Here is a 72,089-nt window from a genome sequence, read left to right on the forward strand (position 1 = left end):
TTGGTAAATGTTGCTATTTTGTGCATTTTATTTTGCCAGTCGCCAATAAGGGACAATATTTCGCAAGATTAACATGCACATCAATGCTTAGGCATTAAAAATTAATATGTTTGTTTCTGGTTTTGTGCCCCCAACACATAGGGAAGGTAGGTCAGATTTTTGTATTAGGCAAATCTTTCTTGAGATTTTACTGTACAAAAAACTATCAATTATTTGCTTAAGCAGTACTAGTTTCACTGATAAACATGTAAGATACACTCTTACTCCCAAATAAGATTTACCACAATTAATAATTTTGTTTTATTATTCCAAATATGAAAAATTGTTGAACACTGGTTTTTATGGAGGATACTGAGTTTAATTTGAAAGAATGGAGCATAAAACACGTTTTTTCTACCTGATAAGTAAATAATAAATCACAGTAAATCTTTTAGCATCACCAGTTATTTTAAAAAAAAATTACAACTGAATAAAGTGACTTATAAATAAAAAAAAGCCCCAAAAAGTGATTGGTGTATCATTTTTGGTTTTATTTATAAGCTGTAGTAATTCCATGTTTAGAATTGTTGTGTAATATAATTATTGTACTATGTATGTGCGGTTATTTCCATTTTTCTGTGTATTTTTTCAGAATTTATTTTTTGTCTATATTATCCAGAATCATGAATGAGATGTTCCTACAAATAAAGTGAAACAAATGATGACATTGTTCTTATTATTCATAAACAGACATATATTGGCTAATGCGATTTGTTCACATCACGAATTAGATGATTTTTTTGTGTTGAAATTTCATATAATAGAAAATAATGTTGTCTGGCACGAAGACAATTTAAGAAAATATGGTAGGATTTTCTATTGAAATTGTTTATACTGATTCAATAAAATTCTTTATTTCTGTGAATAATTTCGTCTTCCCTGTTCTAATTCTTTTACGGTGGCACAGAGGTGACATGTGTTGTATGTACAGTCGAACCCCGTTGGCTCGAACTTGCTTGGCTCGATTTCATTGATGGCTCGAACTGGATGTTAAGGACCGATTTCTTTCTTCTGAAGTTAATCATTCCCGCCTGGCTCGAATTTCCTGAGGCTCTAGGTGTTTTCGCCGGTCCCTGGGAGTTCGAGCCAACGGGGTTAGACTGTATTTGTGATTATTGGTCCGAATGCCTCATAATGGCCCGAGACGTAGTCAAGGGACATGAGCACGACGGCCAATTAATACTGAACGGCCCGGCTACGCCGTTTATTAAACTCTTTAATTCATATGTTTGTTTTTTCTTATTCCGTAAATTTAGGGTCTTTTTTTAAAACTTTACCTGCAATCCAGTTGTGCATTCTTATTTGCTTCTGGCTTGACTAGGATGAGTAAACTGACCCTCAAATTAAATTTAGTTTTTGAGAGTAAGCCAAAATAGAAAACAACATTTTGTTTTCATTTATGTTCCTATCAATTTCGATTGTTCACCTTGAAAGTTCCTCAACACGTCTATCCGATTTTTTCTGTACGAATAACCACGGCCCTATAAACCATGGTTTATAGGTCCATGGAATAACTGACATCTGTTGTATATCTTGAATGTCACGATTCTATTTTATAAACATGAACAGGTAGCAAGTAGAACGACTCTTTGTACTTAAATAATTTAACTTATACTTCGTTCTATTGATGTCTATTGATGTCAACATGTATGTACAGTGGGCCTACAACTTTTTTGAAAAATTACAAAACTTATATAACCCCATGATGCAATAAAATAACAACAACTCAAAACTTGTATATAACGTTATTTTAATAATAACAAATCTAGTGGATATTTAAACTATGTGCTGGGTGTATTGCTAATTTTTATTTTAATCATTGCATATATATTTAAGTTTGTGATATGTGCATATAAAATGGATGTAATTGTGCCTTTTGTTTTTCTTTGGAATGCTACCAAATTGCACTATTTAGCTTTTAATGTAAAGAAATCTTTGTGGTGGATATCCCCGAGCTCACCTAGACCAATCGGGCCTACAATTTTTTTAGGCCTAGCTACGCCCCTGTGATGATAATAATTTCAATACCTTAAATACACGCAAGTAGCGGTGGTGAAATTTCATTGCCATTCAGCGTATTTTCTTTTGACATATACATGCTCTTTCATGTGCAAATGAACACGGCAGATGTAAAGACGATAGCTTGAATGTTTGTGTGCATTAACTATTAAAATTGAATTGAATATTCATATTTGAAATAAGATTGCTTATAAATTTTTTTTATATATGCTGTCAGTAACAAGCCCAATTCCTAATTTATGTTGGGATTTATGTATTCCAGGGTGGATGTGTAGTTTAAGGTGTCGGCAATTTTTTAACACGAAATAAATGTTTTATTAACAATCGTATTGAGTAACAATATCTAATTGGTTAATATTTGTTTTGTTTTTAACCGGAAAACCATTACTTGGTTATCGTTGATAAAAGATAAAACTAAGGACAATACTAACGAAAACTGAACTATCAACATACATGCAAGATGGATAAAGCAGCGCAAATGTTTGGTAAAATTGCTTGTTTCTTGTTTCTTGTAGCAATATTTATAATAGGAAAATACACTGGTGAAAATAAGACCAAATATTCTAGTAATTTGAACGGTGCCGCGGATTCAGTCAATATCTCGGACTATATGCCTGCTGTCGAAGAAAAGGAAACGTTAGGAAACTATACCCTAACAACGTCTACAACAGTAGTAAATCTCCGGAACCTGGTAAGACTGTAAAAACTGTAACAAACTATATTTCATGTTATACGACATGGTCCGTTTCATTAGTTTATCTTAATTGCAGGGTCCCGTCTTATATCTGAAAGGATCTTTATTCTGAAGAAACGTCACAAATGGCTGCAAATTGAGTTTCATTTTTCCTAAAATGTGTGTTGATCTAACTATATTATTAACTCGGCCGTCTCCGGCAAGCTTCGGATAGATCTTGTGAATAGTAGTAAAAATATACGAAAAAGTTGCAAGTAAGTGTTGGATGCAGTTGTTGATGTAAGTAAATCATTCGGTATAGAACTCATGATGCAAGATGCATTAGACCTGCCAGCTCACTCTGATCATGTCATCGGCATTCGCTATTTTGATACTCCATTTCTCGCATACACTTTGTCTATTATTATAAGGCAGTATCTATAAATCGTAAAACTCAACATTCTTCGTGAGGAAACGGATCAAATTTGATAAACGACCAAGCATGTATTCATCTTAATAGGCCAGGCTAAACTGATCTTTTGTTCCCTAGCATATAATTGAGTGACAAAAGAAGTGCTTATTTTTATTTCATAGTCAAATAATAAAAGTTTAAATGTACCCTTTTAACGGATTTTGGTTAACCAAACTACAAATAATGCATTAGTTTGAAAAGAAAAAAAATATAAAGATTACTGTTGACACTTAGTTTTCACAAAAATCTAAACACATGGTTCTTCATTTCTTTCTAAAGAGCTATATACATGGTTGTGCAACAGTGTACATGGAATTGAAAAACAGAAATATGAACACATACAAATCGAAAGTCATTTATAAACGGATCAAATATTACATTTACCTTTCATAAATACATAATTAATAGAGTTGAAGATAACACACTTTTGCCGTTTTCATTTATTATGACTGTTGATATACATTCACCCACGCATATTTCAATAACATTATGCTCTGTACTTTGACATGAGGTTTCTGCTTTGATTTTGTTTCAACCCTTAATTCTGACCCGATTCCATTGTAGTAGAGAGAATGGACCTCGGTGTCGCTGATAAAAGCATTGGCACAACATCAGTTTGTCTCCTCATATAAGGTCATCGCCAGGGTTGCCGTTGCAGTAATAATTTGAACAATTGGCGGATGCAGCGTGTCGCTTAAGTGCCTACTCAATAATGTTGAAGTTCCTTAGTAGTCCCGCAGTGGAACGCTTCTTTGGCCCCTTCGGCTCTTTAAAACCTGTTCATCAAAAGATCCTTCGTACAACCGGATGCACAGGGTGACTGCCGGAAAGGTTACTAATAGTTCTACCTTCTGTACTTATGCCTCTGAAACATATTTTCATGTAGTTTCCTAATGTGTTTCCTCCGATAATTTGAGAGGTTAACTCTATCGGTTCTTTGGCCGTTCTTGGTAGAGGTTTCCTGTCTGTGGTACATTTTCAAGGTATCAAAAAACAGTTTAACTTACACGTGCGACTTTGAAATGTTATAATTCTGTTTCCCTGTTCCCTACTAAGTATTGTTTCACCAGAAGAGTTTCGTGTTCTTCACCTCTAAACCCGAAAACCTTACTTCAATTGTAAAATAAAATACGCCACGTCTAAGTGGTTTTGCACTGTTAAAGCCAATAACATCATTTCCCCACATCTGGTTTTCGTCTCTTGTTGTCACGGAGTCAGCGCGGACCCGTTGGATACCAACAACCGAAAACTCGTCATTATTGCAGTAACTTAAATATAGCAAATATACGCAACAATTTTTCATTAGTAAAAATAGTTGTTTACTGAAGATGTATACTTCGTTTGGTGCGCTTTGTTTAAACTGTTGAAATGTAGTTATGTTCAATGGGCGAAATTACTACGTCAGTTATAAGGTGGATGCGTTTACGCTAGTATAAACACCGATTTTTTTTCTACATAAACAATTAAGTATGTTGAACAGATAAAACAACATTGCGTCATAGTCGACTTAAACTTTGTGATGCACCCGTGTATTCCGGGCATATGACACATATGTGGCTCGGCATTTTATTATTATTATTATTACTTTTCAACGAAGAGTACATATGGTAGACTAATCACCCTAATTGGGCGCATGTTGTACATATTTGTAATGCTCCATTAGAATTTTGAACCTTGACTTTTCTATTTGTATAGAAAATGCATTTCTCCCACCTCAAATATGTAGATCAAATAATTTAACCATGCTAGAAATTCTTATCTTGCCCACGGGCGAAGATAAAATGCCCGTATGGAACTCCTTTTTAATGGTCACAACATTGTAATTACCTCCCTTGTTGAAGACTGTCGTCTGTTGCATCATGGAAATCTGGTCTTGTGGCAATATTTAGAACGCTAATTAAGTATTTCTCGCTTCAAATGTCACCATAAGACAGTTTTCACGCACCTTTCAAGAAATAATGCTTCACACTCCTTAGAACTATTTAAAAACCGATTTGACTATTAACATAATCTGAATCACTGCGCGCATATCCATGACAACCACGAATTATCACATATCCATACGCATTTATTTTCATAAAGCACAAAAGAGTTCCAGCAAAAAGTACATTTTTACTTAATTTTGTTTTAACTGAGATGGGAGAAAAAGCATCTACCATAGCCGCTCGTGTAAGATAGGTTTATCCCGATCTTCGCGCAGGGTGTTTTGCGGATACTCGGTAAACCTCGTTTCCGCAAAACACCCTTCGCTCGGGTCGGAATGAACATATCCTACACTCTCGGCCATGGAAGATACTTATAATATCCTATAAGGAGGAAATACAGATATTGAATTGAATACATTTCGGTACACATTGTTATACAGTGACAATACGTTTATAAGGGTCTATTTTATAAGCTTTCAATTCAGTTACTCACCTTTATAAACAGACGAGCATTGAGATCCACATGCGCTGCTCTTGTTATACGTTTTTCACTACGGCTTTTTTAAACTTCATAATTGTTGTATTATTGTAAATTCTGCCCTTTCTGCATCCTACTGGCCCCATGCAGCTGTATGGAGCTGGTCGGTTTGTACAAGGTGGTTGGAGAGTACTGGGATTCGTCCTTACGCCTGCACATCTCGACAGCCAATAGGCTTTTAGTTGACTGTTTGGCAAGATCAAGAGGCAGCGCCACTTTAGAGTTCTGCCATCTAGCCCATTCCTCGTCACAGTAAGAGGCCCAGCGATTTCGTTTTCTCGTATTCCTTGCAATCCTCTCGATCTTTCTTTCCGTCAGCTTGTTTCCGGTCACTCTCCGTACACATTCCTACCGGTCATTTTCGTGTATATCGACGTGAACTAAATTTTGTGAGCAATTGGTCCAATTGCGTTATTGAAACGTCAGAATCATCGGTAAATTCTTCGCTTAAAATAATCATTTTAAGAAGAAACGATAAGTTAAGTTTATAATTAATATAGTATGGCCATTTATATGACAAGAAACTATGTGCATGCGTATTTTAAAGATATTTGGTCACGAAAGTTCGTGCTGAGGCCAAATACAGAATATAAGTGATTCATGGCAGATACATTCCATGCACCATTGAAATATATTTCAGCCATTGCAAATACTGTTTGTGTCCCCGTGCTTTATTCAAATAAAATTTAGTGTTTGCCCTACCTTGTCAGCCAATCAGGGGCGCTAGATTTTTTAAAATGTTTCGCTTCTTGTATGATCTTTTGCCGTTTTTGTTTCCTAAAATAACTCGAGTATTATTCGCGGGTAACTTTCTATCGTTTCAATAATCTTGTTGTATGGCTGGATTTGAATGATGTGCATGTAAAATCGTTTAAAATTGCTGATTACTTGGTCGCATTCTTGACGACGGTCGATGTCGACGTGCAGACAGACGTCGTCCGAGAGTTATTAGGGACCGGATGAACATTATAAATTATAATGGTGGCCGCGGTATTCCATATATTTTGATAACTGTGCTCGTGTGACGTCTAGAATGATAATGATGTACGGACATAAATGATTATGTAATAATTTCATTATTTTGAATTGTTTACTTTGTTTTTGAATTCCATGAAGTTATTGTTTTCTTTCAAATTACATAATGCATCGAATGTCCAAGTTTATGTAAAAATAAAACAATATATTATATTAAATTAATTATTCTTTAATTCTATACATAATTCCATAAATGCATACATTTTATATCTGTCTTGACATGGACGATTTTCATGATACTGAATAATTTAAAATGAAAAATAAAATAACATTTTATTTTTTTAGTCTCAATGTTTAGATACTTTATTATACAATTTACTCGTGCACTGTACGGAGTATAGGGTTTAATGCTCTGATGAACATGGGCTCGTGTAAATCTCGGATTTGTAAATCCAAACGCAGTGCTAAAACAAATCCGGATTACAAATCACGGTGGGTCACCGTACACCGGATATAGTAGCCCGAGCGAGACAAAAACAACGCAATATGGCAATATCTATGTGTACAACAGGTCAAATTCTACAAAATGTTTCTGCTAATTGTTAAGTATAAATGATAATAAATATTGATTGTTATCGTCAGATGTTTTATCCAAACAATAAACATGCGAGAAGTCCCAGATTCTTTGTTAGCAGTACAATTCGTTTGTGAAACATAACAGCTGGCTCAAACTTTACGCACATGTTGTATAAATTATTCATTTTCTCAAAAAATAGTTACATGCCAAATTTTGTCGGTGAAAAATTGTTTCTTATCCAGATTCAGCCTTGATAATGTTCGCATTATATGGACTGGATATAGTATTTTTGTGGACGTGGTATAGCCGTATACAAGAAAATAGTGTACGGTGGATAGTAGTATACTGGTTGTCATAGTCGTAGTAATTAATGTTTGTAAAAACATAAATAAACTTTAAACGATAAATTAATGTTAAGAACTAGAGGTCTATAAAAATATTAACGTCATTTAACGAATCGTGTTATATATTTGATTTCTTTTAATATCAAATATTTTATACATCGAATGGGGCATACATGCATTGCTCTGGCCTACAGACTTTAGTAGATCAGATCGCAATCAGGTATCAGCAGATCTACTTTTTTACATGACTTGATAAAATAATTATTACGCCGGGGTTACAAAGTGGGACGTATGGTGTTATGCGGTTTGAAAAAGTGCAACGAAAAGACCAATTAATTTAAATACGTTCATAAGATTGTAACGTAAATTTGAATTTGAAAGCAAACCGAATAATCTTAAAAAAAATATTGACGAGGAACCGAGAGGATGGAAAACTATGAATAATTACGCAGAAAATAGGAATGTGTTGAATAAAAGACACTGCCCTTCATGACGTACTATAAAAAGAAAAAAGTGCTCATCCAATATCGGATTTCATTTAATTTACTTAACACTTACAATAAACTTGCGAGATGAAAGCAATCTTCATACATTTTATGTCCTAGTACATACGTTTATCACTTAGCTAATTATATTAAAAAAATAATCAGTTAACATCTCCTTTTCTTAGGTAATGACAGAAACGTATCGGTTGTAACCATACAGTTTGGGCCACACAAAATATTTGTTTTGGATTCGAATTTCATTATCTGTGAATACAATTGTAAAACAGTTAAATAACTCTCGTCGCGCCTACAGCCTTTCAAAGCTTATAGCATTTGCGTTTTAGTTTTGTTGGGTTTTAACGCCCTGTTGACAACACTGGTCATTTAAAGGCATTTTCAGTTCATACAGGATCTACATGGGATTCAAAGTCACGCGCTGTGACGAAGTGCTTTTCATTTCTTTTATTTTACACTGTGTATACCACGTGATAAACTACGTCATATATGCTTCGTCGGAAAGCAACATTTTGGTTAAAATAAAGGCTTAAATCAAAGATAACTTATCTTTTATTGCACCATTTTAAATAAAACAAAGGACAGTCTATGGCGCTCAAAGAGCCCCGCCTTCGTTTTATTACCTAAGTTTGATAAGGTGATTAGTTTTATCAAACACTTCGACAAACCGGTTTCCAAAATAATAATTAAAAAAATTAAACTTTCAAAGGCGGGGCTGCGTAAGCGGCATGGATTGCGCTGTGTTTCATTTAAAGTGGTGAAGAAATAATGAAGTTATCTTTGTTTAAAGTCTTCATTCGAAGCAAAGTATTGTCTTCCGACGTAGCATTTATGACGCAATGTATTACGTGGTAAACACACACTGTAAGTTCTCTTCAAAAATAATGTTAGCAGTCATTATATAGATCCGGCATGTACATGGAGTCATCTTTTAACAACATTTTCGATATGATGATAACACTTGGACTCAAATATTCTACCGAAGCCCTACGACCTGACATCATGTACAGTACATACATGTTTTCATAAATTTTGGTCAACGTGAATATTCAATTGTATAACATTTGCAAATGCTGTATAACAATATATGATACAAAGGGGTTCTTTATGTAGTAAACAATATACAGGAATAGTTTGAAAATTATAGAAAGGTTGAACTATACATGTATCTTTCCAATATTTACACTTTGTTTCAATTTATTTCCAATTATCAGTGAATGATAAGTTAATTTACATTTTCTTTAACATATTTATATGTTTAATTTATATTTTATAGTCATGTCCTTTGAGTGTCTGTCAGTGAATGTTTAAGTATGAATGCATTAATTACGTACCAGAATGTTTATAGTCTTATATGTTTCAAAGTTCGAAGTTTCAAAGTTTATTCATACACTCAATGCAAACAGAGTTTACAAACATGAGGATATTATAAGTGCTAAGTATAACTAGGCTTTATGCAGGCACATAATAAATACATATATGAAAACAAAGTGTACAATGAGGTTAAAGTTTTCTGAAACGAATGATACATTGAGTTTCAAATTACAAATAGAATTACAATTTTCAATAATTAGAATCAAAATTATGTCAGGTTTAATAATTTTAAAACAGAAAACTCAACATTATGCTAATTATCAAAATTCTCCGGAAGAGTATGTACTTTTAAGGTACATAGCATGGGAAAATTCTCTAATTTAATACCCCGAATAAACGAGTGATATACGTTTACATAATGAACAGTTGTTAACACTAATTTGTAAACGATTTTATTTTAATATGTTTTTAACAAATATTGATAGTTTCCTAAAATCATTTTCATTCGTACTTGTAAAGAGGTTAGGGAATTTAACATAACTTGGTGTAACATAAAATACAGGTTTTATTAACGTTTTTCTCAGATTAAAAAATCAGGACATTCTATTATATAGTGGTATTCGTCACCTATCGTTCTATTGCAACGCGTGCATTTTCTATTTTCGTGTGGAACATTACTCCATCGACCAGTTTTACGTGGTAATTTGTGTTTTCTCATTCGTAATTTTGCATAACTTTTTGCTTTTGGATGTATTTTATGTACAGTACCATTCATTAATAAACAAATATTTTAACTTATGTGATACTGTGTTAACCATCTACAGTTAGTAAATGTATGTGATAACCAAATTCCATACATTCCTGTTTTTATTAACATAGTTTTAATATTATTTATTCAAATTAATTTATTTTGACTTCCGTTATTTTGAAGATCATCATAAAGACAATACATCGCATAGTAAAGTTTTGTAGATAATTTTATTTTTAGGTTGTACTAATGTGCCTAAAATTTAACCATCCGTGTTTCTATGTCAATTCGTATAGGAAATACACCAGTCTCACCATAAACCATTGCGTTTGGGTTGAGAATCGAAGGCATAAAATGTGCTTCAAGAATTTAATTTGTACTTTTTCCAATAACTCCAAATTTCCAAAACCCCATATTTCACATCCATAAAGAAGTATTGGTTTAACTAGCTTATCAAACAAGTCAATTTGCATATTTTATTGGGAGGTATAATGATTTAGCTTTTTTATCAGACAATACATTGCTTTTGTAGCTTGGTTTGCAATATGATATTTGGCAGAAAGAAATGATCCAGAACGACTAAAATATATTCCTAGATAGTAACCTTTCAGAGTTTCTATGTCCATATTATCAAATTGGAAAGTGTGATTTGTCATTCTATCAGATGAGAATATTACAATCTTTGTTTTATCAATATTTACTTTTAAATGCCATGTCAGACAGTAGTCATGATATGCATTTAAACAATCTTGTAAATCATTTACAGTTTCACAGAAAATTGCTGTGTCATAAGCATACAAAAGTATAAATATTTTCATATATGATAAATGACAATAACTGATTTTCACCGATGTCGATGCCATTAAGCTCTTTAGTGTTTAAGAGTTCGTGCAGGTCGTTAATGAACAGGAAAAATAACAGTGGAGAAAGATTTTGCACGATGGAATTTCTGTCTGGCAATTTTACAGTTTTTATTGTTCCAATTGTGCGTTGTGTTGTTTGCTCTGTTTATTGAATTTGTATTTTTGTCTTTTGTGTTAAAAAACAATTTTGCACTGTCTACAAAAATATATGATAATTCATTTGTGATATAATCAATATCTTCTAGTGTTACATCGTTACTATTTATGATATCTTCTAATTTTGCATTAATTGAACACATTTTGGTTTCATCAATACTTCGATGAATAGCTCTGATTTGGTTTTATCCCACATTGCAGAGGGTCGAAGCCTGATTGGTTGTATTTTTAATAAAAACTTATATGAATAGTGAAAGATATCGGACAGTGGCCGTCTGACATCATTGGACAGAAATCAAATACATCAAACCGGTCAATAAATTTAAACATGGCATTTAAAGTGATACAATAGTCAATAACGCTTGTTTCTTTAAATGTGCATTCACCGATTGTATCACCATCAGTCCTACCATTTAATATAAACAGATTATTTTTCAATTAAAAATCTAAAATTTACTTCCATAATTATTCACTTTATTATCACAGCTAATTCTTTCTACACTAACATTATTTTTTTTCAAACATTTTCATTTCAGACATATAATCATCGTAGATATCCAACAGGTCAAGTTCATTAAATATATCTTAATCAACTTCTATATGTGAATGTATCTTTCTAGTTTTAACATTGACAGGTGACATATTTTTATATAATAATGTTTTTGTCTTTGTTTCTTTACCTTGAAGGCCATATTGAAAACTAGAATATATGTTTTCATATGTCTAAATGTGTAACCTTCGGTAATTAAAGCTTTTATTATTATTATTATTATTATTATTATTATTATTATTATTATTATTATTATTATTATTATTATTATCATTATTATCGTTATTATTATTCTCATCATCATCATCAACCATAATCACCATCATCACCATCATCACCATCGTCATCGTCATCACCATCATCACCATCATCACCATCATCACCATCGTCATCGTTATCGTCATCACCATCATCACCATCACCATCGTCATCGTCATCACCATCATCACCATCGTCATCGTCATCGTCATCACCATCATCACCATCGTCATCACCATCATCACCATCGTCATCGTCATCACCATCATCACTATCATCACCATCGTCATCGTCATCACCATCATCACCATCGTCATCGTCATCACCATCATCACCATCGTCATCGTCATCGTCACCATCATCACCATCGTCATCGTCATCGTCACCATCATCACCATCGTCATCGTCATCATCATCATCATCATCATCATCATCATCATCATCACCACCACCACCATCACCACCACCACTATCACCACCACCATCATCATCATAATACAGTTATATATACGTACATATGTAACACAAATAAATATGTAAGGATGAAAAGGATTTACCCAGGGAAATTTTTTACCGGTGGTAATTTTTCTGGTAAATTGGCGGTAAGCAATTGTATAAAACAGAATTAAGATTTTACCAAGCTATTTACCGCGGTAATATTTACCCTCCTCCAAAGTGGTTTACCGTCTCAGTTACCAGAAACAAGATGGCCGACAAGACATAAACAAACGCTCGATTCACAACTCATTTTGTCGATTTAAAAGACAAATTGAAACTTCGCAAATAGAAAACTGTTCCGTTACATTAATATCAATAAAAGACAGGAAAACAGGGGTAAGAAATCACCAATTACCGCTATGTGAACAAATTTATGCTTTAAAAATATTCCAACGAACAAATTTCATGTAAAAAAACAAGTGACACAAGAAAAGTTTAAAAATGTATTTACCTTGTTTCACGTTTAAATAATTCCATCATCTTGCACATATTTTGAGTATTTTGCACATAAATATTTACAATCAAATTAAAGCAAGACGTCACGCGCACCTGCTAACCCACTCCGGTTTCTACTGGTTGGCAAAAAGCACCGCCATTGTTGTTTACATTAAAAATCAGAGCGTGACGATCGCGGGAGTTTTTGACAGATCTAGAACAACTTAAACAATCAGAAAATATGCCGACGAGTTGTTGCGCCCCTGGATGCACACAACGCTTTACTAAGAACTCAGGAATTCATTTCTTTAGATTCCCTAAAGATAAAGAAAGGAGGTTGAAATAGCAGAAATCTCTCGGCGACGTGACTTGAAGAACTACCTGAAATTGTGGGAGCCTTCCCAACATGATCGGTTATGCAGTCAGCATTTCATCTCTGGTATTTTTTATATCATTTTTGATTATTGAATTTTGTTATATTTTATTCAAATAATAATCCATTAAGATAAACACTTAGTTATGTTCACAACATCAATGAACGAATAAATTGAATGCAGTTCATTTGTTAAAAAAAAATGTATACTGTGTAAAGTTGAGCAGTTGAAATTTAAACAATCTGTTTATGCATTTTTCGTGTCATAAGTGTGATTGCAATATTTAGGTAGAAGAGTACAACAACTTTAAAGAGTGGTTCATGCATATTTCAGGCAAGCCATCAAAAGACCCATGCCATCCGGATTACTCACCAAGTGTTTTCAGTTTTACGTCTCCTCAACACCCCAACAGACTCCAGCACGTGTGGAGAGGTATAAGCGTTTGAATAAAAGCAGACTTGTGCTGACGCCGGTCGACAAGGAAAACACAGTGAGACAGCCGATATTGCAGAAACACTCCTGATGTTAGGGCAAGACCTTCCACATCCATGTGACAAAGGTATTTTTCTATTATCAACTTATCTATTTGTTTATGGAGTTACACCTATAATAGACACTAATGGTTTTTATATTAAGGCTTAATGATGTAATAAACCGGTTAGTGTTTGTTGACATGATGATGATGTAAGAGTAGCATGAATATTTGATACTTTTTATTAGCGAACATTTGCCAATTACATAACAATGGCAGCTCAAATTTTGTTCAAATGGTATTGCTCCCAACTGTTGTAGGCACATATCCAGGCCCTGATCCACTACAGAGAGAGTTTGATCAACTAAAGGCAGACTACTCCTCCTTGAAGATAGAGTATCAACGCCTGATATGCGAAAACAGAGACTTGAAAGACAAGATGGAAAATGAAAAGTTTACTTACAAGAATCTAAGTAACAATGCAATAACATCATTGACTGGTCTGCCGTCAGTGGCAGTGTTCTTGTGGCTGCTTACTTTAATGTCTGGGCTAGTTAAACCAATCGGAAAGCTATGTCGAGGTGACATGATCTTGATCGTTCTAATGAAATTAAGGCTTAACCTCACTAATATTGACTTAGCAATGAGGTTTCATACTTGCCCGACACAAGTGTCCAGAATTCTTAGTCAATGTTTACCAAATCTTGCCATGAGACTTAAGTTTTTATTGAAATGGCCTTCAAACGATACCATCTTAAAGAATATGCCGAAATCTTTAATAAAAAAAATAAAAAAATGCCGTGTTATAATTGACTGCAGTGAGGTGTTTATTCAACGGCTAACCAATCTGGATGCAAGAGCAAAAACATGGTCAAATTACAAACACCATAATACTTTAAAGTTTTTAATTGGTACAACCCCTTATGGAGCTGTGTCTTTTATTTCTAAGTGCTGGGGTGGCAGAATCTCTGACAAAGAGATAACAGCTTACTCACAATTCTATGAAAAGCTTGAAGTAGGTGACCTGGTTCCTGCAGACAGAGGGTTCCTTATTTCAGATGAACTGGCTGCTCATGGAGCAACTTTGGCAATACCGCCATTTGCTAGAGGAAAAACACAGTTTTCACAGCAAGAAGTAGAATGTGCTAGGCGACTTTCAAAGTCTAGAATTCATGTTGAGCGGGCAATTGAACGAGTTCAACGATTTCAAATCTTGAAAAACACCATGCCTATATCTCTAATAAGACACGCTGACTCAATCTTAATTATTTGTGCTGTCCTCACAAATTTGCTACCAAGACTTGTGAATTAAATATCAATTAGATTTGTAAAGTGAATGAAGATAATATGAAATAGTTGAAAGGTATAACAATGGGCATTAAGATGTAAATGCTTAGTATTTCCAACTTTGAACTGCTTTTGCCACAGGCATGTACTGATATACATTATTTATACAATTTAAGACATATTGAACTGACTGTTATAAGTATCAGATAAGCTATAGTTTGACATTCACTGATATATACATGTACAGTTATGTTTGACAAACCATATGTTCATATATTTATTCTTTGAGTTATTTGAAATATATTTGTTGATAGAAAAATGTTGCTGACTGTCTATTGTTTGTTAGTCCCCATTTGATGACAGCAATGTGTCATGTGCAAGCTCTTGTTCATCAAAATAACAACACGTGTACATACAAATTGCACTGTTTTCATGTCATGAACTAGTCTAGTACATAAAAAATTATGTAATATCATACAGTATTTCCTGAAGCGTATTGTTGACTTGAGTAAACATATATTATGATCTTACACGGAATCAAACATTTATCTACACAATACAGAAGAACAAATATAGTGAGAAATATATTTGAAATATGCTTCATTACCATAAGCGCAATAGGAAAATTAATGAACATAGTTCCCATTTCATACATTGTTACACTGAATGTTTTTTGTTTTTTTAAATATGATTGTTTTGTTAATGTAACAGTTAAACACAAACATATTGATGGGTGTCATAAAATAAATGATTGTTAATAACCCATTATTATGTTAAAGCCTTAAATACTAGTACTTCTGGGAATGATGTTTATTATAAACATAAAAGCTGCACTCTCACAGATTGAACCGTATGACTTTTTTTACAATGTGATTGATAAAAAGTTAAAACTGGAAACAATAGCTAACAACTGACAGACATTTATACTCAAGTACAGTATGTATGCATGTGGGAATATGTTACATGTAATTAATCTTGCTTTCCATGTTATTTAACCAAACATCTGATTTGAAAACATAGAATTACAAGCAGATTAAGGGCTAACATATTTACTTATATCACTTAGGATGAAAATAAACTTTTTTTAGTGGAACATGCTAAGTTGCTTTAATGGAAAAACATTTCATGCAATATAATTGTATTGTCAGCTGTAATATTTTTGTATCTACCAACTTCTACTTTAATTATATGAGAGCTTATTTCAAATTTTGTAAAGAAATTTTACATAACCATTGAAAAAGCACTAATTTACATTTGAAATTTGCGTTGAATTATTTCTGGCACCAAGTCATTTATTGCAAATTGTGTGCACTTTGAAATAAGCTCATTTACAAAGTCAGGGTTGTACGGGATGGTCTCAATCAAAATTTCTTTGTGTGTGTATATTACAAAGTCACAATAACTCTTCCCACAAACATACATTTGAAACTGAACTGGAGTGTAATATCTGTGGGTTCTTTTGAGATGTTTGTTTTCATCCAGGTAGAAAGTAAAATCACTTATGTCAGCTATATCTGCATTTCTATGTTTAAAACAACATTTAATTTCAACAAGGCCATGACATGAGCATGATCGTAGTCCATCAGGAGTGGCAGCAAATAACGGAAAAGTGCTATCGACAAATAGCCCACAACTTGTAACAACAAAGTTGTTATGGCCTGCTTGCATTTTCCTTTCATATTCATTTATTGCTGTGGCCTCAAACTGCCTTCCAAACTTAATGGCATTTACCCTTGACAAATCACTGTCAGTGTACTTCATTATTTTCTTTAGCACATTATGTTTAGAAGTTGATGGCTTCAAAGACAGTACATCATGTGCTGAAGTGGCTGTGATTTGTCAACTCCTGTGCCGTTGCCAAATCAGACTGTCATGCTGGGCTCGTGTCATCTCATCCAAGTTGTTGGCCTGCTGTGGGGTCACTTGAAAGTCTCTGACGAAGCGTTCACACTTCTCACGGAGATCTTGACCACTTAACGACTGGTGTTCAACCTCGTGGTATCGCATTAGCAGCTAAAAAATAAGAAGAGCACATTGGCCATTATAATCAGTGTGTTAAAATATAGATTTGGTGATTACTCGATGATCATAAAACTTAAACAAGGAACCAAGCAATTAACTTAGATGTTGACATATTGAAAAGTACAAACCAGTGGCATGTCTTCATCTTCTGAAGCACTGTCAGTGTCTGAATCCTCTTTTGTTAATATGCATGCAGAAGGACAAACATGCTTCAGACTGTGGAGAGCCTCTGATTCATTAAAATCATCTTCATCATTTGCGGTGAACAGGGCTCTTTGGTGGCGCTTCTTGACTCGCATGGGTTTGGGATTATCGAAATTCATTTGTTCCACTGGCATGGCTTGAACCTGATATAAATCAAATGAACCAATGTTTTAAAGTAAAAATGCTAAGCTTTCTGAATTAGTTTTAATCACTGCCATGTTTAGTTATGCTGTTATGTGAAGAGAATGGCTATTTATAATATCATGTATGTATTATGTTACTTACTTTACATGTTGTTTATTTCAAATGTACAGGAATGTGCATTTAACACTGAAATAAATCAATGTAGGACATTTTTATAATGTGATTTTAAAAAGTGTAAACATTCATTTACCCTCTTCCTGTAAAACTGGTTCCATACACATGACATACTGGTCCTGGACTCTTCATTCAGACCATACAGAGCTGCTGACATGACCTTAAACAGCAGAGCAGTAACATGACTACAGGCTTCTCCCAATCTGAAAATATATATGGCACTTTATAGTGTAAAATACATCTTTATATGCCTATATAATGTTGAACAATTTCTTTAATTTAGAATTATGAAGAACATGTAATGTGGATATAATTGTCTTAAAGTGTGTATATTTAATATTTGTCTCTAAATTGTTCTTTATGTTTACTTATACAGTTAAGTACCTATTGATAAAGCAATATGAAATAGACACAGGCCTGGTAATACCATTATGTGGAATTCCAATATATGAACTCAAAAATGAATTATACAAGTGTGAATGTTGTTTAAATATTTCTCTAATTGCATACTGTCATGTTGTAAACTTGTTTGTTGAACATTTATAAACTGTAGTTTTGCTCTTCATAGCATTATGGAGGAAATAAAAGTATATATATATATATATACCTTAAATTGACTTATATGCCCAAAATGTAACACACATGTATCATACATAATTACAGATACTAATCAAAATCACATGACTTAAAACTTTCACTTACCCAGCTTTGCAGGTACAATGGGCACTGATGACATATCCACATTTTTTATCAAGGCTCATGGAGTTTGTCGCGGAGTCGTTGAGACGGAGTTACTTTTGTCTTGAGCAGACAAGCAGACGAATCTGGACTAATTTCATAATAAAACACTTCCTGAACATGTCCAGAGTGAATGAAATTATTTCCATCTAAAGACTTGTATGCCTTTAATGACTCTTGCGTCCAGGATACTTAATCAGGTAGTTGTATATGTCAGGATACAAGACAATAGGCCACTCACTTAATTTGTTATCCCAGCAATTCGATGGAATGCTGTATGGATCGGGAAGCTTTATCCCACCAACAAATAACTTTTCTTTATACCTTTTCGATGCGAAAACGTCTAAATTTGACAATTGTTTTGATGTTTTAAGTGCTTCCTAGCTAAAGAACTTCAGCGAACACGTTGTATATTACCGTTTTGGATGTGTTCGCTGAAGAGAACGCCGTATCCAAACCCTACCAGAATTCACGCTGTAATTTCACTTGTATGCATTGTACATACAAAATATCTGTACCCTTAGGTAAATGAAGTAAAATGTAATTTACAAACACATTTTCAACACCAAAAAACGCTTTAAAGAAAGTTGAATTAGCATTTTAATAAATCCTTTTACAAGCATTCCTTAACTAGGTCATAGTTGTGTTCAAATTTAATCATGTGACACCAAGATTTTCAGAAAATACCCATGTGACCTACATTTGACCTCGCAAATGTAGTGTTTATTTTGCTGTTATTTTTTCTATTTCGAATAATTGGTTAATAACTTATACCAAATATGGAATAAATCAATTGTTTTTACTTATCAAAAGGTATTTTCAGCCTTACTGCAATTGGATTCAACTAAATGAACACTGTGATTCCGATGCTATAAATAGAATCCATCGACGTCATCATGGTCATGTGATTGCATTGCATCATCACACTCAATTGATTCTGGTTGACTTTACTATGGGAGTTACGCCATAACTTTAATGTGTTGTAAACATCAAAAAAATAAATATCAACATTAAAGTTATGGAAGCCTGAACTAAGTGCTTCCGTATTATTATTGTTATCGGTGTCAGCCATATTGTTTACATGTTTCTTGTCAACCAGACGCCCGCGCATGCGCAAGATATCAGAATGTAAACAATAAGGCCACGTTTGTTTTGTTTTTTTGGTTTACGAGAAATTTTTGAAAAAGTACTCACCGGCAGGTCGAAAAAAAACCAAACTTTAAAGACTTAAGCATACCACTTTTCGAATCTTTAGAAAAACTGATTTTTTCACATTTTGATCATTTATAATATATGTACATATATAAACATTGTATAAATGTAATGTTTAAGGTACTCAATAAAATTAAACAAGTACTGTAAGCTTGCTGTTACATGTGTTTATCATTTAAGGGGTTTTGAAAACGAATATAAACAGAAAACACATTTTATTGCAATATGATACAGGTAAGTAGCACTGTGTCTCGATTCACAAGTTTATATATTAAAATTCAGTTTCCAACATCATGTGCAGAATGTTTATCTGTTGTTTTTTTAATTTCAAACTGTTCCTTGTCGCAGGTTTTTTCCCTTGCTCCAAACATCTTTAATATAAACAAATAATTCAGACAATTGTGACTGCCCCCCTCAGTGCTTTGATTTTGAAAAGTAAAGTAAATATCACAGGTCAGGAAATCCGTATGGAAAATACTAATGCTCAATTCACATTATTAAAATAGGTTATACATCTACAGAAACAAAGGTTTGCAGAAAAATATGTTGATGAAAAAAGTTGAAATTCGGGTCGCGAAAATATATGACAGAAATGAAATGCGACAAGTTTACCTACCAGAACATTTTCTGTGGGAAGGTACTGTGATATTACAGTTCCAATATCTTCTTGTGCCGTTGTTTTACTTTTAATAAACTTTTGGCATAGTATTTTGTTGTTCATTTCGAACTTAGCGTGAAAGAATATATTCGACATGACGCCGCGATACGTTTCGTACCCCCTCTATTTCGTACCCGAATTTTTTTTTTTAACTCGCAGCACGTCGGATCGGCAAAAAAAATCACAAAAATCATTTTTATTTTTTTTCAGTTTTATCAAAATTTAGGGTCGCCGGTCTTGTAAACCGAAAAATCAAAAAAAAACGTGGCCTAACATTCAATGCGCGTATAAATGACAGCTACAAGGTCATTTTCTATGAAAAAGTCTATAGTCTATTTCTACAGTTTTCTTTTATATAGAGGCACCCAATGGGATGATCGCAGTGCCTTGATAATATAAAAGTATACTGTATATTTGATAAAAACAACATCTGTGGTATGACAACATACCCATGTATGATTTTTTGAGTTTGTTTAAATTTATATAAATGATACTGTTACATATACAGTTCTGTGATTAACACGTTTATGTTCAATTGTACACAACCATTTCATAATTGTGGTAATGAATATAAATAATTTTAAGCTTTTCATCAGCGAAAGCCCGCAGAGCCAGTGTGATGTTAGAACATATAACAGGCACATAATTAAAGACACCAAGAGTAGTGAGGTAATAATTATGTGTTTTATTTTCTTTTGTAAATTATCAGAATACTGTCATTTGAGTGAGAGTGAAAGCAACATATTTATAACTGGTTTGTTTATTGTGAAAGCCATCATCCCTTACCGACACTCTTATTAACTTACCTTTCAAATTTACAGAAACATTGGCCTTTAGGGAACGCCGTCCCCCACCATAACATATTTTCATATCCGAGCCCATTAATCAGCCATTTAAGATATGAAGCTGATTTCACAGACAACATAATAATTTTAATGATTATTAAATAATTAAACTTTTCTTTAGATTGCCACCAGTGGAGGACCAAGGTTATATGATAAATATGCCGTCAAGAAAACATCACAAAATGAACTTCCTGGAGCTGCTAGTGTATTATATGCTGTTTAACATTGCTGATTCTGGTTATTGGTATAGATCTAATGAAGCTCAGTGCATCATTTCTGTGACAAGTTGAAACAGACTATACATTCATTAAGTGTCAGCGTGAGAAAAACGGACGATGCCATGCCATTGAATTTTATTCAAAGAGATATTTTTGTATTTTGTTTAAGCAAGTATATTTTCTTGTCAGTTTATTTTTGTTTTCAAATTATTCAGATAATTTGTACCATCATTACTTGCATATCATTGCTATAATGTTCGCTATTTCCTGCGGTATTCGTTGACTGTTTTGTATGAAATAAAGAGTAACACTACTGAATTCAGAATAAACCCTCCCCTTGAAGTGTTGCATGTGTTTTATTGATCAGCAACGGTAGCTTTTAAATATTTTGTGCTTTTTAAAAAAAATATTTACCAGATAATTTGTTCGACCGATTAAATAAAGTTTTATTAAGTCTGCATTTTAAAAATAATACAAAGAATTTTATAAAAATGTAATGTGAAAGTCCATTTTTTTTAATAAAAAAGATACCTCCAATCTGACAGTTGTGCGGGAAAATGACGTCACCCTTTTGCATTATGGGACAGTTTGGTAAAATTTACCTGGGTAAACTATCACCCTAACCTGGTAAATTTACCGCCTTGGTAATTACTTTTATACAAACGCATTTACCGCCATGGTAATATTACCACGGAATTTACCGGTGGTTTTATTTACCGAGGTAATTATTTACCATTGTTTATACAATTGGCCGCAGCAGCCAATTGTATAAACACATTTACCCAGGGTGATATTTTACCGGCGGTAATTTTTCTGGTAAATTGGCGGTAAGCAATTGTATATTTAAAACAAAATTAAGATTTTACCAAACTATTTACTGCGGTAATATTTATTCTCCTCCATGAGGTGGGTAAATTGATTAAACCGTCTCAGTTACAAGAATCAAGATGGCCGACAAGACATAAAAAACGCTCGATTCACAACTCATTTGTCGATTTTAAAGACAAATTGAAACTTCGTGAATAGAACACTGTTCCATTACATCCATATCAATAAGAGACAGAAATACAGAGGTAAGAAATCGCAAATTACCACTGTGTGAACAAACGTATGCATTGAAAATATTCCAGCAAAAAAATCATGTACAAAAACAGTGACACAAGAAATCTGAAGTTTAAGAATGTATTTACCTTGTTTTGCGTTTAAATCATTCCAAAATCTTTCAAAATTCAATGCAATGGTTCGAGAACAACACTTGATTGCAGGTCTCGACCTCATGTTGTTGAAATGTATCCCACTTTGCACATATTTTGAGTATTTGCACATACATATTTACAATCAAATTGAACCGCCTGTAAACATTGAACAATAAATGACAGCTATGACATTTTCTATGAAAAATACCTCTATTTCTACAGTTTTCTTTTATATAGAGGCACTCAATGGGGTGATTGCTAACCAAATACTGTAGAGTGCTTTCTTGAAACTCTTGATAATATAATGCACCAGTCAATTGTAACCACGCCCCCTCCCCCTCCCTCAGGTCCGGGAATAGCCGGGGAAATGAGCCGTGTTTTTACCTTCCAGGTGGCCCCGCAGTGCCGGGTGAATGCGGTGGTTTTGTCTTTACGCCAAATATAGCGGGAAATTGGCCTTATCTAGGTTCCCTGGGTTTTGGGGGCATTTGGCAAGGTGATATTACAAATGTGTCGTCAAGAAAACATCACAAAATGAACTTCATGGAGCTGCTAATGTATTATATGCTGTTTAACATTGCTGATTCTGGTTATTGGTATCTACATAAGACTTGACTTTGATTTTGAATTTAAGACCATTTATAGTTTAATGAAGATAGAAAATAAATACATGATTGCACTTTTATTGCCAAGTTTATGTTAATGCAAACCTATGGGTAGAAACATAATTATACAAAGATGTTACAATCAAGATCAAAGAAAAAGATTCAAGATCATTTGGCCATTAATAATAAACATAACTGATATATTTACAAATGTCGCATGTAGTTTAATAATCTTATCAATTTGCAAAGTGGTTGCATGCAGCATTTAATAAATGGAATTCTTCAAGAAAAGACATCTCGCATAAGAGATATAAGATCAATTACACTTATAATAGGTGTCTGTATTGACACTTAAATATTCATTGGTGTTTGTTTACATATATTCTTGATTTCAGCAATAAATCAATTAAAAATATAACAATGGACCCCCAGCTTTAATTAACAAATACATGGAATACTGAAACAATGGTACATATTAGATTAAAGATATGAATTATTGATCACTTAAAAGAGAATTAATTCTATGACACTCAGTGCATCATTTCTATGACAAGTTGAAACTGACTATAAATTCCTTAGGTGTCAGCGTGAGAAAAACGGACGATGCCATTAAATTTTATTCAAATATTTTTTTGTATTCTGTGTAAGCAAGTATAATTTCTTGTCAGTTAATTTCTGTTTTTAAATTATTCAGATACATTGAGTCATTATGACTTGCAAATCATTGCAATAATGTTCGCATTTTCCTGCGGTATTCGTTGACCGTTTTGTACAAACTAAAGAGTAACACCACTGAATTCAGAATACAGCTACCCCTTGAAGTGTTGCATGTGTTTTGGTGGTCAGCCACGGGAGTAGTATAAATACTTTGTACTGTTGTTGAATATTAACCATGTAACTTGTTGGACCGATTTAACGAATTTTGTCATTAAACCTGCCTTCTAGAATTTTCTTTTTATAAAAATGAAATGTGGACGTTCATTCTTTTATAAAAATGATACCTACAAGCTGACAGCTGTGCGGGAAAATGACGTCACTCTATTGCATTATGGGACATTTTGGTAAAATTTAACCTGGTAAATTTACCGCCTTGGTAATTTCTTTTATACAACGTATTTACCCCAATGGTAATATTGCCACGGAATTTACCGTAGGTTTTACTTACCGAGGTAATTATTTACCATTGTTTATACAATTGGCTGCAGAAGAAAAGTGACTTCACTGTGCATTTTGTTTCAATAAATATGGACACTTTCACTCTATTTTAGGGTCCATTTGATTTTCTGCCAAACCACAAAAATCCGTGCTGGAGGAGGATTGAATCGATCAAAACCCTCAAAAGATGTATCCCGTACTTTTATTTGATTGGTTGTGAAAAGTGTGGGTCTTCTGATCTGTGGTATCGTTTGGTACAACATCCCGAAATAGCAGCAACTGACAAGGAAAACTTTCACTGGATCAGTAAAACTAGATTTCATGGTAAGCGGATAAGAAAATACTCGATTGTTCAGAAATGTTGTAATGTTTGGGCGTATAGATTTACCATAGTCCATCCGTGCGTCCGTAAATTTTATGCGAAGTCGTGTCATTTAAAACTCTAAAACTATATATATATATATATATATTAATAATAATAATAATAATAATAATAATAATAATAATAATAATAATAATATAGGTCATATACGTATGCATTAAAGATGCACCCTTACTCCCAAATAAGTTTTCCCACAATAAATGCAATTGTTTTAATATACCAAGAAGGAAATAAATGTCGTAAGCAATGGTTATTCGACCATATGATACTATAGAAGATCACAGTAAATCTTTTAGCACTTACCACAATCATTTAATTGTGAGTTTTTTTGCGTTTTTAGCTATGAAATACACGGTTACAATATAGTTACCAGTTATTAATATTTTCCATAAATGTATTATTTTGTAAGAAGTTAAAGGTTTGCCACTCAAAAAATATGCTTGTTATACATGTGTATGTATTGATTTTGAATAACAGTGTAACTGTAAATGTTTCATTGAAATATCTCCTGTTACGACGTTACCGAACAGAAATATAGTATTCAAATTCAATACTGCATACAAAGATAGAATATGTAAGTTATATGTTCATGCGTAAAGTCTTGTTTACAGAATAAAATAATCGATTTGCATTTTATCAGATCAAGTGAAAACTGTTATGTATTCAACATGAATACATAATTTAAATGTTACCCCTACTAAGGGCGCATAACACAACAGATACAATACAAATAAAGTCTATATAGTTTGTTTTTTCTTATTGACAGTCATAATTCTTCATCGTTTTGTTTTATTATTACAATTACAAAGAATGCTGTATTTTTATTCTGTCATAGTCTGTAATCGTTCAGACTTTGCATAAGACTAATTGAACTTTGGAAGTTCTGTGTACTACGAAAAGATATGAAATTGCCTTTCTTGTCTGAAATTTATTACCTCGAAAGAATACATGACATTCATCTTCTATACATCTTATATCAAAATTAAAGTGAAACTCAAATTCAAAATCAATACGTACACATGTATAACAAACGTCAATTTCGACTGATAAACCTTTAACTACTTACTAAATAATGCATAAATGGAAAATATTTTTTACTGATAGGAAGATTGTAACCATTTATTTTACTTTATTACTTATTTTATTTTTGAATGCTAAAAGATTTACTGTTGTCTGCTATAGTCTCATAAGGTAGAAATACCGTGTCTTAGGCACATTTCTTTAAATTAAACTCGGTTTCCTTCATATAAGAAGAAGAAAGTTTATTCAAAAACAATATACAACACACTATTTATTTGAAATAGGCCAATATGACCCTTGATCAAATTTACATAATACAATAGCTTATATATACATGTATGGCGGAGCATATTTATAAATAGGTTTATCTATATCACAATGTTAACAACTGTATCTGTATGATTCAAAATACTTTTCAAAGTACTTCAACTTTGAAATTTTTCTCTGTTGTATACCTATTATAGGGATTACTTCCGCTTGGAAATACATATTCAATTAAGAGCAAATGGCCCATGATCGAAATTAAGAAAGAACTGTTCGTAAATAAAATCAATTAAATTATTAAACAAATGGACAAATCATAAGACAACAACTGTATCTTAATTCAGTTAACCAATCTGATAATAACATACTGTTTATAACCTTAATAGTGAATAAAGATTTTAAAGAAACTGGTTAAATATCTTGGTCGACCGGCATTAAAGCAATTTTAGTTTCCCTTAATTGGCCTGGATTAGGGTATGTGTCTTTCTTATTTCAAAAGCATTAAAGATAAATACAGCTAATTTCCTCACAACGTTTGCGTTGTTGGATTTTAACAACTGAATAGTTTTAAACATACTTGGCTTTTCTCTATAGTAACGCTTGATATATTTACATCGTATATCATTATACAGTATGCATTCAAATAAGAAATGGTATTCGTCTTCTAACTTATTGCATGTAGCGCATAACCGTTCTTCCCTTGGCACGTTCTCCATTGACCAGTCTCAATACCGAGCCGGTGTGAAGACAAACGTAATTTTGTATGTGCTATTCTATACTTCTGAATGTTGACTTGGTTAAGATATGATTGCATTTCAAAATTTGCTAATACTTTATAAAAAGTTGCTCTAGTTGAGTTTTCTAATCTGCTATACCAAGTTTGAATAAAAGTATCCTTAACTCGACGTTAAATATGCTAAGGAGTATATTATTGTTACCAACACCCTGTGCTATCCAAACGTCTTGAAAACCGAAAGTGCATAACATGTTTTTCACCATAACCGCCCAGTTGTTTTTTCCAGGGTTATTTGCAATTTCAATTAACATTGTTTTATATATAATACTTGTGCATTTTCGTTCACTACAGTGTAATATGTTAAACCAATATTTCAATATAATTGTTAATCTCATCGAATAAAAATCAATCCTGCCTATCATATGAACCATTGTTTTCGACGTTTATTCATCCTTTTGAATATTATAACAACACTATTAATTGTGAGAAATCTTATTTGGGAGTAAGAGTGTACTTATAAGCAATATCTACATTTATGTATATTTTAAACATAAGTATGATTTTTTAATATGGTCAATGAAAATTGTGTATTTCAAAAGTTTTTATATGATTTGACAATTGAAATATTTAAATGATAATTCTCGATGGCGTCAAAGCGGTGGTCAAGCCACAATGCAGCCATTAGGCGAGTAATGCCGTTTTAAAAATTTACACACACCCCCCACCCCATCGTCGCTTCTTATAACAGAATAAATGTTTCAGTACAGTGTACATCTATGATCTAAGCCAACCACTAATATATCAATCTTTATTACCTTACCAAACTACATAGCTCAGATATTATTATGATCAATTGACCAGAGGAGACAACAGGTTTACCCTCCCTCCCTCCGTCCGTTCGTCTGTCTGTCTGTGTGCTAGGTTATTGCAACTTTAGGAGTCAAACTGTTTAAAGGGAAGAGGTTGATTAAGATATTATGCACGCCATTTTAGTCTTAGCTGCATAAAAAATATGGTTGCTATGGCAATAATTATAGTGAATATACCATTTTGACGATCCTGCACTTATTCAAGAAGTATGTATACTAGATTTATGAAAATTGATATGTGGATAGAGGGCCATAAGGAGATTATGCACGTCATTTTAATTTTGTTCGGACAAAATTGTGGTGGCTAAAGCAAATTGTGAAAACGAAAAAGTTTCTGTTGATCTTGGCATAACTCAAAACGTATACGAAAGTTTCATTCATGACATTTAGTGTGTGGATGAAGGGACATTAGAAGATTATGTACTGTTGTTGTCAGATAACCGCTGTGGTTGTTATGGCAACAAAACCTCGAAAATATCACTCTCTTTGACTGCATCCAGCGATAACGAAAGAAGATCGCGAGCTAAATTGATAAAACTTGGTAATGATGTGGTAAGAAGAAGATTATGCATTTCATTTTATCCTTTGTTTGTCGGAAAATACATCCGTTGTGTGATTGTGTTTCCGTTTAACCGATAAAGATGGATCCTGCGATAACTGGCGTGAGACCACAGTTATTTTTACTATATGTTTCATATAGACACTAACCTGACATGGCATCTCTAGAACAATTCAAGACACAAAATATAATCACAAGAAAACACCATGTTGATCATTGACCCGACTGTCAAAATTGAGTTCAAATACATAACCCATCCGCAAAGGAGTCAATCGGCTACAAACAACTAATTTTCAGACTTCCACAAGCTATGATTTTTCCAATATTTACACTGAAAACTATCAATTTCTGCAATGGAAATTCAGTCAAGTTCTCTGCAAAAAGAACATTTTTTTGCTTCTTTTTCATTCAATTTTAATAAAATATTGATATTTGAACGCAGACATTCTTTTTTTCTGTATTCACATCCGGGTCTTTTTTGGTCAACGGGGGGCAGATAACTGTGGTCTTGAGCCAACTGAAGAAGTATGCAAACTAGGTATATGAAACTTTGTGAACAAGTGTTTAGGGGACAGCAAAGAAATTGTACTGCTAGAAGTAGGCGACGTGTTTATTTTTTTATATGTAAAGTTGTGAATGAATATCATTGTCACACATGCTATCGGCGTATATTGGTCTGGATTTTCGTTTAAGGTATCTAATGCACTCATAAAAGCCATACACGAAAGCGTCTTTCCTGATAAAAAAAAACTACGGGAAAAATGTCCAAACATTGACAAACAAATAACGCTACGTAGAGCGGACGAAATAGGGTAGGTCGAAAAACCGGAAACAAACACTATTTTTTGGTACGTCAAATTGTATTTAAACGACAGCCAAAGCATTTCACTTAAGAAGTGTATCTACGTGGGCTTTAATGTGCATTGTATATGTGTTATTATATTTACTTTCAGGTTTACCTTTTGAGTTTTATTTGGATTGGTTCCAGGCGGCCGTCGAGGGTAATATATCAAAAACAGATTCCAAGGGATATCATCCGATGATAATAGGTATCGGTGTTTAATGTTTCATGGCTACTACTAAGATCCGGACCTTATATGAATATATTTGTTCTTAATCAAGCTGCACTCTCACAGATTGTCAATTTTGCCTTTCTTAAGTTTAATAGTTTATTTATACGTCATGGGTTCGATTCTCGCGAGGTGTACTTTATCAAGGCCGTGTAAAAGGACATTGAAGGCGGTGCTCCATAGGCGGCATAGACTGCCCTTTATTCATTTAAAACAATGAACAGTAAGAAAAGTTATCTTTGTTATAAGACATCATTCGAAGCAAAATTTGCCTTCTGACGTAGCATTTATGACGTAAAGTATCACGTGATATACACACACTGACTTAGCATAGCTATTGACAACTGGATGTTTAAATACGTATTTCTCAGTCACTAATTTGGTTTTGTTCATAATGATACTATTTTGTCATTTATTATACATAATCATGCCTTCCGATTGTTTGTAGAAATTTTTCGGTAAAATGAAAAATATATTTCACTGTTTCAAACAGTGAACATATCATTTGATAGTTTGATAGTTATAACTGTTTTGAAATTGAAAATAATTCCAACGACGTCATTCCGAAGTAACGTTACCTTTCAATACAGTTTTATAAGCCTTTCTGAAAAACTACCATTAACTGTAATGTTAAATCATTTTCAGCATAAAATAAAAACTGTTTGTAACATAGTAAGTTCACAATAAATTTCACCTCGTGATTACCAAAAGTAAATATTTCACTCGTGCTACGCGTTCTTTTACACTGAAATGACATTTCTTTTTTCAGGTGACGGGAATCCATCGATGAATACATACAACGAGTATTGGATGCTGGATCCAGCGAACCATGATACGTTTTTGGAACCCCATTTCACCAATGCTGACAACATATATTTCCTTAACCCAAAGGCAAAAATAATAGCGATTCTACGCGAGCCTGTGGAAAGGTGAGTATTTTTACTGAACTTTTACGAGAGACGATCGAGTATATGTTGATGTTCAATTTTGGCGACCTACAGAAAAAATAGACCCTAATTTATTTTGTGTTATTTAATGAACAAAAAATTGAAAACAAATCCTCGATTGTGATCGGCCCACATAAGAATGCAAACACCAAGTTTAATACAGTACCCTTTTTTAATGATACTAGTTTAACAAGGAACACTTGGTTGGGAAAAAATGACTGACATGTTCTCTGTGAAACAATTTTAGATGCATTCGTCAGAATTGATCTACGAAACATATTACAACAGAAGATTTGAAAAATGTCATTGACCCACACACGTATGCAAACACAAAAAAGGAATAAAGAAGGGCCTATCTACCAATTTCCTTGCGAATAATTCCATTTGTAAAATGAATGGACATAATCGAACAATCTGAATTCATAAGAAGACAACATACTGAGTTATTACACCTTTAATCAAATAATTGAGAATGCATGCACACAACATGAACATGTGTTGTATGGCAAGTGTATGTGAGCACCAACTACAATAGTACACGTGTTAAATGCCCGTAAAATGCTCTTTTGTTTCAGGCTTTTCTCCGAATATAACTACTTTGCTCGAAACCAGACTTCGGCCAAATTTCATGGAGTTGTATCGAAAATGAAAGATTTATTCGAAGAGTGTAGGCGTACACATACAGATAGATATTGTGTGAATACGAAAAAGCCGGAACAATCTAGTATAGGGGTATGTACATACCCAACTGTTGAGACCATTGAGTCAAATATTGCATTCTTACAATATGCTGTGTGTTAACCTACTTAGCAATTTATGCTGCAACATCATGCACAGTGACGCTGTGTATTGCGGATTAAAGGGGCATCACTGCGTATGATGAAATAGCCGACAAAAAAGAAAATTGTCGAAAACTGACATAAAGTTGGTATCGATATGTACAATGCATTGAAACTTACTAACTGAAGTACCACATAGATTAAAATTAATTTATCTTTCGCAGTTTTTTCGTATTTTTCCATTAGAAAAGATTACTAGGTATGTCCTAGTAGAATTCATTCCTTATGCGTGATTGGCTAGTCGATGTTATCACGTGTTACCAAGTTAGGTATATAGCTTAAATATTAAATAAAGAGTAAAACATTTTATTAAATGATTGTCCTGATATTCGTTACAGAAAAGAACTTTTTTGGTGCCAATCTGGTGTATTGTACCGTTAAGGGTCAATAAAACACGAACACTTAAGGACATGTTTATATAAATATTACCGTATGTATTAAGATGTAATATCTTTTATAAGTCGAATCAACTGTCTGTTCTGTTCTTAAATCAGGTAAATGGCTTAATATATGTTTTGAATACGCAAAAAGAAAAAAAGCAAATGATCATTCATTACCTTATGATATATTATTATATTAAGACGCTTTTGTCAATTATACAGAATCTGATTATAACCGTAATTGACATGTTTTACGCAAAAATTATCGTAACATACACAATTTCTTACAGCAAATTTGGAAAGGGCTCTACTACGTTCATCTTGGAGAGTTTTACCGAGTTTTCCCTAAGGAACAAATTCTTGTCCTAAAGCTGGATGACTGCAAGATCAATTATGACGAGTGTTTGCACAGGACGTTTAAGTTTCTGGAAATTTGTGAGTAAACAGTGTTCTATTTATTTATATTATACCTTACAGAAATGTGTCCCTTGTATGTTTATATTATATCGATCGGTCCTTATATCAGGGTATTTCATTAAACAATCCAGTTTTATGACGGCAGCGGTCCATGTCATATTTTTGACCTGTCCGGACCTCGCCAAAAAAAAATATGGACCGCTGACGCCATAAAAATGGTGAGAACGACTTGCGACTTTCACAACGGCAAATAATTGTCGGAAGTAACCATTAATTTATTTGTTCAATAAAACATCAAAGGCGCTTTTAAAATAATGAATGGTAATATAAAGTGTTTGGTACAATCTAAAGAAATATAGCACAAGACTTCGGGCCAAATGGCATTATAAGGACCGCCTCGGTCCATATACACTTTCGGTGGCTGACAGGCCGGTCCTTATAATGTCATATGACTCTCAGTGGTGTGTTGTGTCTTAAATGCACATACTAGATTAAAGGTAATTAATTTTATAAAGAAGAGACTACTGAAATAATATGATGTTCAGCCTAACAAACGCAACCGAGAAAAAGCAACCTACAGCAAACCTGAATTACAACACAGTTCAATAAATAATTTAATATCTGGAATAAAGAATTGAGGTTTCAGGTTTTATTTGCACATCTACATTTTGCCTTTGGCCAATTACAAATGGTATAAATAGTTTTAAAGCCAATACACAAAAACATAAACACAAAATGTCAACGTTAATACATTAAACATTAAGATGTGTTAAGGAATGAATTGCAAGGTTGATGTCATTATCATGGTATGAACGCAATTGGGCTGGTCTAAGTGTGTGAAGTCCGAAGGACTCCACGCGTACTTTGACCAGCCCAATTGCGTTCATACCCCTATTGTGTCATGTGTAAGCAATCCCATGATTTTAAAACAGATTATATAATATAACTAGGGATGCAAACGAATGGCAAAATTGATATTCGAATATTCGGTAATTCTTTCGAACGAATATTCGAATACTCGATTACCAAAATACATATGTTAAAAGTTGTAGTAAATTATTATAGTATTCGCTAAAGTATTAAATAGCCGGGGCATTTTAACCCTCACATGTCGTAACCACTACGCGCGGCGGACCCTGAATTTCATCAAATGAGCCTCTGAAATTCCTCATTTCAGAAAGACAAAAAGTAATACATTATGAAGTAAAAAGTAAAAAGCTAAATCTTTTCATTAATATTCATGTGCCGTCATATTTGTAAACAACGTGAACTTAGATAGAATTCTGGTCAAATGGCGTTGTACGCCAATGGAGGGTCTTTCCGTAGGACGAGCAGCCTCGTTCTGGGATTGACCTCTACTAAATAAAACTATGGAAAAAACAAACCAACTCGAGAATTAGTTTATTTCTTAATTGGCAAAGGCATATAACCGAAAAAAAGATTTTTCACAACCTTAGCTTTTGACATAAACCATCACAGCCAACTAGACAACAATAGCTTTGGGCATTAACCAGCATAGTTCACTGGACAACATTAGTTTTGGGCATTAACCATCACAGCTAACTAGACAACAATAGCTTTGGGCATTAACCAGCATAGTTTACTGGACAACATTAGTTTTGGGCATTAACCATCACAGCTAACTAGACAACAATAGCTTTGGGCATTAACCAGCATAGTTTACTGGACAACATTAGTTTTGGGCATTAACCATCACAGCTAACCAGACAACAATAGCTTTGGGCATAAACCAGCATTGTTTACTGGACACCATTAGTTTTGGGCATTAACCATCACAGCTAACTAGACAACAATAGCTTTGGGCATTAACCAGCATAGTTTACTGGACAACATTAGTTTTGGGCATTAACAATCACAGCTAACTAGACAACATTAGCTTTGGGCATTAACCAGCATAGTTTACTGGACAAGATTAGTTTTGGGCATTAACCATCACAGCTAACTAGACAACATTTAGCTTTGGGCATACACCAGCATTGTTTACTGGACACCATTAGTTTTGGGCATTAACCATCACAGCTAACTAGACAACAATAGCTTTGGGCATTAACCAGCATAGTTTACTGGACACCAATAGTTTTGGGCATTAACCATCACAGCTAACTAGACAACATTTAGCTTTGGGCATTAACCAGCATAGTTTACTGGACACCATTAGTTTTGGGCATTAACCATCACAGCTAACTAGACAACATTTAGCTTTGGGCATTAACCAGCATAGTTTACTGGACACCATTAGTTTTGGGCATTAACCATCACAGCTAACTAGACAACATTTAGCTTTGGGCATTAACCAGCATAGTTTTCTGAACAACATTAGTTTTGGGCATTAACCGACATCGCTAACTGGACAACATTAGCTTTGGGCATTAACCAGCATAGTTTACTGGACAACATTAGTTGTGGGCATTAACCGACATCGCTAACTGGACAACACAAGCTTTGGGCATAAACCAACTCAGCTACCAACATAAGCTTTGGGCATAGACCAATTCAGCTAACTAAACAACATTGGCTTGGTTATAAACCACCATCGCCAACTGGACAACATTGATTTTTGAAACCACCATCTTTAATTGGAAAGCATTAGCGTTGGGCATTATCGAACATAGCTTACTAGACAACATTAAATTTTGGCATAAACAATATAGCTAACCGGTCAACATTAAATTTGTTCATTAACCAACATAGCTAGTCAGACAACATAGGCTTTGGGCATCAACCGACAGCGCTAACTGGACAACATTAGCATTGGGCATAATATAAGTAGACAATATAAGCTTTGGGTATAAATCAACACAGCTAACTAGAAAACATTGGTTTGTAATATAAACCAACACAGCTTACACGATAACATTAGCTTGTGGCATAAACCAACGAAGTTTACTCTATAACATTAGCTTTTGATTTAAACCAAGATAGCAGACTATACAACATAAGATTTGGGCATAAACCAACATAGCTAACTAGACAAAATTGGTGTGTGCATAAACCAACATAGCTGACCAGACAACAAAAGTTTTGGGCATTAACCAACATAGCTTACTGGACAACATTAGTTTTAGGCATTAAGCAACATAGCTTACTGGACAACATTGGTGTGGGAATAAACCAACATAGCTTACTGGACAACATTAGTTTTGGGCATTAACCAACATCGCTTACTGGACAACATTGGTATGGTCATAAACCAACATAGCTTACTGGACAACATTAGTGTGGGCATTCACCAACATAGCTTACAGGGCAAAACTGGTGTGGGCATTAACCAACATAGCTTATGGACAAAATTGGTGTGGGCATTAACCAACATAGCTAACTAGACAACATTGGTGTGGGCATAAACCTACATAGCTTACCAGACAACAAAAGTTTTGGGCATTAACCAATATAGCTTACTGGACAACATTAGTTTTGGGCATTAACCAACATCGCTAAGTGGACAACATCGGTGTGGGCATGAACCAACAGAGCTTACCGGACAACATAAGTTTTGGGCATTAACCAACATCGCTAACTGGACAACATTAGGTTTTTTCATATACCAACAAAGCTGATTAGACAACTCAAGCTTTGGGCAATATTCGACATATCTTACTGGACAACATTAGCCTTGGGCATAAACCAGCAACGCTGTCTGGACAACTTAAGCTTTGGGCATAATTCAACATATCTTACTAGACAACATTAGCTTTGGGCATAGACACACATAGCTTTCTAGACAACTCAAGCTTTGGGCATTATTCGACATATCTAACTTGACAAAATTAGCTTTGGGCATAGACCAACATATCTACCTAGACAACATAAGCTTTGGGTATAAACCAACATAACTAACTAGACAACATTGGCTTTCGGCAGAAACCACAATCGCAAACTGGACAACATAAGCTTTGGCCATAAACCAACATAACTAACTAGACAACATTGGCTTTCGGCAGAAACCACAATCGCAAACTGGACAACATAAGCTTAGGTTATAAACCAACATTATTTACTAGACAACATTGGCTTTTGTGAGAACTAAGTTTGAACGTTGTGTCTTGGAGCGAGCCAATTTTTGCGAAAATGCATGGAAACAAGTTATATAAAACTGCTGACAAATCATAAGATCGCAGATTTTTATATTTAAGTTCAAAAATTGATGTTTTATGCATTTTACTTAAACCGTTAGTAACGGTTTTAGCCTTAAAACATTAATTTTCGAACGGATATATGAAAATCTGCGATCTGATCATTTGTCAGCAATCTTTTATCATTGGTTTGCAGATACTTAAGCAAAAAAATGCTCTTTCCAAGACAAGAAATAAAAAGTTGTAAAAACGGTATATCCGTGAGAGTGCAGTTTTAAGGTATTGGCCATTTATCATGTTTTAATAATGTTCTACCAACTCCTGTTGTAAAGGAAAGATGTGGCAAGTTATGAACATGCCATCATATTTAGGTCATTTCAACACAAAACGGTTACTTGACATGTCATGTTAGCAAGTGTACTTCTTTCCATTTTTTTCTGCTATTCAACATCTTCTCTGTGTTTCAGCTCCCGTGACAGAGGAATTTTATAAAGCCCTGAACACTAACTATACAGTAAAAAAATACGAGACAATATCCGGCTAGGATGTGGAATTCCACCAAAAGAATGTTAGAAGAATTTTATAAGCCTTATAATGACGAGCTTGTTAAGATGCTTGGACCTCATTTCAACTTTTCTACAAAGTATTCTCCATAATGTTTTGCATACCGTACTGCAAGAAAAGGAGTAAGAACAAGTATTTAGTGTTTGAAATAACTCTTCGTTCACCTTTAATAGGGTCAGACATCAAGAGTAATACTTTTTCGTTTAAAGTATAAACAGAAGGCTTAGTTTAATGATAAAATGTCATCAAATTAGAACTCTGTAGTAAATATAAAAAATGACATAAAAATGCTCTTTTTTGCTTAAAAGGGTTAGTAACGCTGTTAAAATTTGAATTGTTTAGACTTGGATTTAGAAACTGTGTTCAAATTCTGCCAGTTGCTGTTTGGTGTGCGTTCATAAAAATCAGTTAAATATTCCAATTTAAACAAAAAATGTCACCAATTTACAATCTGTGAACGAGTCCCTTGAAACTGTTGCTAAGGTGCATGCGGTGGATTTGTTGTTATAATTTTCATATTAAAAGTTTGCTTGCACATCTACAAGTCATACACCATCCACACTTAGTTATAACCCTTGCACTTGTTGGTGTATATCCCGTTTTCTGGTCCACATTAAGTGATAATCACTTTCTGCAAAATATATCACTGGACGTTCATTTTGCCATTAGTCAATGACTGTATACTTTAGTAGTGTATGTTTTAACTTCGCGTACTTTTGAATATTTACACCCCAACTTCCATGCCTTACATGAACTGCCTTTTGGCTTTTGCGATTATTATCCGCTGAACGCAAAATCTTCGGATATGTTCGGATCGTCAGTCATCGCATAACAATATACATGTAAATTGAAAATTGTTAGTCTGGTCATTATGTGTATGGTTTTGCAGGGCCGGAAAAACTTAATTCAAATTGTAAGAAAGTGTAAATTTATGATATGTTGATGCATTTTTGTGATTAGTGTTTCAATTTTACGTTTAATGATGATTTGAGGTGATTGTTTTTTCCCCCATTATTGTGACGTCATTTGATAAACTGTTTCCGGTTAAGGTCGGGTCGTTATATTTACAGAAAGGGTGACAAAGAAAAACTGAAAGGTTTTCTTAAAAGAAATGACGTATTTTCAATCAATTTTTGAATGAAATAATTAACGATTGGTGTAAATATAAGTAATAAATTGCGTGATTGATGTCATTATCAGGGATATAAAAGCTTATTCCACACCTTTTAAGTTTTAACTAACCCAACTGCGTGCATACACCGATAATGACATCAACACCCCAATCCATTTGTTATTTAACATGACGTATGGTTAACGTTATGTCTGAGCTTCAGAAATTCCATGTTCAAAATTATTCTGAAATACAATCACTGTACTATCTAAGTAACGTTGTTTTCATTTTCTGTAAGTTTGACTTATTTGTATCTATTATCTAACAAAAAAATAAAATAAAAAGAATCAAACCAGGTCATTATTCCACGCACTAGTCCTTAGTACACACCAGCATATACCATCCCTGCCATTGATAGCTGGGGCATAGTCATCAGTGCACACCAGTATAGACCGCCCCTGTCATTGATAGCTGGGGCCTAGTCCTCAGTACACACCAGCATATATCGCCCCTGTCATTGACAGCCGGTGCATAGTCCTCAGTACACACCAGCATATACGCCCCCTTAATTGACAGCCGGTGCATAGTCCTCAGTACACACCAGCATATACGCCCCCTTAATTGACAGCCGGTGCATAGTCCTCAGTACACACCAGCATATATCGCCCCTGTCATTGACAGCCGGTGCATAGTCCTCAGTACACACCAGCATATACGCCCCCTTAATTGACAGCCGGTGCATAGTCCTCAGTACACACCAGCATATACCGCCCCTCACATTGATAGCTGGGGCATAGTCCTCAGTACACACCAGCATATACCGCCCCTGTAATTGACAGCTGGGGCCTAGTCCTCAGTACACATCAGCATATACCGCCCCCTTTTATTGATAGCTAAGGCATAGTCCTCAGTACACACCAGCATATACCGCCCCTGTAATTGACAGCTGGGGCCTAGTCCTCAGTACACATCAGCATATACCGCCCCCTTTTATTGATAGCTAAGGCATAGTCCTCAGTACACACCAGCATATACCGCCCCTCACATTGATAGCTGGGGCATAGTCCTCAGTACACACCAGCATATACCGCCCCTGTAATTGACAGCTGGGGCCTAGTCCTCAGTACACATCAGCATATACCGCCCCCTTCATTGACAGCCGGGGCATAGTCCTCAGTACACACCAGCATATACCGCCCCTGTAATTGACAGCTGGGGCCTAGTCCTCAGTACACATCAGCATATACCGCCCCCTTCATTGACAGCCGGGGCATAGTCCTTAGTGCACACCAGCATATACCGCCACCTTAAATTGATAGCTGGGGCCTACTCCTCAGAGCACACAAGCATTTACCGCCCTTGTCATTAATAGCTGAGGCATAGTCCTTAGTACACACCAGCATATACCGCCCCTGTCATTAATAGCTGGGGCAAAGTCCTCAGTGCACACCAGCATAAACCGCCCCTGTCATTGATAGCTGGGGCAAAGTCCTCAGTACACACCAGCATATACCACCCCTGTCATTGATAGCTGGGGCATAGTCCTCAGTGCATACCCGCATGTACCTCCAATGTCAATGATATGCACACCAGCATACACCATCCCCTTCACTGACAGCTGGGGCCTAGTCCTCAGTACACACCAGCATATACCGCCCCTGTCATTGACAGCTGGGGCCTAGTCCTCAGTACACACCAGCATATACCGCCCCCTTTTATTGATAGCTAAGGCCTAGTCCTCAGTACACACCAGCATATACCGCCCCTCTCATTGATAGCTGGGGCATAGTCCTCAGTACACACCAGCATATACCGCCCCTGTAATTGACAGCTGGGGCCTAGTCCTCAGTACACATCAGCATATACCGCCCCCTTCATTGACAGCCGGGGCATAATCCTCAGTACACACCAGCATATACCGCCCCTGTAATTGACAGCTGGGGCCTAGTCCTCAGTACACATCAGCATATACCGCCCCCTTCATTGACAGCCGGGGCATAGTCCTTAGTGCACACCAGCATATACCGCCACCTTAAATTGATAGCTGGGGCCTACTCCTCAGAGCACACAAGCATTTACCGCCCTTGTCATTAATAGCTGAGGCATAGTCCTTAGTACACACCAGCATATACCGCCCCTGTCATTAATAGCTGGGGCAAAGTCCTCAGTGCACACCAGCATAAACCGCCCCTGTCATTGATAGCTGGGGCAAAGTCCTCAGTACACACCAGCATATACCACCCCTGTCATTGATAGCTGGGGCATAGTCCTCAGTGCATACCCGCATGTACCTCCAATGTCAATGATATGCACACCAGCATACACCATCCCCTTCACTGACAGCTAGGTCCTACTACTCAGTACACACCAGCATAGACCGCCGACTTCATTGACGACCGGGGCATAGTCCTCAGTGCACACAAGCATATACCGCCCCTGCCATTAACAGTTGGGGCATAGTCCTTAGTACACACCAGCATATACCGCCCCTTTCATTGATAGCTGGGGCATAGTCCTTAGTACACATCAGCATATACCGGCCCTGTCATTGATAGCTGGGGCATAGTCCTCAGTGCACACCAGCATCTACCGCACCTGTCGTTGATAGCTGGGGCACAGTCCTCAGTGCACACAAGCATATACCGCCCCTGTCATCGCCCCTGTCATTGATAGCTGGGGCCTAGTCCTCAGTGCACACCAGCATATACCGCCCCTTTCATTGATAGCTGGGGCATAGTCCTTAGTACAAATCAACATATACCGGCCCTGTCATTGATAGCTGGGGCATAGTCCTCAGTGCACACCAGCATCTACCGCACCTGTCGTTGATAGCTGGGGCACAGTCCTCAGTGCACACAAGCATATACCGCCCCTGTCATCGCCCCTGTCATTGATAGCTGGGGTCTAGTCCTCAGTGCACACCAGCATATACCGCCCCTGTCATTGATAGTTGGGACATAGTCCTCAATGCACATCAGCATATACCGCCCCTGTTATCGCCTCTGTCATTGGCAGCTGGTGCCTAGTCCTTAGTTCACACCAGCATAGACCGCCCCCTTCATTGATAGCTGGGGCATAGTCCTCAGTTCACACCAGCATATACCGTCCCCTTCATTGATAGCTGGGGCATAGTCCTTAGTTCACACCAGCATATACCCCCCTGTCATTGATAGCTGGGGCATAGTCCGCAGTACACACCAGCATATATCGCCCCTGTAATCGCCCCTGTTATTGATAGATGGGGCATAGTCTTCAGTACACACCAGCATATAAAGCCCCTGTCATCGCCACTGTCATTGATAGCTGGGGCATAGTCCTCAGTTCACACCAGCATATACCGCCCCTGTCATTGATAGCTGATGCATAGTCCTCAGTGCACACCAGCATATACCGCACCTGTCATTGATAGCTGAGGCATAGTCCTCAGTGCACACCAGCATATACCGCCCCTGTCATTGCCCCTGTCATTGATAGCTGGGGCCTAGTCCTCAGTGCACACCAGCATATACCGCCCCTGTCATTGATAGTTGGGGCATAGTCCTCAGTGCACACCAGCATATACCGCCCCTGTTATCGCCCCTGTCATTGGCAGCTGGGGCCTAGTCCTTAGTTCACACCAGCATATACCGGCACTGTCATTGATAGCTGGGGCCTAGTCCTCAGTATACACCAGCATATACCGCCCCTGTCATTGATAGCTGGGGCTTAGTCCTCAGTTCACACCAGCATATACCGCCCGTGTCATTGATAGCTGGGGCATAGTCCTCAGTGCATACCAGCATATACCGCCCAATGTCAATGTTTCAAAGATATGACATACTATGAATAAAAACAAGGATAAAAAAACATGAGGAAATTATAAATAGGAAGTATAACGATGCATTGTGAAGTCCCATAATAAATAAAAATATGACAACAAAGTAAACAAGAGTTAAGGTATTATTGCTGTCAAATAACAGAGAATCATGATTGTGCCAATAAGAATCAATTTTAAAACAGAAATTGCAACATTATGACAATTATCAAAATCTCTGGAAGAGAATGAATAGTATATACAATTTTTAAACAGCGTGGGAGAATTCTAATAATATGTAGATACGAATGAGGTTAGGGACCCGCAGTTCCCCAACTCTGCAAAAAAACTTCGGTAAGAACGTGCATTTCTTCTCAATGCAAACGTTTACCACCGTGTGTAAAGATACTATTAATAGAGATGCAGGTGCCCAGGAAGAGGGCTTAACAAGGTTAGAACCTAAAACTGTTTAATAAGACACAAATACATTTTAAACATAGATCCACCTCATCTTAGTTCAGATGTGGGTTTGCCCCCGTTAAGACTAGAAACTGGCAAGTACGAAAATGTTTCAGAACAGTTATGACTGCAAAAGCTTGTGAAATTAATAATAACGATTTTAATCTGTGCAATCAAAACAAATCGATATTTGTTCAGTCCAATAAAGAGATGTTTTTAGTCAGTGCGAAGACCTTGATAATGATTTTAAAAACTAGAAATTACCTGTTCGATAGATGATTTTTTACTGTTTGGGCTAATGATACTTTTGAGTTGGACCATAATTCGATTCATAGTATGTTCATCTTTTAAAAGTGCATGTTAATTTGTTTGATTTAGTTTGTTATTCTACATAACTCCTTGTTGGCTGTTTAAAAAATGTATTTTTTCTTAACAGCAATTTGTTATTTCTGAATGTGTAAATGTGCTATTCATTTACTGTTTTGTTTTATCTTCACATTTTCAAATTTAGTATGCGACAGCCTTTGAACATGTGAGCGATTTGCAAAACGTAAAAAATAAACGGTGCCAGGGTAAATACACGTTCGGTATGACCTTTATTGGCCGGAATGAATTATATAATAACTATTACTAATTGTGTGATGCTTTTTAATGATAAAATAAAAGAATTTTAAAAAAGATTGAAAACATGGTATAATTCTACTTGACGGGTTTTGAATGCAAACTTTAAAAGCAAGGCATATCATAAACGACTAAGATGGAAACTCTGTGCAACTCGAAACATCGGATAACTCTTAGTTTTAGGTCTGGCTCGTTCGTCATTGAGTTATCGCAGTTTTACCAAATATTTCCGAAAGAGCGTTCCAAAGGGTCGAACATTTGAATGTAATCGTGTATTAGGTACAAACACCCCCCATCATGGTATTCAACGTTACTTGCCAGGTATACAGAAAAATTGTTAAACAGTAAAATACATCAAAGAAACCATTAACAGATATACATGTATTGCAATATAAATATATAACACATGCATGGAAATGCCATGGACGAAACAAAGGACCAATAGGCAGTTGGGCCAGGATTAACTAGTCTACACCCGGTTCTCCTTGGTCAACAAATAAATGCATACAAATAAGTGCATACACTTACACTGTGTGTATACCATTTGATAAATTGCGTCATAAATGCTACGTCGGAAGGCAACCTTTTGCTTCGGAGGAAGACTTTAAACGAAGATAACTTCACTATTTCTTCACCATTTTAAATGAAACATAGCGCAGTCAACGCCGCTGACAGGGCCCTGCCGGAAACTCTCAATCAAACTATGGTAAAAAAAGGAAGACGGGGCTCCGTCAGCGGCGTTGACTGCGCTAAGTTTCATTTAAAATGATGAAGAAATAGTGATGTTATATGTTTTAAAGTCTTCATTCGAAGCAAAATTTTGCCTTCCGACGTAGCATTTATGACGCAATTTAACACGTGGTATATACACACTGGTATAGATCTTCATTAATTTGATCATCATCCGTGCATGTTTTTCTAGTCAATAAGAGTGACTTCCCTTGTTTTTAACTAGATAAAATATTTCAGTTATCGGAATATCTCGGCCATTGCCCAACAGAATTGACATCGGAAATAATACGTCCGTTATAAGAAAATAGTCCATAATAGCCGTCCATGGAAATGTTCGAAGAACAAGTCGATGTGTTCTACCAAAAACAGAATGATGGTCTAACTATTTGTGTGTAAGTGTTATTTTTAAGCTTGAAATGTTTTAGTGAAATATAAAATATGGTATAGAAATAGCCCTATTGAGGAATTAAATAGATTTAAGTTGGTGGGATAAAATTGCCTGCCATTTGACAGATGTTGATACAGTAAACATTAGTTGTTTCAGAGTTTAGTGACAAATACAAATAAGTCTAAATCTAACTGTACATAGACTAATAATATGTTAGACTTTCTTCAGCTCTTAACTCAGTATATTTGTAAACTTCATTATGTATTATAACTTATAAAAGATAAAATTAAACCAAATATTTATAGTTTATAAAAGATTATATTGTTATAAACTTCATTATTTATTAATAGATGTCTAAAAGTACACGCATATAGTTTATATGTCCGTGCTCAAACATACCACTTCTCTGTGAATGACATATTTAGTTATTTGTATATAACCATGCATATTGTTGTGTGTGTCCGTAACAATCAGCTGCAATGTTGGCACAATTGGTTGCCGGTTTACTTACATAGCTCTCTAACTAATAGAGCGTCATACTAGTGGTCCGGTGGTAACGGGATTGAAAATTACCTGGGTATTGAACATGTATTTGGTTACCAAGCACACGATATTTCTTTAAATTCTATAATATCAACTGGTGGGATGCAGTAAATTTTTCATGCATTGCATTGAGACTGTATACAATGGTACTCAACCATCAAACCTACTTAATTAACCAAGTTAGATTACTCTATTTTGAATAAAAAATATAGCGATTATTCGACTGAGAAATTTTTATTAATTTTGCATGCTACCACATTTAAGTCAATATCTCATCAAAAACATCAAGTATTGCATTGAAACGTTAGGAATGTGCTTCCAACTATCCAACTTACTTGATTAGTTAAGTAAGACAACTCGCATATAATGCAAATTATTGCACTTTAGTATTGAACTTAGAAATTCTGGATAAGCTTTTGCATGAAGTATTGCATTGAGACTTAATACGAAGGTACTAAACCATCCGACCTACTTGAATAACCAAGTAACCAATACCCAAGTGATATAACTCTATTCTGCATCGAATGCTAATTATAGCCTTTTATTATTCGACTTTGAAAGTCTGATTAAGGTTTTGCTGCATGTGACCACATTTTAGGCAATATCTCAGCAAAAACCTCATGTACTGCATTGAATTTTATACAAGGGCTACAAACCATCCAACCTTCTAAATAAACCTTCTAAAGTTAACTCTATCTTCTATATAATATAAATTTTGCCCTTTTCGTTTACTTAGATATTCTGGTTAATGTTTTGCATGCTTTCACAAACAGTGTGTGTATACCAAGTGATAAATTGCGTCATTAATGGTACGGCGGAAGTCAATGCCATGTCTCGAATTAAGACTTTAAACAAAGATAACTTTCCTATTTCTTCACCATTTTAAATGAAACAAAGCGCAGTCTACGCCGCTTGCGGAGCCCTGTCTTCGGTCTTTCACCAGAGTTTGATCGGGAGTTTAATTTCATTAAACACTTCGACAAACCTTTTCACAATATGGCCGGCTGACTGAGCACTGTCAAAACATGATTTTGGAAACAGGTTTGTCGAAGTGTTTGATGAAAATAATGACTTTATCAAATGTCGCTAATAAAAAAATGCGGGGTTCTTTAAGCGGCATAGACTGCCCTTTGTTTCATTTAAAATAGTGTTGTAAAAGAAAAGTTATCTTTGATTTAAGTCTTCATTTTAAGCAAAATATTGCCTTCCGATGTAGCATATATTACGTAATTTATCACGTGGTATACACACACTGACAAATAAGTCCAAAACTCTGTAACTATTACTTGTATTGCATTGAGACTTGATACAATAAAGAATGATAACTCTGTCTTGCATGAAACGCAAAATTTGCCCCTTTATTCTTTTAAATGGATAAGGTTTTGCATGTTAACTCATTTTACAGTGATCCATGCACGTTTCACAAAAAAATGAAATTCAACTTTTAAAGTGTGTGTGGGGTGGGGAGGAGGGAAACGAGGACGCTGTGTCTGTGGCAGCTCTTGATCTTAAAGAAAGCATTAGTACCAGTTTAAGCGATAAAATATCAATATTCGAACTTGAGTATGAAAAACTGTGATGTAATATATTGTAAGCATTCTTATATTATTATAATTGGCTCATTTAAAAACAAAAACAAAAAGTTGTCAAAACAGTCAATCTGGGAGAGTGTCGCTTTGAATTATTGTGTCAATAAAGATTTTGTGAATACTTTTCAATATAACTGTTCAGACTTTTATAATAAGTGACTCATTCCAATTATTTCCGTTAAAGTTTATGTTTTCTTTTTCAGGCATTGGTATGTACCCCAAAAATGCCGTCTACGTAATGATTGCCTTGCAATACGTGGAATACATGTAACACAACTGCAAAGCCAACCTGAAAGGGAAAATAAGCGAAAGATGGCTTTGGTGGACCCAAAAAAGAAATGTTCAGTGATATTTGAAGCCTACAGAAAATGCTTAAATAGGGCACATCCTTGGAAATGTCAAATTGTGAATTGTGCTTTTAAAAGGTCCGCATCCCGTCCAAGGTTGTGGGTTCAAGCCTCACTAGGGGTACTTTCTCATAGCCTTAGAAACAGGACATCAGTATTTGTTTTCACACAGGAAACATACTTGGGAGTGATTTTATAAACTTCAAGCTTTCTTCGCTATCCAGCTTAATGATTTAGAATAATCCTCTAAATCAGATCAATAGTATTTTACATAACATGACATGAGATTATAGATAAACATTTTTATTTCCTTGATTATGGCTTTATTTTATGAATTGATGTTATGAAAGTTATTATGAATTTGATTTTTGTTTGTTTGAAGAAAATGTATTGAGCTTATCGCATGGTATCAGTGCCATCATAATCAGATATGTGTAAAAATTAAACATTCAAAAACTATTATAAAAAATGAAAGTCAACCCAAGTATTGAAAGAGGCACAAGGTCATTGCCAATGAAACAATGTACTACAGAGAAGCAAGCAAAAACAACACAGACTGGTAGCAAACTTAACCTGCCTGCAGATGGATGGATCACTGATTGGGTCCCCGCCAGATGCATGTAGCCTGCAGTAGTGTTTGCCTGCAGATGGATGGATCACTGATTGGGTCCCCACCAGATGCATGTAGCCTGCAGTAGAGTGTTTGCCTGCAGATGGATGGATCACTGATTGGGTCCCCACCAGATGCATGTAGCCTGCAGTAGAGTGTTTGCCTGCAGATGGATGGATCACTGATTGGGTCCCCGCCAGATGCATGTAGCCTGCAGTAGTGTTTGCCTGCAGATGGATGGATCACTGATTGGGTCCCCACCAGATGCATGTAGCCTGCAGTAGAGTGTTTGCCTGCAGATGGATGGATCACTGATTGGGTCCCCGCCAGATGCATGTAGCCTGCAGTAAAGTGTGTGCCTGCAGATCGAGGGATCACTGATTGGGTCCCTGCCAGATGCATGTAGCCTGCAGTAGAGTGTTTGCCTGCAGATGGATGGATCACTGATTGGGTCCCCAACAGATGCATGTAGCCTGCAGTAGTGTGTTTGCCTGCAGATGGATGGATCACTGATTGGGTCCCCACCAGATGCATGTAGCCTGCAGTAAAGTGTTTGCCTGCAGATCGAGGGATCACTGATTGGGTCCCTGCCAGATGCATGTAGCCTGCAGTAGAGTGTTTGCCTGCAGATGGATGGATCACTGATTGGGTCCCCAACAGATGCATGTAGCCTGCAGTAGAGTGTTTGCCTGCAGATGGATGGATCACTGATTGGGTCCCCGCCAGATGCATGTAGCCTGCAGTAAAGTGTTTGCCTGCAGATTGATGGATCACTGATTGGGTCCCTGCCAGATGCATGTAGCCTGCAGTAGAGTGTTTGCCTGCAGATGGATGGATCACTGATTGGGTCCCCACCAGATGCATGTAGCCTGCAGTAGAGTGTTTGCCTGCAGATTGAGGGATCACTGATTGGGTCCCCGCCAGATGCATGTAGCCTGCAGTAGTGTGTTTGCCTGCAGATTGAGGGATCACTGATTGGGTCCCCGCCAGATGCATGTAGCCTGCAGTAGAGTGTTTGCCTGCAGATTGATGGATCACTGATTGGGTCCCCACCAGATGCATGTAGCCTGCAGTAGAGTGTTTGCCTGCAGATGGATGGATCACTGATTGGGTCCCCACCAGATGCATGTAGCCTGCAGTAGAGTGTTTGCCTGCAGATTGAGGGATCACTGATTGGGTCCCCACCAGATGCATGTAGCCTGCAGTAGAGTGTTTGCCTGCAGATCGAGGGATCACTGATTGGGTCCCCGCCAGATGCATGTAGCCTGCAGTAGAGTGTTTGCCTGCAGATGGATGGATCACTGATTGGGTCCCCGCCAGATGCATGTAGCCTGCAGTAGAGTGTTTGCCTGCAGATGGATGGATCACTGATTGGGTCCCCGCCAGATGCATGTAGCCTGCAGTAGAGTGTTTGCCTGCAGATCGAGGGATCACTGATTGGGTCCCCACCAGATGCATGTAGCCTGCAGTAGAGTGTTTGCCTGCAGATGGATGGATCACTGATTGGGTCCCCGCCAGATGCATGTAGCCTGCAGTAGAGTGTTTGCCTGCAGATGGATGGATCACTGATTGGGTCCCCACCAGATGCATGTAGCCTGCAGTAGAGTGTTTGCCTGCAGATTGATGGATCACTGATTGGGTCCCCACCAGATGCATGTAGCCTGCAGTAAAGTGTTTGCCTGCAGATCGAGGGATCACTGATTGGGTCCCCGCCAGATGCATGTAGCCTGCAGTAGAGTGTTTGCCTGCAGATGGATGGATCACTGATTGGGTCCCCGCCAGATGCATGTAGCCTGCAGTAGAGTGTTTGCCTGCAGATGGATGGATCACTGATTGGGTCCCCAACAGATGCATGTAGCCTGCAGTAGTGTGTTTGCCTGCAGATGGATGGATCACTGATTGGGTCCCCGCCAGATGCATGTAGCCTGCAGTAAAGTGTTTGCCTGCAGATCGAGGGATCACTGATTGGGTCCCTGCCAGATGCATGTAGCCTGCAGTAGAGTGTTTGCCTGCAGATGGATGGATCACTGATTGGGTCCCCAACAGATGCATGTAGCCTGCAGTAGTGTGTTTGCCTGCAGATGGATGGATCACTGATTGGGTCCCCACCAGATGCATGTAGCCTGCAGTAAAGTGTTTGCCTGCAGATCGAGGGATCACTGATTGGGTCCCTGCCAGATGCATGTAGCCTGCAGTAGAGTGTTTGCCTGCAGATGGATGGATCACTGATTGGGTCCCCAACAGATGCATGTAGCCTGCAGTAGAGTGTTTGCCTGCAGATGGATGGATCACTGATTGGGTCCCCGCCAGATGCATGTAGCCTGCAGTAAAGTGTTTGCCTGCAGATTGATGGATCACTGATTGGGTCCCTGCCAGATGCATGTAGCCTGCAGTAGAGTGTTTGCCTGCAGATGGATGGATCACTGATTGGGTCCCCACCAGATGCATGTAGCCTGCAGTAGAGTGTTTGCCTGCAGATGGATGGATCACTGATTGGGTCCCCACCAGATGCATGTAGCCTGCAGTAGAGTGTTTGCCTGCAGATTGATGGATCACTGATTGGGTCCCCACCAGATGCATGTAGCCTGCAATAGAGTGTTTGCCTGCAGATTGAGGGATCACTGATTGGGTCCCCGCCAGATGCATGTAGCCTGCAGTAGAGTGTTTGCCTGCAGATGGATGGATCACTGATTGGGTCCCCAACAGATGCATGTAGCCTGCAGTAGTGTGTTTGCCTGCAGATGGATGGATCACTGATTGGGTCCCCGCCAGATGCATGTAGCCTGCAGTAAAGTGTTTGCCTGCAGATCGAGGGATCACTGATTGGGTCCCTGCCAGATGCATGTAGCCTGCAGTAGAGTGTTTGCCTGCAGATGGATGGATCACTGATTGGGTCCCCAACAGATGCATGTAGCCTGCAGTAGTGTGTTTGCCTGCAGATGGATGGATCACTGATTGGGTCCCCACCAGATGCATGTAGCCTGCAGTAAAGTGTTTGCCTGCAGATCGAGGGATCACTGATTGGGTCCCTGCCAGATGCATGTAGCCTGCAGTAGAGTGTTTGCCTGCAGATGGATGGATCACTGATTGGGTCCCCAACAGATGCATGTAGCCTGCAGTAGAGTGTTTGTCTGCAGATGGATGGATCACTGATTGGGTCCCCGCCAGATGCATGTAGCCTGCAGTAAAGTGTTTGCCTGCAGATTGATGGATCACTGATTGGGTCCCTGCCAGATGCATGTAGCCTGCAGTAGAGTGTTTGCCTGCAGATGGATGGATCACTGATTGGGTCCCCACCAGATGCATGTAGCCTGCAGTAGAGTGTTTGCCTGCAGATGGATGGATCACTGATTGGGTCCCCACCAGATGCATGTAGCCTGCAGTAGAGTGTTTGCCTGCAGATTGATGGATCACTTATTGGGTCCCCACCAGATGCATGTAGCCTGCAGTAGAGTGTTTGCCTGCAGATTGAGGGATCACTGATTGGGTCCCCACCAGATGCATGTAGCCTGCAGTAGAGTGTTTGCCTTGGGTCCCCACCAGATGCATGTAGCCTGCAGTAGAGTGTTTGCCTGCAGATTGACGGATCACTGATTGGGTCCCCACCAGATGCACGTAGCCTGCAGTAGAGTGTTTGCCTGCAGATCGAGGGATCACTAATTGGGTCCCATAGAGATGCATGTAGCCTGCAGTAGAGTGTTTGCCTGCAGATTGAGGGATCACTGATCCAAGATGCACATAGCATCTCTAAAAGTGTAGAACAGAATCCACTGGATTTAATGCTTCCAACAGTTTTTGAAAAGATGGCCAAAATACCTTGAAACTTATTTGTTGTTTATGGTTATTGGGGAGATTTCGTCTAAGCATGAATTAGGCCCATCTCCTGCACAAATATACTGTACATGCAGTCCAGAATAGTTATCTCTTATGAACTTTTCTCAGATTGGTGTAAGTCAGCTTGGAATTCGTAAGAAGATACTGGACGGAATACACAGCGTTCACAAGAAGGATTGGGACAATGCTAGTCTACCAACAATGCACTACAACAAACAAGTCAGGTATGTGAAGTCATTCATATGAATGTTTTAAATACATTTTTATATAAAAATAATATTTCACTTTGGAATAAAGATACTTCTCTATCTGTCTGGTGTGGGTCCATCTTTTTGACAATCTGTCTGTCAAAGTACTAAGCAGATAAGTGTTGGACCTACAGAAATAATAATATACATCACGCATTTGAGCACATGAACTTGAGGACCTGGGTCTTCTTTTAAAATTTCTTGTAGAATACTTTTACTGTATCTGTTGTCATTCGTTTTCATACATATTTACACCTTCAAAAAAGCAGCTTTTTGGGCATTGATAATAAGGTTTTTTGTATGTTTTCAGCTGTGGGGAAGCCCTAGCAATGGTAGCCAACATCTCGAAACACATCAAGTATATCTGCACCACCATGGCTTACCTCCAGAACCAGCTGAGCAGGAGCCCGGCAATACTGGAGCAGCTCCAGGTTTGTAGTCACTAGGGAGGGGTGCAGTTATGGGGGACGGGAGCAACAATGGTGGCCAATTTTCTAAACACACCAAGTATATCGCCACCTCTATTGCATACCTCCAGAACCAGCTGGGAGGGGGCAACAACTTTGGCCAACACCACTATACCACCAAGTATATCTCCACCACCATTGCTTACCTCTAGAACCAGTTGGGTAGAAGCATCCCTCAGCTGTAACATACTCAGTTCCTTTGAATTTGATTAAACTTCAGAGAAATGTTCAGCAACATTGGAAGGTTTGGTGTGAATAGGGCTCATGCTCTTGCATCAAAGATGAAATTCGAACTCATCAATCAATTACTATCCGTCTGTCGTGGCAAAATCTTGGGCATTTGTCACACTCCTGTAACAGCTCTTGTTTTTTTTATTTTTCAAAATTTGAGTATTTTTCTCTCCAGGATGGCACCGGTCCAAAGCAGCTTCATAAGCACACAGTTGACACAATACACAACCTGACGTCACTACAGACACAACTAGGAACTCTAAAGTTACAACTAGAACAGGTAAGTTGTAGATGATAGGCATATGTATCTTGATGCTGTTACAAAATGGAGTTTTAAATCATTGAATGCCAGGAATAGGGTAAAATTTAAAATTTAAATGCTACATACTTGAGACACATTGTAGCAGTATAAAGTGAATAAATATGGTAACAATGTCATATACATTCAGAAGTTACACGACAATGTGTTTTCATTTATTCAGTTTGCAACTTTTGGAAACAATTATTGAATAAGAAAGGCACATGTGCTCAGATTGTTAAAGCTGCACTCTCACAGATTTACCATTTTTACAACTTTTTAGCTCACCTTAGCCGTCGGCTGTCGTCCGTCCACACTTTGTTTGTTAACACTCTAGGGCTCAAATTTTTGCCTCAATTGTCATGAAACTTGGTCAGGATTTTTTTCTTAGTAATTACTCATACAAGTTTGAATATGGGTCATCTGGGGTCAAAAACTAGGTCACAGCGCCCAAATATGGAAAAACCTTGTTAACACTCTAGAGGTAACATTTTCAGCTCATATATCCTGGAAATTTGTCAGAAGGTTGTTTCGATGATTTCTAGCTCAAGTTCGAATATGGGTCATCTGGGGTCAAAAACTAGGACACAGAGCCCAAATATGGAAAAACCTTGTTAACACTCTCGAGGTAACATTTTCAGCCCAAATATCCTTGAAATATGTCAGAAGGTTGTTTTGATGATTTCTAGCTAAAGTTCGAATATAGGTCATCTGGGGTCAAAAACTAGGTCACAGAGCCCAAATATGGAAATACCTTATTAACACTCTCGAGGTAACATTTTCAGCCCAAATATCCTGGAAATATGTCAGAAAGGTTGTTTTGATGATTTCTAGCTCAAGTTTGAATATGGGTCATCTGAGGTCAAAAACTAGGTCACAGAGCCCAAATATGGAAATACCTTGTTAACACTCTCTAGACAACATTTTCAGCCCAAATATCCTGGAAATTTGTCAGAAAGGTTGTTTTGATGATTTCTAGCTCAAGTTTAAATATGGGTCATCTGGGGTCAACAACAAGGTCACAGAGCCCAAATATGGAAATACCTTGTTAACACTGTCGAGGTAACAATTTCATACATCAGAGAAGCCAAATCCCTGTTATTGCCCTTTAATTATCAACAAGTCTATAGCACAAAGTTTTACTGAGGTGAACGATATAGGGCTATCTTGGCCCTCTTGTTTATTTTTTGTCTTGGAAATAGCAAATTTTTGCATATATATCCGTTCAAACCAATGATATAAGATTGCTTACCAAAGATCAGATCGCAGATTTTCATATTTCTGTTTGAAAATTAATATTTTATGGCTTAAAAGTTTTAATAAAAATGCATAACACATCAATTATTATCCCCGCCTTGAAAAGGGGAGGGGATATAGTAATGGTAGGCGCGCTTCCGTGCGTGTGTGCGTCCGTCCGTCCCACATTCATTGCTTTGCATCTCCTCTTACATTTCTACCAAACTTTCACAGATTGATGATCATAAAGTTAAGCAGGGCATATTGTCGGGCTTTCCCGATTTGACCATTTTTGAAAGAGTTATTGCCCTTTGCTTATTTAACATTTAAAATTGATTTCTTCGCAACTCCTCTTACGTTTTTCATGCGATTTCTACCAAACTTTCACAGATTGATGATCATAAAGTGAAGCAGCACATATTGTCTGGCTTTCCTGATTTGACTATTTTTGAAAGAGTTATTGCCCTTTGCTTATTTTATATTTAAAATTGGTTTCTTCGCAACTCCTCTTACGTTTTTCATGCGATTTCTACCAAATTTTCACAGATTGATTATCATAAAGTGAAGCAGCGCATATTGTTGGGCTTTCCTGATTTGACCGTTTTTGAAAGAGTAATTGCCCGTTGCTTATTTTACATTTAAAATTGGTTTCTTCGCAACTCCTCTTACGTTTTTCATGCAATTTCTACCAAACTTTCACAGATTGATGACCATAAAGCAAAGCAGCGCATATTGTCTGGCTTTTGCGATTTGACCATTTTTGAAAGAGTTATTGCCCTTTGCTTATTAATAGAATGGCGAACGTCGTTGTTCGGGCGGGCGGCCGTGTGGCGTCCAACTCACCTATGAAACTGAATAACTTTAGTAAGGGTTGACATATCTTGACCAAACTTGGTCTATAGAAAGTGTTTATGGGTACCTTTCATGGGATTGTGTTTGGGGTCCCTAGGGTCAAGGTCACTGTTACTAAAAATAGAAAAATGGTTGAAATTGAATAACTTTAGTTAGGGATGACATATCTTGACTAAACTTGGTCTATAGGAAGAGTTTATGGAGACCTTTCATGGGATTGCGTTTGGGGTCCCTAGAGTCAAGGTGAAGGTCACTGTTACTAAAAACAGTTGAAACTGAATAACTTTAATGAGGGATGACATATCTTGACTTAACTTGGTCTATACAAAGAGTTTGTGGATACCTTTCATGGGATTGCATTTGGGGTCCCTAGGTTCAAGGTCAAGGTCACTGTTACAAAAAATAGAAAAACAGTTGAAACTGAATAACTTTAGTAAGGGTTGACATATCTTGACCAAACTTGGTCTATAGAAAGAGTTCATGGGTACCTTTCATTGGATTGCGATTGGGGTCTCTAGAGTCAAGGTCAAGGTCACTGTTACTAAAAATATAAAAACAGTTGAAACTGAATAACTTTAGTTAGGGATGACATATCTTGACTAAACTTGGTGTACAGGAAGAATTTATAGATACCTTTCATGGGATTGTGTTTGGGGTCCCTAGGGTCAAAGTCAAGGTCACTATTACTAAAAATAGAAAAACAGTTGAAACTGAATAACTTTAGTTAGAGTTGACATATCTTGACCAAACTTGGTCTATAGGAAGAGTTTGTGGATACCTTTCATGGGATTGCATTTGGGGTCCCTAGGGTCAAGGTCACTGTTACTAAAAATAGAAAAATGGTTCAAACTGAATATCTTTAGTTAGGGTTGACATATCTTGACCAAACTTGGTCTATAGGAAGAGTTTATGGATACTTTCATGGGATTGCGTTTTGGGGTCCCTAGATTCAAGGTCAAGGTCACTGTTACTAAAAATATAAATACAGTTGAAACTGAATAATTTTAGACAGGATCTACATATCTTGACCAATCCAGGTATAAAGGAAGAGTTTATGGATACCTTTCATGGGATTGCGTTGGGGTCTCTAGATTCAAGGTCAAGGTCACTGTAACTAGAAATAGAAAAATGGTTGAAACTGAATAACTTAAGTTAGGGTTGACATATCCTGACACAACTTGGTATAAAGGAAGAGTTTATGGCTACCTTTCAATGGATATCATTTGGGGTCCCTAGGGTCAAGGTTACTGTTACTAAAAATAGAAAAACATACACAGGCTGAAGTTCTTCTGTCAATCATTAATAACCTGGTTTCGTCGAATTGCGTCGTTTCTAGTTTTACATTTAAAATTGGTTTCTTCGTAACTCCTCTTAAGTTTTTCATGCGATTTCTACCAAACTTTCACAGATTGATGACTATTGAGTGATGCAGCGCTTATTGTCGGACTTTCGCGATTCGGCCATTTTTGAAAGAGTTATTGCCCTTTTTTTACATTTAAAATTGGTTTCTTCGCAACTCCTCTTGCGTTTTTCATGTGATTTCTACCAAACTTTCACAGATTGATGACTGTATAGTGACGCAGTGCATATTGTCTGGCTTTCGCGATTCGACCATTTTTGAAAGAGTTATTGCCCTTTCTTTATTTTACATTTAAAATTGGTTTCTTCGCAACTCCTCTTACGTTTATGACTATATAGTGACGCAGCACATATTGTCAGGCTTTTGCAATTTGACCTTTTTTGAAAGAGTTATTGGCCTTTTTTTAATTTTACACATTTCTTATGTTCCTGAGAAACTATCCTTACCATTGATTGACTTTCGTTACAAAAAATGCCCCCATGAGGCTGGGGATATAGCTGTCTGTGACTGCTCATGTTGAACATAAATATAAAAATCTGCGATGTTATTTTTTGTCAGCAGTCTTATATAACTGGTTTCCATGAATTTTTCGCAAAAATTGGTTCGTTCCAAGGCAAAAAAATAAAAATTGTCAAAATATTCAATCTGTGAGAGTGCAGCTTTAAGATATTTTAGGGAAATACAGTGATGGATATCATTAACTGTCTTCAGATTATGAAAATAAGTATTAGCTTAAATCATTGTTCACAGATACAAGTCAATTTTGATTCTATTACCGTTGGCAGCATTGCTGTTGTCACACAAAACTTCAACTTGGCCTTGACTGCTCAAGATATTCAGATGAAACTTAATAAACATGTTGCCAACAACTGTATGCACATGTGTAGCAAGGCCCATAACTCTGGCTTCAATAATTGAGTATGTCCCTTGATGGACTGAGAATGACAGACAAACATCTTCATCTGCTCTTGTTTTTTCCGTTTGTCATTTAACGATTTCTATCCACAGATGCTAGAAAAAGGCAACTATGATCCACCAGACCTGATTCACGCTCCCCCACCCACCTCCAACAGCAGACGTCGGCTTGTTCCCATGGTGATTCTGTCTGGTGCCCTGCTTGTAACTCTGGTCTGGAATAAGGATGCTATATCACAGTGGATAGGAAGGGAACCATCTTAGTGAAGACTGATTCTGATTGGCCTAATTTTGGGTAGTAAAGTGTTATAGTTTTAGACAGTGTGCATTGTGCAATCTGATTGACAAATATTTTGCAGCCAAGTTAGAAGCATATAAATGCTTCATTGTGATTGACAAAATCACTGTTGGTTCTAATCTGCCAAAACATGGTCGACACTGTAACGTGATTAACCAAAGAAAAGAACAGTGTTTGAATTTGTAATCTGATTTGCTACACAGTCTAGATTGGCCCCAGAAGGCCTCTAACTGTAGGATGGTGTGGTAATGACAGCTGTGCATCCAATCTCAGGAACAGGTCTTAGCTTGCTTCTTTGAGTGTCTGTTTTTCGAAGGATTGTCACATACTTGATGTCAGAGCAGTTGATGTAGTTGTTTTGCCGGTTGGAAAGAAAATGAAAGTGGTAAACTCCTGAGATATAAACATGAACACATTCATAATGTCAATGGCGCTACACACGGGTACAGAAATTGCCATCACTGTAAACTAGAACTATGTTGTTATGCCCCTTGAAGGAATTTACTGTGGAAAGGAGGATAACTGGCTTTTTGTTTTCAACCTTTCTTTTTTAAGAGTTACTTCCCTTACTGTATTGGTTTTAAACAATTCTTAAATTTACTCCTTCAGTTTTGTTTAAGCACTAATTTGTGAAAAAAGTTTTGACAAATTCAATGTTTTTCAAATGTTAGTTTTGATTGTTTTCAAGTATTTGTTTTCCAAACATGAGGCTAGTAGATAAGTGTTAAAACCAGTTATTTATGTCCCTGAACATCATATTTGAAGAAAACTATAAACTACTGTGCAGCCTCTAAATACTTATTTTTAGAAACCAGCAACCCTTTTTCAAGCTGGTCTGGGGGGGGGGTTATAAAGAAAAGAAAATGTTAATGGTTCTTAATAACATGGATAAAGCTGATTTTAAAACTGCCCATAATGATGTTGACTCCAGAGTACGATATGCAGCTTGCTTATAAATCATTTCACAAGTTGCAATATTTACTTACTATATGGGCTCACTTGCTTTGAAATCAAGTTATGTCCCCTAGTGTGAAGCAGATTTATTTTAACAATTGTTGTTGAAAAATAAAATAACTTGAATAAAGTTTTAAGAAATATAACATGTTTTGTTTGTGTATGTTCTTAGAGAAAAAGAACTTCATATTGTATAATGAAAAGAAATGAGGTTTCATTGATTGTAAAATTATTGATTGACAAGTCTAAAGAAACTTGTTGAACTCATCTTTTATTAGTTCAGAATGCTGAATGAGACCAAGAAACGAGACATTGTATTTCATCTGAAATATGCGTTCATTTCAACCCTGCTCAAGATCAGCTTTTAAATATATTTGTTTTATTAACATTAAGGTTGTGTTAAAATATTTCACCATGTAAAACATGACGCAGTGAGATCTATATAATTATACAAATCGAGGTGTTTAGTACTGCCAATAAACTTTCATTAGACTGGTTGCTTAAATAAAACAGGTTTATTTTGCCTCTAATGCCTACATGTACTTAAATGCAATTTTTTTGTGAGCTCCAAAATGGGTAGGAGACTTTAAAATTTGAGAATGATATTTCTTACTCAGGATCGGTGTTGTGTCGGAGGGGGTGGGGTGGGGGTGGGGGCTTCACCCTCATCAAAGTGTCACTGAGGTGACCCTGGTCCTTAAACTTGCGACCATTTAAAAAGAAAAAAGACTTTGCTAATGTTGAATGTTTATTTTGCTAATTACAGTATTAAGCTTAATACATAGGCTATTTTACAAAATGGAATTAAATTTAAACCAACAACGAAAACATTGCAAGAAACTACTGTAATTGGTTGTCTGGTTAGCGCAGTGGTTAGCACATTCGCTTCTCACCAAGGCGACCCGAGTTTGATTCCTGGCCTGGGCTCATGTGAGTTTGGTTAGTGGTCACCATGCCGGACAAGTGGGTTTTCTCCGGGTACTCTGGTTTCCCCCACAACACAAGACCACACTCACGCGCAACATCGTACCAACGAGAGTCACTTAGTATAAGCTAAGCTTTCTTCACAATTGTTGTAAAACATATAATGTTTAAACTAAACTACTGTAATTGATTACAAACAGGGATTGGTTTAAAAACCAGTATTGCATTGACAGACTGAATTGTTTTCACATGTAAGACCAGTGTTTATATTGTAGGTAAGAGTAACAAGCAAACACGACCTTATTTAGACAGTATTTAACCTAGTTTATGCCTCAAGTATGGCCTTTTATGACGTGGTGAAAGATCTCTATGAAATATTGATGGCAATGAACTCTTCTTTATCCTTTAAACATTTTGAAATAACAGAATGAAATTCTTTCAAGATTTGCCAATATTGGTCCTTGCTATACAAAAAAATACTTAAGATCTGTTTATATATTGTTAAATCTTTTTATCCACTAAGTTTACGTTTCTCATTCATTAAGTTTTCATTCCCATATTATTAATGATAAAACTACAATAATCTTAATACTGTTTAGTAAAGTAGATTATCAGGGGTTACATATAAAAATAGTCAGATCTAAGAAAGATTAGGTTTTATTGGGATTGTTGTACAAAGAATTACTGCATTATATTTATATCAGTTCATTTTATAGAAAGATTTATGACCTGTATATTAAAATGTGATAATAATTTTGGAATGTCAGCATTAAGATAAAACAAAGCAAAGCAAAATAGTCTGCTTTTTGAGTCTTCTTTAAAACTGGGATGTCTGTCTGTTATAGTAATACATCACATTTGAAGAAATATCAGGTTTAGTATATGCCATGGGTTCGTATTCATAAGTAATTGTGAGAACATACACATTGTATTTTACAATCTTAAGTGGTAGTCACTTAAATCATTCTCTCATCTAAGTATTTCTCTCACTTAAGTCATTCCCCCATCTAAGTATTTCTCTCTCTTAAGTCATCCCCGATCTAAGTATTTCTCTCACTTAAGTCATTCCCTCCATCTAAGTATTTCTCTCACTTCAGTCATACCCCCATCTAAGTATTTCTCTCACTTAGGTCATTCCCCAATCTAAGTATTTCTCTCACTTAAGTCATTCCCCCATCTAAGTATTTCTCTCACTTCAGTCATTCCCCCATCTAAGTATTTCTCTCACTTAAGTCATTCCCCAATCTAAGTATTTCTCTCACTTAAGTCATTCTCCCATCTAAGTATTTCTCTCACTTAAGTCATCCCAAAATCTAAGTATTTCTCTCACTTAAGTCATTCCCCCCCATCTAAGTATTTCTCTCACTAAAGTCATTCTCCCATCTAAGTATTTCTCTCACTTAAGTCAATCCCCCAATCTAAGTATTTCTCTCGCTTAAGTCATCCTCTCATCTAAGTATTTCTCTCGCTTAAGTCATTCCCTCCATCTAAGTATTTCTCTCACTCAAGTCATTCCCCCATCTAAGTATTTCTCTCACTTAAGTCTTTCTCCCATCTAAGTATTTCTCTCACTAAAGAATTTCTCGCATCTTGGTATTTCTCTCACTTAAGTCATTCCCTCATCTAAGTATTTCTCTCACTTAAGTCATTCTCTCATCTTAGTATTTCTCTTGCTTAAGTCATCCTCTCATCTAAAAATTTCTCTCACTTAAGACATTCTCTCATCTAAGTATTTCTCTCACTTAAGTCATTCCCCCAATCTAAGTATTTCTCTCGCTTAAGTCATCCTCTCATCTAAGTGTTTCTCTCACTTAAGTCATTCTCCCATCTAAGTATTTCTCTCACTTAAGTCATTCTCCAATCTAAGTATTTCTCTCACTTAAGTCAGTCTCTCATCTAAGTATTTCTCTCACTTAGGTCATTTCCCCAATCTAAGTATTTCTCTCACTTAAGTCATTCTCCCATCTAAGTATTTCTCTCACTTAAGTCATTCTCCCATCTAAGTATTTATCTCACTTCAGTCATTCCCCCCATCTAAGTATTTCTCTCACTTAAGTCATTCCCCCATCTAAGTATTTCTATCACTTAAGTCATTCCCCCATCTAAGTATTTCTCTCTCTTAAGTCATCCCCGATCTAAGTATTTCTCTCACTTAAGTCATTCCCTCCATCTAAGTATTTATCTCACTTCAGTCATTCCCCCATCTAAGTATTTCTCTCACTTAAGTCATTCCCCAATCTAAGTATTTCTCTCACTTAAGTCATTCTCCCATCTAAGTATTTCTCTCACTTAAGTCATCCCAACATCTAAGTATTTCTCTCACTTAAGTCATTCCCCCCCATCTAAGTATTTCTCTCACTTAAGTCATTTCCCATCTAAGTATTTCTCTCACTTAAGTCAATCCCCCAATCTAAGTATTTCTCTCGCTTAAGTCATCCTCTCTTCTAAGTGTTTCTCTCGCTTAAGTCATTCTCCCATCTAAGTATTTCTCTCACTCAAGTCATTCCCCCATCTAAGTATTTCTCTCACTTAAGTCTTTCTCCCATCTAAGTATTTCTCTCACTAAAGAATTTCTCGCATCTTGGTATTTCTCTTACTTAAGTCATTCCCTTATCTAAGTATTTCTCTCACTTAAGTCATTCCCTCATCTAAGTATTTTTCTCACTTAAGTCATTCTCTCATTTTAGTATTTCTTTTGCTTAAGTCATCCTCTCATCTAAAAATTTCTCTCACTTAAGACATTCTCTCATCTAAGTATTTCTCTCACTTAAGTCATTCCCCCAATCTAAGTATTTCTCTCGCTTAAGTCATCCTCTCATCTAATTGTTTCTCTCACTTAAGTCATTCTCCCATCTAAGTATTTATCTCACTTAAGTCATTCCCCCATCTAAGTATTTCTCTCACTTAAGTCATTCTCCAATCTAAGTATTTCTCTCACTTAAGTCAGTCTCTCATCTAAGTATTTCTTTCACTTAGGTCATTTCCCCAATCTAAGTATTTCTCTCACTTAAGTCATTCTCCCATCTAAGTATTTCTCTCACTTTAGTCATTCCCCCCATCTAAGTATTTCTCTCACTTAAGTCATCCTCTCATCTAAGTATTTTCATCACTTAAGTCATTCTCTCATCTTAGTATTTCTCTCACTTAAGTCATTCCCCCAATCTAAGTATTTCTCTCACTTAAGTCATTCCCCCATCTAAGTATTTCTCTCACTTAAGTCATTCCCCCATCTAAGTATTTCTCTCACTTAAGTCATTCTCTCATCTTAGTATTTCTCTCACTTAAGTCATTCCCCCAATCTAAGTATTTCTCTCACTTAAGTCATTCCCCCATCTAAGTATTTCTTTCACTTAAGTCATTATTTCATCTTAGTATTTCTCTCAATAAGTCATTCCCCCATCTAAGTATTTCTTTCACTTAAGTTATTCTCTCATCTTAGTATTTCTCTCACTTAAGTCATTCCCCCAATCTAAGTATTTCTCTCATTTAAGTCATCATCCCATCTAAGTATTTCTCTCACTTAAGTCATTCTCTCATCTAAGTATTTCTCTCACTTGAGTCATTCCCCCAATCAAAGTATTTCTCTCACTTAAGTCATTCCCCCATCTAAGTATTTCTCTCACTTAAGTCATTCCCCCATCTAAGTATTTCTCTCTCTTAAGTCATCCCCGATCTAAGTATTTCTCTCACTTAAGTCATTCCCTCCATCTAAGTATTTATCTCACTTCAGTCATTCCCCCATCAAAGTATTTCTCTCACTTAAGTCATTCCCCAATCTAAGTATTTCTCTCACTTAAGTCATTCCCCCATCTAAGTATTTCTCTCACTTAAGTCATCCCAACATCTAAGTATTTCTCTCACTTAAGTCATTCCCCCCCATCTAAGTATTTCTCTCACTAAAGTCATTCTCCCATCTAAGTATTTCTCTCACTTAAGTCAATCCCCCAATCTAAGTATTTCTCTCGCTTAAGTCATCCTCTCATCTAAGTGTTTCTCTCGCTTAAGTCATTCTCCCATCTAAGTATTTCTCTCACTCAAGTCATTCCCCCATCTAAGTATTTCTCTCACTTAAGTCTTTCTCCCATCTAAGTATTTCTCTCACTAAAGAATTTCTCGCATCTTGGTATTTCTCTTACTTAAGTCATTCCCTTATCTAAGTATTTCTCTCACTTAAGTCATTCCCTCATCTAAGTATTTTTCTCACTTAAGTCATTCTCTCATCTTAGTATTTCTCTTGCTTAAGTCATCCTCTCATCTAAAAATTTCTCTCACTTAAGTCATTCTCTCATCTAAGTATTTCTCTCACTTAAGTCATTCCCCCAATCTAAGTATTTCTCTCGCTTAAGTCATCCTCTCATCTAAGTGTTTCTCTCACTTAAGTCATTCTCCCATCTAAGTATTTCTCTCACTTAAGTCATTCCCCCATCTAAGTATTTCTCTCACTTAAGTCATTCTCCAATCTAAGTATTTCTCTCACTTAAGTCAGTCTCTCATCTAAGTATTTCTCTCACTTAGGTCATTTCCCCAATCTAAGTATTTCTCTCACTTAAGTCAGTCTCTCATCTAAGTATTTCTCTCACTAAAGAATTTCTCGCATCTTGGTATTTCTCTTACTTAAGTCATTCCCTTATCTAAGTATTTCTCTCACTTAAGTCATTCCCTCATCTAAGTATTTTTCTCACTTAAGTCATTCTCTCATTTTAGTATTTCTTTTGCTTAAGTCATCCTCTCATCTAAAAATTTCTCTCACTTAAGACATTCTCTCATCTAAGTATTTCTCTCACTTAAGTCATTCCCCCAATCTAAGTATTTCTCTCGCTTAAGTCATCCTCTCATCTAATTGTTTCTCTCACTTAAGTCATTCTCCCATCTAAGTATTTCTCTCACTTAAGTCATTCCCCCATCTTAGTATTTCTCTCACTTAAGTCATTCTCCAATCTAAGTATTTCTCTCACTTAAGTCATTCTCTCATCTTAGTATTTCTCTTGCTTAAGTCATCCTCTCATCTAAAAATTTCTCTCACTTAAGACATTCTCTCATCTAAGTATTTCTCTCACTTAAGTCACTCCCCCAATCTAAGTATTTCTCTCACTTAAGTCATTCCCCCATCTAAGTATTTCTTTCACTTAAGTCATTATTTCATCTTAGTATTTCTCTCAATAAGTCATTCCCCCATCTAAGTATTTCTCTCACTTAAGTCATTCTCTCATCTAAGTATTTCTCTCACTTGAGTCATTCCCCCAATCTAAGTATTTCTCTCACTTAAGTCATTCCCCCATCTAAGTATTTCTCTCACTTAAGTCATTCCCCCATCTAAGTATTTCTCTCACTTAAGTCATTCTCTCATCTTAGTATTTCTCTCACTTAAGTCACTCCCCCAATCTAAGTATTTCTCTCACTTAAGTCATTCCCCCATCTAAGTATTTCTTTCACTTAAGTCATTATTTCATCTTAGTATTTCTCTCAATAAGTCATTCCCCCATCTAAGTATTTCTTTCACTTAAGTTATTCTCTCATCTTAGTATTTCTCTCACTTAAGTCATTCCCCCAATCTAAGTATTTCTCTCATTTAAGTCATCATCCCATCTAAGTATTTCTCTCACTTAAGTCATCCTCGCATCTAAGTATTTCTCTTACTTAGGTTATTCCCCCATCTAAGTATTTCTCTCGCTTAAGTCATCCTCTCATCTAAGTATTTCTCTCACTTAAGTCATCCTCTCATCTAAGTATTTCTCTCACTTAAGTCATTCTCTCATCTAAGTATTTCTCTCACTTAAGTCATTCCCCCAATCTAAGTATTTCTCTTACTTAGGTCATTCCCCCATCTAAGTATTTCTCTCGTTTAAGTCATCCTCTCATCTAAGTATTTCTCTCACTTAAGTCATCCTCTCATCTAAGTATTTCTCTCACTTAAGTCATTGCGTAAGTGATTTTCCTACCTGTCATATGATAATAATGATAATAATAATAACTTATCAATTTCTGAAATACTTAACTTTATTTAAAAATGCATACCTAATTATGTGTTAAAAACACTCATGTCTTACTTTTAATTTCGGAGATATTTGCCTTTCATTGAATTAGTTGAAAATACATGGCTACTTATATGTTCAAAATACAAGTTAGGAAAGGACTTATGAATACATGCCTAGTTCATTATTGGTATCTTTTAATTGTTGGGTTCAAAAAAGGACTGCATTGCTTGTTTGAAATATGTTTGCATACATCTAAAGCGCAAATGTCCATAAATGTCCCACTGATATTAAGCAGGGTTTCTATTAAACAACTATGTATTCATTCCTAAGTTTACAAATTAAATCACTCCATGAAAACCACTCTATCGATTTTCTTCAATGATTTAAAAGCTGTCAATGTCAAATATTTTCATTGAACGACTTGAAATTGAACACTGCTGGCCATAATAGCACTTAACTTGTCTAGTTTGTTTGCTACATAGATTTCTGCCCGCTTGTTTTGGATACTGAAACCAAAACAAACCAAGATCAATAGGAACTTAGCAAATAAAGTCTATAATTGCTGATCAACATGTTGGGCCGAGTTTCAAACAATATCGTGGGATCGTGTCTTTGACTACATGTTTGAAAGTAATTATAAACTCAAATTGCCAAGTCATAGGAAGTCCAATCTTTTTTTGCACCTTGCTCCTACCAACTATGTACAATTCTTTCATTGTGACTATTTAGTCCAAATATTTATTTTTCTTTAAAACATCCCATTTTGGAATATTGACCGAAAGTTTCAGAGATTATTTTATTAAAAACACGGCCCATTTCCCCGCTGTCCCCCGGTATACCCCCGGACCTGAGGGGGAGGGGGCGTGGTTACAATTGACTGGTGCATTATTAAAACGTTTTTCAGAACAATAACCTTAGTGAAACATAACCTAACTTTCAATATACATTATATCATATTAGCAGTTGTTCTGTGAGTTTTATTGAGGTATTGTGTAAATTACGCCCAAGTTTTAGAAACCCTGTATTTTTGTTGTTGGGTGTACCCGTTGTATAAAAGCATAAGGCAGTGGGTATCATGGTGATCATGAGAGTGCAATACTTCATACAAGCACATTTGGAGGGGTTAGAGCGGTGCACCCCAACACCCCCAATCACCCACCCCAATCACCCACCCGCCCTCCAGTCAGAAGTTATCATGTCAATATGGTAGAAAAAATATAGGCATGAATTACACCAGAATGCACCATTTTATACTAAAAGTAGTCAAACCTTCCCCCCAAATAAATGAATGAATGAATGAATGAATGACCAACGAACGAACGAATGAATGAATGACCAACGAACGAATGAATGAATGACCAACGAACGAACGAACGAATGAATGAATGAATGGCCAACGAACGAACGAACGAACGAACGAACGAATGAATGAATGAATGAATGAATGAATGACCAACGAACGAACGAACGAATGAATGAATGAATGAATGAATGACCAACGAACGAATGAATGAATGAATAAATGAATGAATGACCAACGAACGAACGAACGAATGTATGAATGAATGAATGAATGACCAACGAACGAAAAAATGAATGAATGAATGAATGAATGAATGAATGAATGAATGAATGAATGAATGAATGAATGAATGAATGAATGAATGAATGAATGAATGAATGAATGAATGAATGAATGAATGAATGAATGAATGAATGAATGAATGAATGAATGAATGAATGAATGAATGACCAACGAACGAATGAATGAATGAATAAATGAATGAATGACCAACGAACGAACGAACGAACGAATGTATGAATGAATGAATGAATGAATGACCAACGAACGAATGAATGAATGAATGAATGAATGAATGAATGAATGAATGAATGAATGAATGAATGAATGAATGAATGAATGAATGAATGAATGAATGAATGAATGAATGAATGAATGAATGAATGAATGAATGAATGAATGAATGAATGAAAGAATGAATGAATGAATGAATGAATGAATGAATGAATGACCAACGAACGAATGAATGAATGAATAAATGAATGAATGACCAACGAACGAACGAACGAACGAATGTATGAATGAATGAATATGAATAAGTAAAGGATAAAAATAAAATAATAAATTAACATAAATTAAGGTTTTAGCTTTCTGGAGGAGGATGCACGTACACGTACACGTGCTCGCACGTCAAACCATGGATCTCTCCTTGTTTAAAGCGTGTACATAAATGTGCTATTTTATTTTTGATATAGATATTCATTACAAATTGATTGTGCTCGTGGTTAACAAACCAATGGGTATCACATTTCCTTTAGTAACGACATTTGCCCAAATATTTTCACTCACTCCTATCAAACGAATTGATTTTACTTTTTGTTGCCTCAATAATAACCTTACCTATAAGTACATATCACTAACGAAGTGAGTGTGTATCGCCAAGCTTTTATCGTGGTAGCTAAGCATTTGTTAAAACAATAGCTATAATAACAAACTCGAACTTGAGATACCTACATAAAGTCAAAGACTGTCAGTTTACGCTTTGTAGGCAGTAGAAATAAACCTGTTCTTGTGGACACGTTGCTCGAAAATTAAAACATAAAAATGGGAGAACAGGTCGATCTTATGCGTCGGGACCCTAATGAGCTTAACTGCCATGTGAAGGTAGGCTTTGCACAAGGATGTCGGGTTTGGTCTGCACGTGAACGCACTCGTGGTGAAAGGTTTTCCTGATTAAAAAAAAAACGCACATATAAAACACAAAATAAAAACCTGAATATCGCACCAGGTAGTTCAGAAATATGTACACGGACATTGGATGCATTATGAGTTATGTATTAAGTTATCCAATCGTTCAGCAATGAAACTAAAATGTGTAGAAGCATCAGGGGTCTTTCTTTTCTGAACTTAAATTTAACCGACTAAGAACGGGCAAGATCCGTCCGAAATGTTATATGGTGCTCTATTTCTTATTTAAATTCAGGGATGATGCAGTAGTTACAATATATTTTTTATGTCAGTCTTTGAAAAAATATTCAAACATATACGTTCATTTTGTTTATAAAACGTATGAATAGGCAGAATTAAGTTTTGTAAATACGTCACAGAACACTTCTATGCATCTTATATCACAACTTTACCTGGCATATTTCTTACGATCCATTTAACGTTGTTGTGTTTTTGTTCTTGTTTTTCCCGATTATACGTATACTTTAATCGTAATTGTCTAAGACGGACAAAAACACCCTCAATATAGCTGATATGCAATGTCCTTGGCCTACTTATTTAGAAGAATCTTCACTTAAGTGCATTTATAACTGACGGAGGGGGTTGGTAGATATCTATGAAGAGAGAAAACATAGATTTAAACTTTTCAAAACATAGTTCATATTATTCTTAAGTTCTGTAAAAAAATTGGTATGGTTTCATTTCCACGAAGGCAGCAAAAAATCGAGGTTTTTTGTGTTGCTTATAAGGATTGTGATACACGTTTTGTTCTATTTATGTTGGCATTAGCGATAATGCAACTTAACATTTCATTGAAATCCGATATGTTTGGACAGTCAGATACAAACTCCAAGTTGAAGAGATTATGGTTTTTTGATGTAACATATAGTTGGCTGTCATGCACAATTCTCTTTGTTTATCGAACCTCTGACATTTTACGGACTCATACGTCACAAATATCAAATATTTTCTCAAAAAGCTTCAATTATAATTACATGACCTATTGACAGGTATTTTCGATCGAACATTGGGTATTCAGTTTGATGAGATAAAAGGTTTATACGGCCCGCTATTGTTGAAATTAAGCCCGGGAGATCGTAACTAATAAACACCGGTACCCGGTATCCAAAACAGGACTGCACTATTGTATACTTTAGGACATGTATTGGCCTACATGGTTAAACAAAATCCGATATTTCATTTGAGCTAAACCAATAAAGTATAGGGAGTGTTTTTCAAAAGCCAGGCGAGACAACAAGATTTGTTGCGAATAAATTTGGCTAAACTTGCTCAAGGCGAGACATTTTAATGACTGTCCATGATTCGTTGCCATAACGCTATATTGCAACCAACCCGATAACCACTAAATAATCAAACTACTGAAACGTGTTTTAATTCTTTATATAAAGCAACAGGTTTGCTGTGTTATAAAATAATCCAGAAATTACTCTATACCCGGTTGTCCGGCGTGCCCTACTATATTATGATGTATCATCTTATGTTCACCAAACGCATTTCTATGTAATAGTCGGAAACTGTAAATGGTTGCACCGACATAGGTTAAAATGACCATTTTCTCCATACATTCATAAAATAAAATGACCAGATACTAGTTTTGTACTTTCAGGACATTGTTAAGGTTCAAGACATGGTCCATTCTGTGCTGGTAGTGTACACGTCCTTTTAAACAAATCGGTACACAGTGAACGGATCATAATAATAATAATAATGATAATAGCAAAAGTTGATTTCAACAGTATAATGGCCAAACCATTGGAATTTTAATTACACCTAATCCTGTAAGACCTCTATATGTACATGTATAAACAGCTCATGTACACCTGGTGACGTTGCATGGTTACTACGTAAATATTTTCTCACCCTTTGTGGTATTTTAGACCCGATTCAGCCGATAGCACTTGAAAACTGATTGATCAATCGCTACATTTACCATACCCACATACCAGCCGCTCTATACCAAACACGTAAACATTATACTAGGCCGTAGTAACCGATAAATCAATTTTTTAACGATCATGCTTCATTCAAAATAAACCCATTTGTATTGTAGTTCAGCCGTTTCTATTATTCATTTGGCAGACACATTAAATCTCCATCGAGAAGAAAATAACAACCAAGAATACCTTAAACTTTGTCCACATATGCTTTAATAATTCGAAACAACCCAGATTACTTTTAGGATATTATCTCAAACGGGAATATTCCTTTTTCAATCAAATTGAATTAAATCAAGGTTTGGAGCTTAAGCACGACCAGCGCCCCATATACAAAACATCCACGTCAATGTTACAAAATATTATCATTTATATAATAAATTATGTTTCCATAATAAACTAACGTCATTATTTTCTGTATTCTTTTATATAGATTTATTAGTGAAATAAATAAAAACTGTTTCAAAAAATGATATGTTTCGCTGTTTTGGAATTTTAGCCCACTCTTACTTCCAAATCAAACGTCACCGCACACATGGCAGTGACACAATTTCAACGACGTCATTTCTGAAATGACGTTGCACTTGCAAAGAATTTGGCTAAACAGCGACGTATTATGAATTTAGCTCTAAAATGTTATGATATAAATAGCAAATCACACTCGTGATCATTAGTCTCAGCTTACGGATGGATGAGGTGACAGAGAATTGTAATGTTCTCACATCAGAAGACAGACTTTTTAAATGTTTAGCAATTAATCAGCAAATAAAATCATGATTTCACAAATATTTATTTGCCAGCACAAGAAAGGAATGACAATACCCAAACCATTATTTAACATTACACATTGGTGTTTTCGTATAAAAATGTTACACCCCACCCCAGAAACATTTTTGACGGAATATAACAGAACCATGTGACAGTATATTCTACAGAACATACCTCATTTAGTGTAACCGAATAACGGAGGTTATATTCGAAGGTCTAGCACAACATAAGAACTATAAGTTATGCATGTGCCCACTTTAACATTCTTACGTATTGTTTTCAATCTTAAATTATTCTAATTGTGTTGACAAAAACAGTTCCTGGCTACAACAAGGGAAGAGAGACGATAATAAAAGTATACGATACTTAAAAAATGCTATGAACTATGCAAGCAGCATTCAACTAATCTTTTTACAAACTCCGTTGTTGCACGTTTCCTCGATGCATATTATATGCAATTTTATTTTTTGTCATTGGAACGAGCAATTTGTGCCAAAAATCCATGGACACCAGTTATATAAGACTGCTGACAAAAAACTAAATCGCAGATTTGTATATTTATGTTAAAAAATTGATGTTTTATGCATTTTCTTAAACCGTTAGTAACGATTTAAGCCATAAAACATTAATTTTCGAACAGATATATGAAAATCTACGATCTGAGTTTTTGCCAGCAATCTTATATCATTGGTTTGCAGATATTTACGCAAAAAATGCCCTTTCAAAGACAAAAAATAAAAAAAAGTTGTAAAAATGGTAAATCTGTGAGAGTGCAGCTTTAATATGTATTGTCTCAACAATTGTGTAAAAGCAGAATAAAGCTGAAACCAGGTGGATAGCGTTTACTGACATGTACCATTTCAGCATTTCTCAAACATCTCGTTATTAAAATACCATTTTAATCTACTTCGATCTATTCATGTAATTAGAATATATAATTAAAATATGGAATCTGTACACATGGCCATTGTTTTGGCCTTCAAACGTCTATTGTTCTTTGTACCCCCATACAAACCATCACACATTAACAATCAGGTGTTTTTGATAGTATCCTTAGCCAATCCAACTAAGCATAAAACAAAGGACAATCACATGTTCAATTAATGCCTGTTTTTGATGAATAAGATATAAAAGATATAGACAATCAGGAGTTAAAACGAGTTGTAGAAGAAGACAAGGTGTTCATAAACTGCCTGGAAGTCTTGAAGTCCGGTTATTTTCTGATCCTTCCATCATGGCAGACCAAGTGGATTTAGTTAACCGGGACCCTAACAATATCAACGCTCACCTCAAGGTTTGTAACTTTACCTTTTACCTTTCTCGCATTTTTTATTTGTTGAAAATGGCCACTAAAAAAGGCAAAAAATGAAATTGTTTTTAAAGTTTAACCAGTTGTAGAGCATACGGTTGGTTGTCATAGTAATACATGCCTTTGTTATATAATGTGAACACAACAGGGAAAATATATACACCCTGTAGAACCCTTTTGAAAAACAGAAAATTTATTATTAAATAAAATGTTGATGTTTTATTAAGCAAAACAACAACAAAACCACCAATATTCTCAGCAATTGACACAGGTTGGATCTTAACGCAATAATAGACTGACCAATTTGACACAAGGTGGACGTTTACTGTGAATGTTATATTGAATTCGATAGTTTTTACATGAAACAATATCTTTCTTCCACCAGGCCACCTTCGAGGATGTGTTTGCCGAGCCGGATGGTACCCACTCCATCGACTGTGTTTGGAAGCTCGCGTTCACATGCTTCAACATGTGCAAAGGTTTCTGGTACAAGCTGTTGACCCTCTTCTGCGGTTGCTGCATGGCCTGCGAGTGGGGCTTTATTTTTGCCATTGAGATCTTCAACCAGGTGTGGATACTTACCCCGCACCTGCGTCTGCTGTCCATCCAGTGCGCTCCCATACAGAAGCTCTGGACCATCTACCTTCAGTGCTGTGTCGGGCCATGCTGTGACGCATGTGGCATGATTCTCAACAACGTTAGAGTCACACACGTCAAATAGACTGCCCCTTCACACAAACTGCCTTTAAGATTTACTGTGCTATACTGCGGAACGATATGAACATCTGGACAATAACTTAGCATCCAGGAATATGAAATTGGACTGACATAACTGAGATATATATATTTTTTAAATAAAGTATTACTCTGTATATAACTTATCCTACGACATCTTGTTTTGCTATTTGTTTTAGTATTAACATTTGAAATACTTGATTTAAATATCTTGGTCGACCGGCATTAAAGCAATTTTAGTTTCCCTTAATTGGCCTGGATTAGGGTATGTGTCTTTCTTATTTCAAAAGCATTAAAGATAAATACAGCTAATTTCCTCACAACGTTTGCGTTGTTGGATTTTAACAACTGAATAGTTTTAAACATACTTGGCTTTTCTCTATAGTAACGCTTGATATATTTACATCGTATATCATTATACAGTATGCATTCAAATAAGAAATGGTATTCGTCTTCTAA

The 72,089-nt window shown here is 36.1% G+C and overlaps 4 protein-coding genes and 1 long non-coding RNA gene across 10 annotated transcripts in view; all 5 read left to right on the forward strand.

Moving 5' to 3' along the window:
- The first annotated feature begins 2,217 nt into the window (after positions 1–2,217).
- LOC128218691 (carbohydrate sulfotransferase 15-like) lies at positions 2,218–46,184 on the forward strand. 3 transcript variants are annotated; one of them, XR_008258427.1, is made up of 8 exons: positions 2,218–2,749; positions 24,302–24,512; positions 28,972–29,067; positions 29,858–30,017; positions 30,611–30,767; positions 31,545–31,689; positions 43,283–43,437; positions 45,769–46,184. XR_008258427.1 is itself a non-coding variant. In XM_052926351.1 (7 exons), the coding sequence occupies exons 1-7, from the start codon at positions 2,519–2,521 to the stop codon at positions 43,351–43,353; spliced, it is 1,071 nt and encodes a 356-aa protein (XP_052782311.1). In that variant the 5' UTR covers positions 2,218–2,518; the 3' UTR covers positions 43,354–45,103. The 3 variants fall into 3 exon arrangements, 2 of the variants coding, with proteins under 2 accessions (XP_052782311.1, XP_052782309.1); XM_052926351.1 differs by lacking the exon at positions 45,769–46,184 and having other exon boundaries at positions 43,283–45,103; XM_052926349.1 differs by lacking the exons at positions 43,283–43,437; positions 45,769–46,184 and adding an exon at positions 36,233–38,162 and having other exon boundaries at positions 2,227–2,749.
- LOC128218692 (uncharacterized) lies at positions 12,689–13,749 on the forward strand. Its single transcript, XR_008258428.1, has 3 exons — positions 12,689–12,785; positions 13,197–13,323; positions 13,592–13,749. It is a non-coding gene; the product is annotated as an uncharacterized LOC128218692 (long non-coding RNA).
- Positions 46,185–50,422: 4,238 nt separating the features above from the next.
- Positions 50,423–57,294, forward strand: LOC128220361 (uncharacterized). The gene is made up of 4 exons (XM_052928723.1): positions 50,423–50,580; positions 50,915–51,035; positions 51,478–51,582; positions 56,057–57,294. Exons 1-4 carry the CDS (start codon positions 50,450–50,452, stop codon positions 56,225–56,227), a joined length of 528 nt encoding a protein of 175 aa, XP_052784683.1. The 5' UTR covers positions 50,423–50,449; the 3' UTR covers positions 56,228–57,294.
- Positions 57,295–66,514: 9,220 nt separating this feature from the next.
- The window catches only part of LOC128220514 (carbohydrate sulfotransferase 15-like), a 25,443-nt gene continuing 19,868 nt past the window's right edge, over positions 66,515–72,089 (forward strand). For 3 of the 4 annotated variants that reach the window (XR_008258800.1, XM_052928938.1, XM_052928937.1), the window contains exon 1: positions 66,515–66,800. The gene's annotated coding sequence lies outside the window, so the exon portion shown is untranslated. The remainder of the gene's footprint in view (positions 66,801–72,089) is intronic. The other variant, XM_052928936.1, reaches the window with a different exon arrangement.
- LOC128220516 (caveolin-1-like) lies at positions 70,722–71,724 on the forward strand. Its single transcript, XM_052928939.1, has 2 exons — positions 70,722–70,880; positions 71,281–71,724. Exons 1-2 carry the CDS (start codon positions 70,821–70,823, stop codon positions 71,614–71,616), a joined length of 396 nt encoding a protein of 131 aa, XP_052784899.1. The 5' UTR covers positions 70,722–70,820; the 3' UTR covers positions 71,617–71,724.

The sequence above is a fragment of the Mya arenaria genome, chromosome 15 (genome assembly GCF_026914265.1).
Source record: "Mya arenaria isolate MELC-2E11 chromosome 15, ASM2691426v1".
Taxonomy (NCBI): domain Eukaryota; kingdom Metazoa; phylum Mollusca; class Bivalvia; order Myida; family Myidae; genus Mya; species Mya arenaria.

Excerpts from the sequence above, each read along its gene's own strand:
- LOC128220516 (XM_052928939.1), top strand. The coding sequence starts at position 70,821 with ATGGCAGACCAAGTGGATTTAGTTAACCGGGACCCTAACAATATCAAC. Across the intron at positions 70,881-71,280 it reads ATATCAACGCTCACCTCAAG|GCCACCTTCGAGGATGTGTT; the intron begins GTTTGTAACTTT and ends TTCTTCCACCAG.
- LOC128218691 (XM_052926349.1), top strand. The coding sequence starts at position 2,519 with ATGGATAAAGCAGCGCAAATGTTTGGTAAAATTGCTTGTTTCTTGTTT. Across the intron at positions 2,750-24,301 it reads TAGTAAATCTCCGGAACCTG|GGTCCATTTGATTTTCTGCC; the intron begins GTAAGACTGTAA and ends ACTCTATTTTAG. Across the intron at positions 29,068-29,857 it reads ATATCATCCGATGATAATAG|GTGACGGGAATCCATCGATG; the intron begins GTATCGGTGTTT and ends TTCTTTTTTCAG.
- LOC128220361 (XM_052928723.1), top strand. The coding sequence starts at position 50,450 with ATGAACTTTTCTCAGATTGGTGTAAGTCAGCTTGGAATTCGTAAGAAG. Across the intron at positions 50,581-50,914 it reads CACTACAACAAACAAGTCAG|CTGTGGGGAAGCCCTAGCAA; the intron begins GTATGTGAAGTC and ends GTATGTTTTCAG. Across the intron at positions 51,036-51,477 it reads CAATACTGGAGCAGCTCCAG|GATGGCACCGGTCCAAAGCA; the intron begins GTTTGTAGTCAC and ends TTTTCTCTCCAG.